Source organism: Globicephala melas, chromosome 1 (assembly GCF_963455315.2).
Source record: "Globicephala melas chromosome 1, mGloMel1.2, whole genome shotgun sequence".
NCBI classification, from domain to species: Eukaryota; Metazoa; Chordata; class Mammalia; order Artiodactyla; family Delphinidae; genus Globicephala; species Globicephala melas.
In genome coordinates this window covers 22,755,167-22,827,255 of record NC_083314.1, presented here as the reverse complement: position 1 = coordinate 22,827,255, position 72,089 = coordinate 22,755,167, and the positions used below count along the sequence as shown (strand labels likewise).

General features: G+C 42.6%; 1 protein-coding gene and 1 pseudogene across 2 annotated transcripts; both read left to right on the top strand.

Moving 5' to 3' along the window:
• The first annotated feature begins 30,078 nt into the window (after nt 1-30,078).
• SDE2 (SDE2 telomere maintenance homolog) lies at nt 30,079-43,766 on the top strand. Of its 2 annotated transcripts, XM_030868460.3 has the most exons (7): nt 30,079-30,247; nt 36,043-36,160; nt 37,162-37,273; nt 37,610-37,779; nt 38,568-38,682; nt 40,594-41,098; nt 43,431-43,766. In XM_030868460.3, exons 1-7 carry the CDS (start codon nt 30,128-30,130, stop codon nt 43,650-43,652), a joined length of 1,362 nt encoding a protein of 453 aa, XP_030724320.1. In that variant the 5' UTR covers nt 30,079-30,127; the 3' UTR covers nt 43,653-43,766. The 2 variants fall into 2 exon arrangements, with proteins under 2 accessions (XP_030724320.1, XP_060159017.1); XM_060303034.1 differs by lacking the exon at nt 36,043-36,160 and having other exon boundaries at nt 30,114-30,247.
• Nucleotides 43,767-62,022: 18,256 nt separating this feature from the next.
• LOC115859536 (deleted in azoospermia-like) lies at nt 62,023-71,318 on the top strand (annotated as a pseudogene).
• The last annotated feature ends 771 nt before the right edge of the window (nt 71,319-72,089 follow it).

Here is a 72,089-nt window from a genome sequence, read left to right as displayed (position 1 = left end):
CCATAACGGGGTGGCACAAGGGGTGTATGTGATGCAACTGTTCTTTTTTTTTTTTTTCTCTTATTTATTTTATTTATTTACTTTTGGCTGTGTTGGTTCTTCGTTGCTGCGCACGGGCTTTCTCTAGTTGCGGCGAGCGGGGGCTACACTTTGTTGCGGTGCATGTGCTTCTCATTGCGGTGGCTTCTCTTGTTGCGGAGCACGGGCTCTACGTGCATGGCCTTCAGTAGTTGCAGCACACAGGCTCAGTAGTTGTGGCGCACAGACTTAGTTGTTTCGCGGCATGTGGGATCTTCCTGGACCAGGGATTGAACCCATTTCCCCTGCATTGGCAGGCGGATTCTTAACCACTGCGCCACCAGGGAGTACCCTCATAAGAGTTTTTGTGTTTGCAGTTCTTTTAGGTACATACCTAAGGAGTGGAATTGCTGAGTCATATGGTAACTCTACACTTGACTTTCTGAGGAACTGCCAACCTGTTTTTCAAAGGGTCTGCTCCATTTTGCATTCTTACCGCTATATGAAGCTTCTGATTTTGTCACATCCTTACCAACATTTGCCAGTGTCCATCTTTTTTATTATGACCATCCTGAGTGTGAAGTGGTATCTCACTGTGGTTCTGTAGTATCTGACCTTCTATCTTCCACTGTCATTCTTTTCCCCAGCCCCATCTCCTGTCCTTTGGCCCCCACAGTCCCATGTGCATGTAGGCAGCTATTAGAGCACTCAGAACACCGTGTGTCACCTGTGCACACACTGGACTCCCCTACTAGGTCCAAGCTCCTGGAGCATAGGCTGCCTCTTGCCCACGTGCTTGGTCATCCTTCACATTGCTCAGCACACAGCAGTCACTTTAGGACAGTTTGTTGGATGAATGCATGGGCAAACCTCCCCAGAAAGGAACACCAGTGGGGTAGGAAGATAAGGAGGCTCACCTAATGGCAGGTGGCTACATGGAGGTGGAATGGAAAGTGCTTTGTGAGCAGCAGAAAGAGGGACAGTTGGAAAGGAAGAGGGAAGAGAGGAAATGTCTTGGGGCTACCACCTGGGGACTGAGAGCCTCAGAGCCTGCAGGAGAGTCTTCCTCCACTGCTGTCCCGGGTAAAGAAGGAAGAAAGTGGAAAAGTAAGGGAAGATACAGAGAACTCAGTCTGCCTCTGCAGTTCCTCCTTTGCTAAACTCAGCACCTAATTTCTAAATTTGGAAGCCCTTTATTAACTGAAAAGATGTTCAGGAAGAACGGCCTCAAACACTTGGCACTTCTTTTCTCCTTGGATGGAAGGAGAATCCCTCTGAGCAAAGGTTGGACAATGACTTTGCTGTGTCCGTGGAAACCTTTCCCTCTAGGAATAATGCGTCTTCCCGATTACATGGGTATTTTGAGTGTTCTCCTTTTCAGAAAAGTTTAAGAACAATGCATATAAATGCAGTCTCTTCTAATTATAAATTTATATTTGGGTAAAAGTTCATTCACAGCAGGGCTGAAAAAGAACAAATTATAGGACTCAAAGACAGAGACAACTCCCTGCAAGAAAGTTTGAACTTACTTAAAAATAGTTGAGTGAAATTCATTAGTTTTCTTTTTGCTTATATCTATTTTATAAATGTTTTAGAATGAAAATGTCTTATTTTTGTAATAAGAAGAAAAAAAACCCAGTACTTCTTTTTAACTAAAAGAATTACTGATCAGTGAACAAGGAGTAAAGATTATAAGTAAAGCAGAGGAGCTGAGGCCACCTTACCCAGATTGGGGACTTATAGGATAAGGGAGTGTGTGTTTTCTATGCTGCATAACAAATGACCACAAACTTATAGTGGCTTAAAACAACTCCCATTTATTATCTCACACCCTGTGGGTTAGGAGTCTGGGTGGGCACGGTATACACTCGACCCCCTGCAAGGCTGTCATCATGGTGCCAGCCAGGCGGCGGTTCCTCCGGAGGATTAACTGGCAATGGATCTACTTTCAAGCTCACTCACCATTAGCAGAATTTAGCTCCTTGTCGCTGTAAGTCTGAGGACCCAGCTTTTTGCTGACTGTGGGCTGGAGGCCATGCTCATCTCCAAGAGGCTGCTCACAGCTCCTTGCCACGTGGGCCTCTCCACAGGGCCTCTTAGAACGTGGCAACTCATGTCTGCAAAGCCAGGAAGGGAAACAGCTAACGAGAATGGAATCTTACATAACATAACCTGATCACAGACTAACATCCCATCACCATCATATTCTAGTGGTTAGAAGCATCCCATTCAGGAAAGGGGATTGTACCAGGAAGTGGGAATCATGGAGATGATCTCAGAGTCTGTTACGCAAAGCTCAAAAATTTTTGTGGGAAACACATCCCCTTGTCACTCAGCATTCTGGTACATTCCAAAGGCTGCTACTGCAAGCACCCATGATTCTCCGCCTGACAACTTTCCTTCCATACCACCGACAGACATCCTGGGGAATTAATGTCGCTAGAAGCCGGCCTCAGCCAATGACGGCTGGGAAGTGGAGGTTCCCCCGCTTCTTAACCCCTTGGGTAGGAAAACTCAGAGGCGTGTTCAGTACTGTCTCCCAGAGTCCCCAGCAGGACTGAGCCCCAGTTCCAGTCGCCACAGAGCTAACATGCTTGATAATGTTCTTTCCTTGGCTTCCCTCTCTTCCCTGCCTCCCTTCCCCACTCCCAGTGAATTTGGGGGGAAGGACACAAACATTCAGACCATGGCAGAGTCCAACAAAAGGAACCTGAAATCAGCAAGGACTTGGAATTGGAGAAAGAGCCTAGCGGGCCTGGGGTTGGAAAGGAGGAAACTGAAAAATCGGACACAATCCTCAATAAGTTAGTGCAAACGTAACTAAGCTGGGCATGGTTACCTTTCCCATCTAGAGACAGAAAGTATTCTAAGATTCATCACAGTGTAATAAAGCAGGTTTTTGCACCCTAAACCGCTGCCCCTGAATGGGGCAACTGGACACATTACAGAGGAAGTGCACAGAAGAGACAGCCAGGTTTCGGTCCTCTGACAATTAGCAAAGTATGGCCACTTCCTTGTTAACTGTACCCTGATTTTCCTTGCAAGTCTTAAAGACACCTCAAAATCAATATGTCCCAAACCAAATCCATGATTCTCCTTGCTACACTCCTGCTTTTTTTTTTTTTTTTTTTTTTGGCTTGTGGAATTCCAGTTCCCCGACCAGGGATCTAACCCCAGCCCTCAGCCCTGAGGGCTCAGAATCCTAACCACTGGAGCGCCAGGGAATTCTTACCTGCTTCTGTTAGTATTCCATATCACGACCCACCCTGTTGCGTGGGCTAAGCACTCAGGCATTGGTCTGGTTTCCTCTTCTCAGAATCCATCACCAAATCTTGCCCTTCTACCTTCACAATTTCTGTTGAGTCCGTCCATTTCTCTCCATGCCCACCACTCCGACTGCCTCAGTCCAGCCCTGCCATCTCTGGACTCCCAAATTGTGTCACTTGCTAATGGGCAATCCCTCTGGGAGGAAGGCCCCTCCTGCAGCCTCAGCTCCCCTCCTTAGGCCCCCATTCCATGCACCCAACCCCAAGATGCACACACTCTCACAGTCCCACAGACCATGTTAACTTTCTGCCATGCTTATTTCAAATCTTTTCCTTCCCCTTTAAAATAAATCAAACAGAAAACAGATGTGGTTGAAATTCTTTTGAACTTTTCCCCTCCCCCTCACCCCTGTTCTCTTTCCCTTGTCAGAGGCACTACTATCAAGAATTTCATTGTGTTTCTTTCCCATTCATGATTTTATGCTTTTAATATATAATGTGTGTTAAAAAAAATCAGTGGTTATGTTCCTTTCGTTTTTTGAAATTATGTAAGTGACACTGTATTGAGGCTAGAGGCAGGAGAACATGTGAAGCTTTGGGGGCAGAGGATCAACGTGTCCCTGAGTTGTTACCACAGAAGTAACTGGGTGCCCAAATGCCTGAGGCCTTCTCTGGGACATTTTCCCTCGCTTCCACCTTCAGCCTGTTATAGAGAAGAGGGTATGGCTAAATCAACCTCAGATTTGTTGCCTCCAGATACTGAGGGGGGGCATAAAAAGGACGCAAACTCTCTTCCAGGTGGTAATGCCAGCCAATCTATACATTCCAGGTTGAGAATTATACCTTGCCATGATAAAGGGTCCAAAGAACATTGTCAACTCAGTGTCTTTGGCCAAGACTGAAGTTAGTGAATCTTAAGAGGCAAGGGATCTTATGGCCTCATGTTGTCTACATACTTGTCACCTCTACCTAGAACTGATCTGGTTCAATGAGCTCCATCACAGTGAAATTTAGAACCTGCTAATACCACAGTGGGATGGACAACATAGAATTGTTGTTTGTTTATCTATAGAATCTATATTTTTTTGGGGTGAGGGAGGCGTGGAAAATGAGGAAGTGGAAAGGACGCGACCTTTGAAGTCAGACAGACCTGGGTTCCCTTCCTGGTGCTGCCTCTTCCTGTGTGTTGCTTAAGCTTTAGTTTTCTCTTCCGTAGCACAAGGAGGAAAATCCCATTATACGAAGAAGTAGAGAGAATTCAGTGAAAGCACTGAGCGCTCTGGGACATGATCGGATCTCCTCTATCTGAATTTGGGGAGAGTGAAAGTTCTGGTTCTGGGTTGTGCCTGCGAAAGGCAACGTACAACGTGAAGATCAAATTTGGGCGACCGTTCATCAACATGGTCAGCTGGCCTCCGCCATCATCTCACGGCCTGCCAACGGAGGGAGCTGGCTTTGTTTTGGTCCTCTGGAGTAACCACAGTGATGGTTCAGAGTTTGCAAGTGGCCTCCTTTAGTCCTTCACTGTATCACCTTACCAATCCCAGACCCACAGGCTATCATTCACATGTGGAAGGAGAGCGGTTTTCTGTTTTCAGAGAACCATGAATGCCATAGCCTCCAGGTGACAATTCAGCTCTGAAGTGTCTAAGGTAGCCTGTTAAACCCTGTCCTGAGTGAAAGAGGCTTCAGACACTGCTATCAGACGTGTCAGGGATCTCTTTCTCCGTTTGAACTAGATTGGAGAATCAGAATCTCTTCTCCTTCTCCACAGCTGAAAGAGCAGTTCTGTCTACTGGCCTCCAGAGCCTGTCATCAGGCTACAATTTGGCCTTTCATCTTAGGAAGGTCAGAATGGGTAGAACAGCTGGGTTCTGTAATTCCACCCCCTGCTCCATCTTCACTCATGTGTAACTTTAGGCTGGATAAACATTGCCAAAGGAAACATACATTATTCAGGGAATGTGAGCTTGTAGGTCTTACGCCCACAGCATGTATCTGTATCACACACTCACCGAAGAGGTGTGTTGCTGATGGTGAGTCGGCCATCTTGTTTCAAACACTAAGAAGCTAACAATAATTGGAGGAAGATGCCCAGGTCAATTCTGTGGATTATTCTCCTCCTAGGAAAACACAAAGACATTTTGGTGGACAGAGTTCAAGGTGATCACTTCTCCACCTAACCTATTCTTTAAGTCCTTTCAAGCTGGTTTCAGAAGGCTTTCAGTAAGTCACCCAGTTGTGGGTGGGACCTTATCTCCTGGGAACTACTCCCAGGTACCTGAAATACCATTTGAGAGCAAGGAAGACATGTTCCCAAGCCCCAAGGGCTTCTTTGAGGCTACAGTTACACTTCACTATGCACTGATCACACATGGATTTTGGGTTTGACATATAAACCTTAGCAGGTTGTTGGTTAGTGATTCAAAAATGTGAAATCATAAACTGTACGATATTTATCTTTTCCTTTTTGGTTATAGCACTGCTGCCCTGGAGCTAAGGTGGCAGATATCAGAAATGTTTTACATATAGTCCATGTCTTGTATTGTGTGCTCATTCTCAGATTCGGGCTTTGGCACAGATTTGCTAAACATGCAGATGCCAATTAGGAAACTAAAATCCAGTCATTACTCAGAGATTAAATATTTCAACAGTGCCTCGAACTATAATTAAAGGCAGTGAGCTTCGTTATTGGGAGAACAAAACCACAGAGAGGCAGACAACTATTTTTGGAATTGTTCTTATCTTCAATACAATTGACACTTTATCAACTTGTTTACAGTATTTCCAACCTTACAAATCAGTCTGGATAAAGTGCCGTAAAATGACACATTTGTGAAATGGCCTAGAGAGAAGCAGGGAAGAAGCAGGCAGAAGAGGTGATGAGAACAAGACAGGGATAGAATTCTCCTCCAGAAAAAGGTTAAGAAAGAAAATGAAATAATTAAAATCTGTCATCTGTGTTGAATTTTAAGGGGTGGTACAATTCAATTTTGACCCAGATTTACTCTTTGTATTTTGTTGCATCATCCAGTTTATTATTTTTTATTTATTTTATTTTATTTTTCAAAAAAACATGTTTTTGGAGTATAGTTGCTTTACAATGTTGTGTTAGTTTCTACTGTACCGCAAAGTGAATCAGCTATATGTATACATATGTCCCCTCTTTTTTGGATTTCCTTCCCATTTAGGTCACCACAGTGCACTGAGTAGAGTTCCTTGTGCCATACAGTAGGTTCTCATTAGTTATCTATTTTATACAGAGTATCAATAGTTTTTATATGTCAATACCAATCTCCCAGTTCATTCTACCCCTCCCTTTCCCTCTTGGTATCCATATGTTTGTTCTCTACGTCTTTGTCTCTATTGCATCATCCAATTTAAATTATAGTTGCAAGAGTATAAAGTACACATACAGTATGTGCATGTCTTGAGCATATGCTAATTAAATTAATTACTTTATAAATATCAAGATTGTATAAATGATGGGCCATATATAACAGAATATATATATATATATATATAATCAGAAAAAACTGACGAGAGAATTAAAGTTAAAAATTCCATTTCTCATTACCTAAACATTTGGTCAACTATCTTCTTATGATTTCATTTGTCTCCTTCGTATCCTGTTGTTTTGGCATCATTTGAGCACTTCCTTAATGGCTTTTTTAAAAAATTAAGAGTTAATATAGGTAAAGTGCTTAAAAGCACTGTGTAAGTGTGCACAATTATTATTACTTCTAACTCTAGAAATTAAGAGAACTAAGAATATTTTGAAGGTACTGAGAATATTTTACTATATATTTTAATACTCATACAGCACAGGTATTTCCAAAGCAGTGTCAGGAAACACCACACATTTCAATAACATTTCATGCTTCTGACTCTACAGAGAGTGGAACAGATAGATGTATGGCAGGAAACTGTACTTAAGCTGACTGAGATTCATCTTGGTTAATTACATTTTCTGACAGCTAGTGTGATGTCACAGCATCCAAAGTGGAAACTCATTTCACAGGTACTGTAATAATATCCAATCCACAGATACTAAGGAACTCCCCTCTAGTACTTACAAACATCTGTATCTAAAAGAAATATGCATTCTTAGAGATATTTTACAAAGAAAGATGTCTAAAGTATTTTCCCTCTTAGTCAGTTTCCCTCTAAAGTTTATTGTGGTAGGTGGGTATCATAATACAGAAGATAGCCAGTTACAACAGAATTAAATAGACTCTATTTCAACAACCAGAGAAATCTGATTATAGTCTGGGTATTAGGAGAAACCGAAGAAGTACTGTTCTTTCTGTTAGGTGTCATATTGACATTATGGTCATGTGAGAACATACATATATTTAAGAGAGGCACACTGAAATATGTAGCAGTGAGTTGAAATAATTTCTAGGATTAAAAAAATAATTCAGAGAAAAAGAGAGAAGGGATAGTACAGCAAAATCTTGCTAATTGTTGAATCTGAGTGATGGAAATATGAAGGTTTATTGTTCTACTCTGTCCACTTTTGTGTGAGTTAAAAAGTTTACATAATAAAACTTATTTTAAAGAACATTAAAATATTTGGTTTAACAGTTTATTTTTTGCATATGCAGAGCATGAATTAGATGGAGAGAGTTCTGCCATATTTGAGACTGTTAAAGGATTTTTTCTAGTTTACTAGCTCTCAAACGAGTATACATCAGAGTCCCCTGGAAGGCTGGTTACAACTCACATTGCTGGGTCCCCCCGCCCCAGAGTTTCTGATTCAATAGGTCTTTGCAGGGGCCTAAGAATTTGCATTTCTAAAAAGCTCCCATTTGATACTGATGCAGCTGGTCCACGGACCACACTTTGAGAACCACAACTCTAGCTAAACCATCTCTTCTAAACTAACTTGCTTCTTCTTTTTATTTATTTATTTATTTATTTGGCTGCATCGAGTCTTCATTGCGGCATGTGGGATCTTCATGTGGCATGTGGGATCTAGTTCTCTGCTCCGGGAGCGCAGAGCCTTAGCCACTGGACCGCCAGGGAAGTCCCCTGCTTCATTTTTTCTGTCACCAATTCCATTCCTTTTCTTTTTCATGTCAAGTATGAGCTTTAACTATTCACTTCGGCCAGTTTCTGATCCTATTTAATTTATTGTAGAATATGCTGAGTGTCAAAATCTGAAGAATTTAGTATTAAGATTTTCACTATTTGATCTCAATCTACTTAGCTTTCCAATCTTATCTTTCACTCTTCTTCCGATTCCAAAAATATCAGGCTACCTGACTTCTAAACAAATCAGTCATATTCCTACCTCAGTAGGAATTCCTACCTATCATCCCCTTCTGGGATGCACTTGTGCACTCACACACATACACTTACACACTGGGTTCTGTCCAAATACCTCCTCCTCCATGAAGCTCTCCTGGGCTACCAGCATCCATGTTGATCTCTCCTGCTGAAAACCTCTCATTTTAGTCTAATCATATCCTGTCTTGTAATAATTTTAAAATTATTATTGGTTATATGTATGCATCTTATCTCCAATAGACTGTAAACTCCACAAGGGCAGGGGCTGTGTTTTATACAGAACTTTTTTTTTTTTTTTTGTCTGTGTTGGGTCTTCCTTGCTGCGCAGTTTTCTCTAGTTGTGGCGAGCAGGGGCTACTCTTCGTTGCGGTGCATGGGCTTCTCATTGCGGTGGCTTCTCTTGTTGCAGAGCATGGGCTCTAGGCGTGCGGGCTTCGGTAGCTGCAGCACACGGGCTCGGTAGTTGTGGCACACAGGCTTAGTTGCTCCGCGGCATGTGGGATCTTCCCGGAACAGGGCTCGAATCCGTGTCCACTGCATTTGCAGCTGGATTCTCAACCACTGCGCCACCAGGGAGGTCCCTATACAGAACTTCTTTGTACAGCTTACAGACTTTGGCAAATTCATTTACCCTAAAAAATGGGGAGGGGGATACTTACTTTTTGCTAAAGTAAATAATGGAATGGAACCTGAAGTCTACAGATGTAGAAGCATCAGTGAAAGGCAATTGAATTCTAATATCTGTTTACCTCCGAGCAGTGTTATGAGAATAATTAATGTTTACACAGGACTTTGAGATGTTCAGCTGAAAGGGACTTTAAAAGAGCTGAAATGATGATGATGATCCCTGGGACTCTTTCAAAGCCTCGTACCAAATTTCATAGCACCCCTCAGGTTTTCTCAGGCTGGGAAGAGGGTCGAGGGCTACTCCTCTGATAGCGGCTAAGAGGTGACTTCCCAACAGCGCTTGGGGTTTTCAAGGAACACAAACTTTAAGACTGGATGTGTTGAAAATCTCAACATAACAAACTCTTGGCTTCCTGAGCAAAACTGAAACTGGAATGCTCCTTTTCACCCTCCCACAGGGATGTTGGACTCTAGAGCTGGTTCTATGCTTCACTTCTGATATCATCCCCTTTGTTGTTATCACTCTCAGTGATGACAGGACTGTGCCTGCAGGTACCTGGACTAGAACCTCCATATTTGTGTTATTACAGTTCAAAGGCATTTTTGGTCTGAGTATATATATATATATATATATATATATATATATATATGTCTGAGTTCTGCTTTTCCGCAAGCATCCTCTCTCTCTCTCTGTGTCTCTCTCTCTCTCTCTCTCATAGAATATCTCAAGAGGTCTCTTGTTCACCAACTGAAAATCTGTTTGTGACCCAAGCTAGAGAATGTTGCATCAACATCTCAACTCAGGTTTTCTCTAGCCCTCATTTTCCTTGATAAGAACTTTCCTCTCTCTTTTTTCTTTGCTTTCTTCCTGCATCCTTGTTTAGGCCGACTTAGCTTGGTACCACTTCGGTTTATGGTTAATAATTCATTCACCATAAAAAAATATTTTCTCTGAATGCGTAACTATGACTGCCTATTATAGATGAAAAGAAAAGAGCTCCAGTTCTTTTACAGGCCCAGGCAGATGTGGATACAGTTATAATTAAACAGTAAATCAAAACAAGATACTGTCAGAGCATGCCTCAGATGTGTTGGGAGAAGTCAAATGTCCTCACCTGCCAGCAGGAAAGAAAGAAAGAAGGGAAAAAAAAAAAAAAGAATAGCCCAGTCACGCTTGACCAGACAGGGTTTATACCTGGTATGATCATAAAGCCACTCCTGGCCTGTATTTCCAGGAATAAAAAATCCAGTGTACAAAGAGCCAGGGTCATGTCCCACACCAGATGCTTATTCCTTTCTTAGCACCAAGATCAGGTCAAACCATTTCCTGGTTGGCAAGGGGCAACTTTGGTTAAATTAATGCATGAGATTAGAGGTCCTCAGACTGCTATGACTCGTGTGCCAAGAAAGTCTGCAATTTAATTAAAACAACAATAACAAAAATCACATAAAAAACTCCACTCCAGACCCTAAATTAGAAGGTGTTGGTTCTGAACCTGGATCTGCCATCAGGTAACCAAGATCTCAGGGCTACTTCCTCTGGCCTCGAAGGCTCATTGTTGACATTTGCCCTTGCACAAGGACATCAATGTGGGTGGCCCTTGATTCCTGACTCAGACTTTAGGAAAACAAACAAATAAGCAGTGGAGGAGGCCTGGATTCTCAGTCTCTTAACTGCCCTTTGAGCCCAATTCAGGATATGCTTCTGTGAAAGAAACATCTCTCTCATGGTCTAATGTAAACGAATGATAACTTAATGATGCTTCCTCCCTACATTACTGTTATAGGAAAATGTTTCCTGAGGTGTACACAACCGACTTATTACCTTTGGTACACAAATCTCCCAGTAAGTTGATGACTGTCTGTCCTCATCATAGGATCTGATTCTGGAAGAAACCTTACAGATAATATAGTCCGAACTCTAATTTTTCTATGCCTTCTTTTAGACTGCTCCAAGGTAAAGGGATCAAAGGATTTGCCACAGTTACAGAGCCACAGTCTGTAACGTGTCCTCTAAGTGTGGTTCCCAACAATCTGGCAGCCACAGCATCGCCTGGGAACTTACTAGAAATGCAAATTCTCAGGCCTCACCCCAGACCTACAGGATGGGAAACCCTAGGGATGGGGCCCAGCAATCTGTTTTAACAACCTGACCCGACGGTGCTAAAGTATGAGAACCACTGGTCTATAGGAAAAACATATATTTATAGAGGCAGAAAATTGGGGTGGGGAGGGACGCTTTATTGTCCGCCTTGAGAGTGCTTAATATTTGTATAAATAGCCATTTTTCTCCGTCCTTTGCAACTCAGTTTCTTCATGTGAAAATTTAAGATTACCTTATTTTGCTCTATTAACCAAGAGAGGGCTGAGTACGTATTGGAACAGCATTCTCTTTCTACCCGTCTTTCGTCTCACGATGGAGCCAAGATTCTGCTCAGAGAGAGGCGCTCCTGCCAGTACCAGCCCAGGAGACTGCTAGGCAAAGAGCTTTCCTGTATGATTCAGAAGCAGCCTGGGAAAGTTGAGGGAAGAAATCTGCAGGAGGACCGCCTGGTTAGGAAACACCTGGTAGAGAAGTCCACATATGATCAGAGGGGCTGAGGGCCTGGGGCCTCGCAAAGAAAGGGCAAACGTCCCCAGTAACCTTCCATGGGCTGTTATCAGAATAAATGATGGTAAGGTGGGGTGTGCCCAAAGGGCTCTGAGTTGTCAAAGAAAGGCATAGTATAAGGACTATTCATAGCAACCTGTACTTATTTAGGTGACATTTTCCTATTTATCTTTCTGCCTTGACAAATCCATCTGAGAATTCTTTTTTTTTTTTGGCTGCGCCACGTGGCTTACAGGATCTTAGTTCCCCGACCAGGGATTGAACCCGGGCCCCCAGCAGTGGAAGCGGAGAGTCCTAACCACTGGACTACCAGCGAATTCCCCAACTGGGACTTCTTGAGGAAGTCCATTACTTGGACTTCATAACCCTGCCACCGTGTACCTAGTGAAGTCATTCAACACTGACCATGTGTGGAGACGAGTTAATTGCTTATTGAACTTGCGGCAGTATAGGCTAATGGTTTGGCATGGGAATCAGACTGCTTGTCTTCTGCGTTAACTAGGGAGGTGGAGAGTTGTTTAACCTCTTTGTGGGAGGACTTCCCTGGTGGTCCAGTGGTTAAGAATCCGCCTTCCAATGAAGGGGACGTGGGTTCGATCCCTAGTCGGGGAACTAAGATCCCACATGCCTCGGGACAACTAAGCCCGCGTGCTGCAACTACTGAGCTCACGTGTCACAACTAGAGAGAAGCCCGCGTGCCACAACGAAGAGCCTGCGCGTTGCAACAAAAGATCCCGCATGCCGCGTGGAAGATCCCGCGTGCCACACCTAAGACCGGATGCAGCCAAATAAATAAATATTAAACAAAACAAAACACTTCTTTGTGCCCCAGGATTTCTGCAGAAAAAAAGAAATCAGTAACAATAGCATCTACCTAGTGAGACTTAAAAGAGATAATCCGTATTAGTGCCTGGTATGAAAGCGTGAGTAAAATCAAAGTCCTCTGCTTGCGCCTGCGTCTTTGGTTCTGCCGTTCTGCTCTTCGGAGCCTCCCTGGGCCTCGCCCCCATCCATTGCAGAGGTTGCCTGCTCCGCCTCCTTCTCCAGAGTGCGCCTCAAACGCCGCTCCTCCCAGAGCCCCTCTCGATCCCCCATCAGGCACACAGCACTGCGTTTTTATACTTTTATCGTATTCATCACATTTCCCCTCAGATTTTATAATGTACCAGGGACCTCAGCTTACTTGTTCTGTTTCATTTTCTATAGCCCTCTGACGTGCCGAGTGAGAGGCGTCCTAGACTGAGCATATTGGTGTTACGAGGTTTTCCTGTCACAAGGACTCAAAACCCCAGTTCAGGTTGGCTTACAAAGTAGAAGGACTTTCTTGCTCATGAAACTGCAGATTCCTGAGGAAATACATTCAGGCTTCATGGGTGGATCTATCAGGGCTCAGGCTCTGTGTCCTGGGATTCCCTCAGCTCTGGTTTCTGAGGTGTCATCTCTGTTCTCAGTACAGCCAGTAGCAACAGGTTGGGCTACAGACTTCTCAGTTCAAGTCTAGTGGGGGAGAATGCATTTCCCTAAACAGCAAATGGAAGTCTTTAAGTTCATTCTGGCGAGGCCAGTTTACATCAGGTACTCATCCCTCAACCCGTAAGGGATAACTGAGGTAAGGGGGTGGGATCACCCTGGTTAGTCAGAGCCTGGCCGGGAATGAGGGGGTGTCCAACTCCTCCCAAACTCTCGCAGCTCCACAGTGGGGATGCTGAAGACAACTTTGGGGTTGTTGAAGAAGGGAAGGATGCTGGGAAGGAAACCCTTTATTACCCACTGGAGTACACAATCCATACAGATTAAATAAAAGAGTGTGGAATAAATAGCAGTGTAATTTTTTATGACACTCATCTGCTAGTCTTTACAATATTTTTGTCAGGCAGTTTCTGAATAGCTCTTTTTTAAAAAAAAAATTTTAATTAATTAATTAATTTATGGCTGTGTTGGGTCTTTGTTGCTGTGCACGGGCTTTCTCTAGTTGCGGTGAGCGGGGGCTACTCTTCATTGCAGTGTGCCGGCTTCTCACTGCGGTGGCTTCTCTTGTTGCGGAGCACAGGCTCTAGGAGTGTGGGCTTCAGTAGCTGTGGCACACAGGCTCAGTAGTTGTGGCTCACGGGCTCTAGAGCGCAGGCTCAGTAGTTGTGGCTCACGGGCTTAGTTGCTCCGTGGCATGTGGGATCTTCCCGGACCAGGGCTCGAACCCGCGTCCCCTGCATTGGCAGGAGGATTCTTAACCACTGTGCCACCAGGGAAGCCCCTGAGTAGCTATTTAGATTACATTGAAGTGCAGTAACAAAAATCTTTGGCCTTGGAACATTTAGAACTCAACATACCTTCTCAAAGCCCATTTCTATATTTTTTATTTATTCAACTTATTTATTTATTTTTGGCTGCTTTGGGTCTTCGTTGCTGTGCGCGGGCTTTCTCTAGTTGCGGCGAGCGGGGCTACTCTTCGTTGCGGTGCACGGGCTTCTCCTTCCAGTGGCTTCTCTTGTTGCGGAGCACGGGCTCTAGGAGCTTGGGCTTCAGTAGTTGCAGCACGTGGGCTCAGGAGTTGTGGCACATGGGCTCAGTAGTTGTGGCTCCTGGGCTCTAGAGTGCAGGCCCAGTAGTTGTGGTGCATGGGCTTAGTTGCTCCACGGCATGTGGGATCTTCCCGGACCAGGGCTCGAACCTGTGTCCCCTGCATTAGCAGGTAGATTCTTAACCACTGCACCACCAGGGAAGCTCCTATATCTTTTATTTCATTTCATCTTTTAAACCTCAGAATTGGATTAAACATATCCTCATTATTCAAGCAAGTCTCTCTTTTATTTAGTTATGTTTATTCATGTAACACGTACCCATAAACCCACCCCCAAGAGACACATGCCTTCCTGTACCTCAAGGAACCTGTCATCCTGAATCCTGTGTTCTCATTTATTTGCTTGTCTTTTCATATCATTTTATTTCATCTCTATGTATTCCTACAAAGTACATTTTTATTCTGGTCTTTTCTGGCTATATAAAAAGGGTCATAATAAATGTAATTTTTTGGAATTTACTTTTTTCACTTCATATATTGCTGAGATTCAACCATACTGTTACATGAAGCTGTAGTTCATTTGTTGTAACTGCTGAATCACATTCCACTGTGGGAATAAAATAGAGCTTATCCATCTATTCTCCTTTTGATTGGCATTTGAGTTGCTATGGAGTTTTTTGTTACAGTGAAGAGCAGATAGGATACTTGTGAAAGAAGAGCAGCAAGGAGAAACTTATGCTGTAGATAGCAAAAACTATTGTGAAGCTATAGTAATGAAAGCAGTGTAGTGCTGGTCCAGGGATAGAAAAATTGACCAACGGAATAGAATGGGATGGTATGAAATTTTTCTGTGTCAGAGGTGGCATTTAAGACTAGTGGGGAAAGGAGAGACTACTCAATAAATGGAGTTGGATAAAATTATTATCCATATGAAAAAGGATGAAGTCGAATCCCTACCTGAGACTATAAGTAAAAATTAACATTAACTGGATTAAAATCCTACGTATAAAAAAACACATAAAAACTCTAATTAGAAAATGCAGGTGAATCTTTTAGAACTTGGAGTTGGAAAAGACTTCTTAAGACACAAAAAGCATTTAACGAAAAAGGAAAAACTGATAAATCTGACTACATTCAAAGTAAGAACATTTGTTTGCCTATAGATTTTAGGCAAACAATCTCCAGGACTAAAGATTATTCTGCTGTTTTAAACCCCCCCCCATGATAAACATTTTATAATTTGAGATTAGATGTGAATATAAATAAAATTGCAGCTGACTTCACAGTCTTAAAGAGACCCATTGTTTCCTCCAAATTGCAATAGTCTTACTGTAGCCAAATCACCCTCTTCACTGGATGTGGCTCTACTTAACCAGGTGTTTGCCTCTTGCTTCCTGATTGCTCTCTCACTCCCACTTGTAATATAAACATCAGAGTCTTTACAGGCTGGAAATAGTGTTGGGAGAAAAAGGTTAAAATCTTCTGTATTAAAACAAATGGGAGGGCTTCCCTGGTGGTGCAGTGGTTGAGAGTCCGCCTGCCGATGCAGGGGACATAGGTTCGTGCCCTGGTCTGGGAAGATCCCACATGCTGCGGAGTGGCTGGGCCCGTGAGCCATGGCCGCTGGGCCTGCGCATCCGGAGCCTGTGCTCCGCAACGGGAGAGGCCACAACAGTGAGAGGCCCGCATACTGCAAAAACAAAACAAAACAAAACAAAGAAACAAATGGGATATTATGCCTACCCCAATGTAAAAATTTGAAATTCCTAAAAATAAAGTTTCCAAAGAAGGTAATAAAAATTAATAAACATTCCTTCCTCAAGAAATTAAAGATGATACAAACAGATGGAGAGATATACCATGTTCTTGGATTGGAAGAATCAGCACTGTGAAAATGACTATACTACCCAAAGCAATCTACAGATTCAATGCAATCCCTATCAAACTACCACTGGCATTTTTCACAGAACTAGAACAAAAAATTTCACAATTTGTATAGAAACACAAAAGACCCCGAGTAGCCAAAGGAATCTTGTGAAAGAAAAACAGAACTGGAGGAATCAGGCTCCCTGACTTCAGACTATACTACAAAGCTACAGTAATCAAGACAGTATGGTACTGGCACAAAAACAGAAATATAGATCAATGGAACAGGATAGAAAGCCCAGAGATAAACCCACGCACATATGGTCACCTTATCTTTGATAAAGGAGGCAAGAATATACAGTGGAGAAAAGACAGCCTCTTCAATAAGTGGTGCTGGGAAAACTGGACAGCTACATGTAAAAGAATGAAATTAGAACACTCCCTAACACCATACACAAAAATAAACTCAAAATGGTTTACAGACCTAAATGTAAGGCCAGACACTTTCAAACTCTTAGAGGAAAACATAGGCAGAACACTCTGACATAAATCACAGCAAGATCCTTTTTGACCCACCTCCTAGAGAAATGGAAATAAAAACAAAAATAAACAAATGGGACCTAATGAAACTTCAAAGCTTTTGCACAGCAAAGGAAACCATAAACAAGACTAAAAGACAACCCTCAGAATGGGAGAAAATATTTGCAAATGAAGCAACTGACAAAGGATTAATCTCCAAAATTTACAAGCAGCTTATGCAGCTCAATATCAAAAAAACAAACAACCCAATTCAGAAATGGGCAGAAGACCTAAATAGACATTTATCCAAAGAAGATATACAGATTGCCGACAAACACATGAAAGAATGCTCAACATCATTAATCATTAGAGAAATGCAAATCAAAACTACAATGTGATATCATCTCACACTGGTCAGAATGGCCATCATCGAAAAATCTACAAACAATAAATGCTGGAGAGGGTGTGGAGAAAAGGGAACCGTCTTGCACTGTTGGTGGGAATGTAAATTGATACAGCCACTATGGAGAACAGTATGGAGGTTCCTTAAAAAACTAAAAATAGAACTACCATATGACCCAGCAATCCCACTACTGGGCATATACCCTGAGAAAACCATAATTCAAAAAGAGTCATGTACCACAATGTTCATTGCAGCCGTATTTACAATAGCCAGGACATGGAAGCAACCTAAGTGTCCATCAACAGATGAATGGATAAAGAAGTTGTGGTACATATATACAATGGAATATTACTCAGCCATAAAAAGAAACGAAACTGAGTTATTTGTAGTGAGGTGGATGGACCTAGAGTCTGTCATACAGAATGAAGTAAGTCAGAAAGAGAAAAACAAATACTGTATGCTAAAACTTACATATGGAATCTAAAAAACAAACAAAATAAATGGTCATGAAGAACCTAGGGGCGAGACAGGAATAAAGACGCAGACCTACCAGAGAATGGGCTTGAGGATACCCGGAGGGGAAAGGGTAAGCTGGGACAGTGAGGGAGTGGCATGGACATATATGCACTACCAAACGTAAAATAGCTAGCTAGTGGGAAGCAACCTAGCACAGCGAGATCAGCTCAGTGCTTTGTGACCTCCTGGAGGGGTGGGATAGGGAGTGTGGGAGGGAGGGAGACGCAGGATGGAGGAGACATGGGGATGTATGTATATGTATGGCTGATTCACTTTGTTATAAAGCAGAAACTAACACACCATTGTAAAGCAATTATACTCCAGTAAAGATGTTAAAACAAGAACATTCCTTCCTCAAATATTTGTTGAGCACCAACTATCTTTCAGACACTGTGCTAGAAGCTACAAGTACAAAAACAAATAAGATGCAGCCCTGTTCTTAGGGAGACTACAGTGTGTCAGGGAAGACAAGGAGTTGATAGGGCAACAAGAGTCCTTGGCTGTTAGAATTGTCGTAGGGTCCAGTAGGGCACCAGGGAAGAGATGGTCCATCCCACCAGAAAAGGCAGGGAATGTTGAGGAAAGGTAGGCATAGGAGAAGCTTGAAAGAGGCAATTGAACAAAAACGTGTAGGTGTGAATAATAAGGTAAATATAGAGAAACATAAGTAGCCAGCATGGCTGAAGCATAGAGTCCAGTGGGGAAGGTTAGATGAGAGCATGATGCAGCATTAGGCAGAGGCCAGTGGGTGCTTGAACTTTTGCCTAGAAGCCCCAGGGTGCCACTGAAGAGTTTTGAACAGGGAGTGACATCATTAAATTTGGTTTCAGGGAGATCACTCTGGAGTGTGGGTGGAGGGACTGAGGATGGTGGCTGAGAGCCCACCCAGGCCAGAGACCATGACAGCTGAAACAAGGTGTTAGCATCAGGGGAAGAGGGGCTGGGAGAGGTGTGAAGGATTTGGACATTGATTTGATTTCAAAGAAAAGGTAGTGGTATTTCCAGGAAGCCACTTTTACCCTAAAATAAGTCCTAGATAGTGTCAAAATTATAGCACCTCTTGCCTCATGGACAGCAAACAGCAATTTCAATGCACAGACAAGGTATATATCCAACATTACAACAATCACACAAAGGAATGTAACTCAGGGTAACAGGTTCAGGCCTAACGTCTTTATGTATATCTGTATTGCATGAATATGCTAGGCATCCAGCCCTTTTCATTGGGGTTTTCTATTTACGCAGATGTATTCGGTTGGCCAAAAGTTTCCTTCGTTTTTTGTATATTTATTTATTTATTTTTGGCTGCGTTGCATTCTCGTTGCTGCGTGCGGGATTTCTCTAGTTGTGGCTAGCGAGGGCTACTCTTCGTTGCAGTGCGCGGGCTTCTCATTGCAGTGGCTTCTCTTGTTGCGGAGCACGGGCTCAGTAGTTGTGGTGCACGGGCTTAGTTGCTCTGCGGCATGTGGGATCTTCCTGGACCAAGGCTTGAACCCGTGTCCCCTGCATTGGCAGGCAGATTCTTAACCACTGCGCCACCAGGGAAGTCCCTCCTTCAGTTTTTAAGTAAAAATAAAAGACATATTTTTCATTTCACCAACAACTTTATTGAACAACGTATTCACCCTTTTGTTCCACTACCTCTGCCATTTTTCAGGCAACTTCATAATTCCATCTTCCCAAAACTTTTTATCTTTTTGAGCAAAGAACTGTTCCAGGTGCCTTTTCAATATTCCAGGGAATTGAAATTTTTTCCATTAAGTGAATTCTGTAAAGACTGAAATAAATGGAAATCCGAAGGTGCAATGTCTGGTGAATACAATGGATGAATCAGGACTTCCCAGCCAGGCTGTAACAGTTTTTTCGTGGTCAGCAAAAAAACATGCGGTCTTGCGTTATCCTGATGGAAGATTATGTTTTCTGTTGACTAATTCTGGACGCTTTTTGTCGAGTGCTGCTTTCAGTTGGTCTAATTGGGAGCAGTACTTGTTGGAATTAATCGATTGGTTTTCCAGAAGGAGCTCATAATAGAGGACTCCCTTCCAATCCCAGCATATATACAACATCACTTTCTTTAGCTGAAGACCGGCCTTTGGTGTGATTGGTGGTGGTTCATTTCACTTGCCCCACTATCTCTTCCATTCCGCATTATTGTACAGTATCCACTTTTCATCCCCCATCACAATTTGTTTTAAAAACGGAACGTTTTCATTATGTTTTAGTAGAGAATTGCATGCGGAAATATGGTCAAGAAGGGTTTTTTTCCTCTTAACTTATGTGGAACCCAAACATCAAAGCAATAAACATAGCCAAGTGCGTGCAAATGATTTTCAACGGTTGATTTGGATATTTTACGTATGTCGGCTATCTCCCATGTGGTATAACATTGATTGTTCTCAATTTGATCGCTATCAACTTCAACTGGTCTACCTGACCGTGGAGCATTGTCCAGCCAGAAGTCTCTAGCACGAAACTTCACAAACCGCTTTTGACACGTTCAATCAGTCACAGCACCTTCTCTGTACACTGCACAAATCTTTTTTTGTGTTTCGGTTGCATTTTTGTTCTTGAAATAATAAAGCATAATAAGTCAAAAATGTTGCTTTTTTCCTTCCACCTTCAATATTAAAATGGCTACACAAAAATTCACCAATTTTGATTTTTTTTTTTAAATGCAAAAATTGTCTTGAATGAAGACAACTAACTGCTACTAGAGCCATCTTACAGAGAAAAAAACTAACGAACTTTTTGGTCAACACAATATGATGCAAACACACAAGCATTTTCCAGATTCGTGCAGATACTAACAGAATATCATTATGAATTCATAACACAGACATTGACAGGCTGCACACGGAACCCAGATATGTAAAACAAAAGGCAAAGAAAAGGGATCTGGCAAGAAGTGCATTGAAGATAAAGACACAACAGAAACGAGTCCCTGAGTTTCCCTGCTCAGCACTCAACAGCCATCTTGAGGCAGGAAGAAGACGCTCAAGATTCAGCAAATGTCTTCCTGTTTCTTCCCCCATGATCATCTCTCTTCTAGATGGTGGTTTCTCTATGACTTCTCTGTGAGGATGCCACGTCATGGTGAATAGGCAGGGAACCAGCTAGCCATTCTGCTTCCTCAGTGTCTCCCACCTGTTCTCTTCTTTTCGCCGTCACTGCCTGCAGGCCTCTTTGACCTTGGCAACAGCCTAATGTAGGACCTACTAGTAGGTCTTATGCTGTGGAATCAGCTATCAGTAGGGAGAGCTACTCAATAAAGTGTGGCTCTTGTGACTGCTTATGCCTCTGATCTCTCCCCAGATTTATTTTTCTTAAATATAGATCTGATCATGTTTCTTCTGTTTGAAACCTGCTGTGGTCTCTCCCTTCCTTGAAAATTGAGGTCTGGATGTCTCAGCCTGGAGTTAAAAGCCCTATCCACCCCTCCAGCCATTCTCTTCTACGGTTTCCACCCTCTTCCCCCACCTCGCATGCTCTTGCAGTAACTCAGACTTCTTGCACTCCTGAACCCTGTGCTCTCTTCTTCTGTGCCTTTCTATCGTGTGCATGTGCGTGTGTGTGTGTGTGTGTGTGTGTGTTTACCTAACCAGCCTATACAATGCATAGCCATTCAAAACTCAAATTCTTTGCCTTTCTCTCTCTCTTCCCTATATGCCTATAGGATGTAGTTTGTGTTTGTCTATTAGAATGCCTATTATAGCATCTATTGGTCTGAGCTGTTTTAAGAATGATTTTTCATTTATTACGGTTTTACAGCGTCAGGAGAGTGGGCCCTTAACTCTTTTATTTTGGTATCTCTCTGTCCAGTCCCCTCTCTCTCCCTTCTCTTCTCCTGCACTTAAGAGGTAAGAAATAGCGGTTGTTAAATTGAATTGAACAATTCACTCCCACGGCAGGTCTCTAAATCTCCAGTATGAACTATGAAGGTAGTAGAGGTTCATCTTGACACAGTAAATTCCTTTGTGTTTATTGACTCTGCATGTGGGCATGAAGAGGACAAGGAATGGCATTGTGTTCACTTATTACCTTATCCCCCAAGAGGCAGAAAGAAGCCTTAGCTCACCAGCATAGGTCCTAACAATTTAGAAAAAATATATATGGTAAAGTGGATTTTGATAGTGTGTGGAGGGAAAAAATGTGTTTGTTTTTATGAATTAAAATGAACTGAGCTCTATAATACCCTGAGGAATTGCCTTTGTGGTCAGCGTCTCTGTTTTTTTTTTTGGTTTTTTTTTTGCGGTATGCCGGCCTCTCACTGCTGTGGCCTCTCCCGTTGCGGAACACAGGCTCTGGACACGCAGGCTCAGCGGCCATGGCTCACAGGCCCAGCCACTCCGCGGCATGTGGGATCTTCCCGGACCGGGGCACGAACTCGTGTCCCTTGCATCTGCAGGCGGACTCTCAACCACTGCGCCACTAGGGAAGCCCCTCTAGTTTTTTTTATTTAGAATCTCCATAGGTTAATATCCAAGAACTCATACAACTCAATAGCAAAAAAAAAAAAAAAATCCCAAATAATCTAATTCAGAAATGGGCAAAGGATGTGAACAGACATTTTTCCAAAGAAGATATATGAATGGCCAACAGGTACATGAGAAGGGCTCAACATCACTAATCATAAGGGAAATGCAAATCACAACCACAATGAGATATCACCTCACACCTATTAGAAAGGCTATAATCAAAAAGACAAGGGAAAACAAATGCGGGTGAGGATGTGGGGAAAAGGGACATTTTGTGCACTGTTGGTGGGATTGTAAATTGGTACAGCCAACATGGAAAACAGTATGGAGATTCCTCAAAAAGTTAAAAATAGAAGTACCACATGATCCAGCAATTCCACTCCTGGGAATATATCTGAAGGAAACGGAAACACTATGTTGAAGAGTAACTGCATCCCCATGTTCATAGCAGCATTATTTACAATAGCCAAGACATGGGAACAGCCTAAATGTCCATCAGCAGATAAGTGGATAAAGAAGTTGTGGAATACATACAATGGAATATCATTCAGCCATGAAAGAGAAGGAAATCATGCCATTTGCAACAACATGGATGGATCTTGAGGGAATTATGCTAAGTGAAATAAGTCAGACAGAGAAAGATAAATACTGTATGATCTCACTTACATGTGGAATCTAAAAAACAAAACAAAAAAAGTACTCACGGCAAAAGAGATCAGATTTGTGGCCAGCAGAGGTCAGGGGGTGGGGTGGAAGAATTAGATGAAGGTGGTCAACTGTACAAATTTCTACTTATAAGGTAAATGAGCATTAGGGATGTAATGTACAATATGATGATAGCTGTAGATAACACTGCTGTGTGGTATATTTGAAAGTTGTTAAGAGAGTAGATCCTAATTAAGAGTTCTCATTACAAGGGAAAAACTTTTTTTGGTACCTCTATGAGTTGATGCATGTTAACTAAACTTATTGTGGTAATTGTTTCACAATATATGTGAGACAAATCATCCTGTACACCTTAAGCTTATACAGTGCTGTAGGTCAATTATATCTTAATAAAACTGGGGGGGGGGACCCACAGTTACCCATACTTCAGCCTCACCTTTTTAAAATACTAATCCTAGGGCAAACTAATAGGTGTATCTAGAAAAGAAGTTCCACAGTCAAATATGTTTGTGAAATATTGGATTAAACAAAGATAACAGAATTTCTCAGGGCTTTTATCATGTTAATGAACTTTGTGAATCTCTAGGGGCCAGCATACGGTATGTGAGTGTTCCCAAATTTATTTGAAAGTGGAATTCTTTTATAATAGTGCATTGTAAGAACCTAGCGCTTCATGGAACACACTTTGGGAAACACTGCTGTAATTTAACACTAATACCTGAAGACTGTATATGAGTTGTTTGCATCTCCTAATAGCAGCACATAATACGCATTACTCCTCTCCTTCTTCCAAGGTCCAGAGGATTTCAACAGTGATTACAGGAGAAATATGCATTTCATATCCTTTATGAATCCTTTAGCCCAGATACCTGGGTTGTAGATTTTTAGCAAATATTCAAAAGAAAGCCCTCTATTAATGTATGGAAAATGAGAGAATTTTTGTGTCGTTTCCAAACTTATCTTCTTACCCAGAGTGGCCCAGATTGTCTTTCAAGGCACCGGGTAATTAAAAGAGAAGTTATGTGTTGAAATCACCATCATATGATAGTAACAAGGAGAAAGTTGTTTATTTGTACTCAAAGCAGTCTGTCTTACCCTCTATTTGAAATATGTTAGAAGACAAAAGTTATTTGTGGGGAGAGCCTAAACAGCTAAGACTTTCACATCTGGAGCTTTCGGGAAACATGCTGTTCTGGAGAGCTGAGTTTTCTTTATTGCTAGAGTTTAACCTATATTCTCATGAGTTTTCAAAATTCTACCTTTTGGGTAGATCTTTTCTAAAATGTGTATCATGCCACCTTGTCATCTTAACTAGGGTACACTCCACATAACTGAGTCTTTCCTTCAAGGCTTTCACTCTGCTGTGATATAGGAAGATCTCCAGGGTCTATAGTGGTGTGTCACGCTGTTTGACCCATCACAAAATCTTCTCCAAATCTTCCCTGGCATTAGTTTTGTCTTTTACATCACTCTGGCCAGCAACTATTACTTCTCATTCTTGTTCCCACACCAGACTCTTGCAGCCCCCATTTCGCCCTTCATTCTTGCCTCCCCATTTCATAGAATTTACTTCATATTAATTTACTAATTTTCTGTAGCAGACCACCACCCTTCTTAGAATCCTTTTTATTTTTATTTTTTTTAAGTTTTGGTCACGCCACGTGGCTCGCTGGATCTTAATTCCCCGACCAGGGATTGAACCCAGGCCCACGGCAGTGAAAGTGCCGAGCCCTAACCACTGGACCGCCAGGGAATTCCCTTAGAATCCTTTTTAAAACAAAAAGAGTCTAGGGTTCTGTTGTTATAAATTATGCTGAAAATCTCTTCATGTTTATTGACTATTTGGCTTTCTTTTCCTATATCATTTGCTCATTCTTCTATTGGGTTGTCTGTCTTTTTCTTTTTGATTAGGAAGTGGTTCTATATATTCCAGATACTAATCCTTTTTGGTTATGTGCATTGCAAGTATCTTCTCCTAGCATTGTCATTTTGCTGGTGACATCTTTTGTCCTTTAGAAGCATTTCCATTTTCATGTAATTAAATGTATTTTTCTCTGCCTCTATGGTCCCACTAGAATCTAAGTTCTCTGGAATGAAGAATTGTCTATCTTATCCTCTTCTTGTTCTCAGTGCCTAGATCAGTGCCTGGCATCTAGTAGATTCTCAGTAAATATCTGTTAAATGAATGAATAAATTAATTAATGGATAAAAAAAGGAGTCTAGGATTTTATGAGATAAATTCACAGATGTTAGCTGTGTAGAGACTTTTGGGCTTATTTTATTTTTTACTTTTAAAAAATGTGTTCTTAGGTAGATGAGTTAGGCAGACAGCTGAGTTATTAAAATAAATTTAGTTAATTTATTTAACCTAGAATCCTAATTCAGTTGCCCAATGACTCCTGACATTTTAATTAATAAGGTACAACACCTTTCATGCAAAAAATCTCAAAGGATTTCGCCACTTGAAGTTTGACCACACCCTGCGGTACAAAGATAAATTCTAACAACAGCTGTAGTGTAGTTCTTCAGCTATTCAGAAGCAGATACACAGAGCAGTCAGATGAGTTTCCTGAGTTCATACAGTGAAACCTCTGGGGAGTAAGAAATATCTAATTTTTTCTCAGTCTCTCTATTCACCACATAACATTTCCTCTTCAGGTGCAAAGTAAAATTAAATAGTTAAAGTTATTTCTTTACTAAAGATAACTCCAGTTAGTGGACATGATGGTTAATTTTTTTTTTTTTTTTTTTTTTTTGCGGTATGCGGGCCTCTCACTGTTGTGGCCTCTCCCGTTGTGCAGCACAGGCTTCGGACGCGCAGGCTCAGCGGCCATGGCTCACGGGCCCAGCCGCTCCACGGCATTTGGGATCCTCCTGGACCGGGGCACGAACCCGCGTCCCCCGCATCGGCAGGCGGACTCTCAACCACTGCACCACCAGGGAAGCCCCTTAGTTTTACTTTTTATTTATTTTTTTAACATCTTTTAAAAATTTTTTTATTTATTTTATTTTTTGCTGTGTTGGGTCTTTTTTGCTGCGTGTGGGCTTTTCTCTGGTTGCGGCGAGCAGGGGCTACTCTTCATTGTGGTGTGCAGGCTTCTCATTGCGGTGGCTTCTCTTGTTGCAGAGCATGGGCTCTTAGGCACGCGGGCTTCAGTAGTTGTGGCATGTGGGCTCAGTAGTTGTGGCTCACAGGCTCTAGAGTGCAGGCTTAGTAGTTGTGGCACATGGGCTTAGTTGCTCCTCGGAATGTGGGATCCTCCCAGACCAGGGCTCAAACCTGTGTCCCGTGCATTGGCAGGCGGATTCTTAACCACTGTGCCACCAGGGAAGCCCCATTTTTTTAACATCTTTATTGGAGTATAATTGCTTTACAATGGTGTGTTAGTTTCTGCTGTATAACAAAGTGAATCAGCTATACATAAACATATAGCCCCATATCTCCTCCCTCTTGCGTCTCCCTCCCAGATGGTTAATTTTATATGTCAACTTGACTGGGTCACGAGGTGCCCAAATATTTGGTCTAACGTTATTCTGGGTGTTTCTGGATGAGATTAACATTTGAACCAGTAGACTGAGCAAAGCAGATTGCCCTCCCTAATGTGGGTGGGCTCCGTCCAATCAGTTGAAGGCCTGGATAGAGCAAAAAGCCCAACCCTCCTCCCAGTAAGGGAGAATTCCTTCTACCTGACTGCTTTCAAACTGGAACATCAGCTTTTTCCTGCCTTCAAACTCAAACTGAAACATTGGCTCTTTCTGAGTCTTGAGCCTGCTGACCTTCAGACTAGAACTACGCAATCAGCTTTCCTGGGTCTCCAACTTGCCCACTTGCCCTACAGATCTTGTGACTTGTCAGCCTTCATAATTGCATGAGGTGTGAGCCAATTCTTTATAATAAGTGTGTGTGTCTCTCTCTCTCTGTATACACACACACACACACACATCTCCTATTGACTCTGTTTCTCTGGAGAACACTGACTAATGTAGTGGACATACTCTAATGTCAAATAATTAAAGGAAAAAATACTCCCAAAGACTTATCACTTCTCCAGCAGGAAAATCCCCTTTTGAAAGGCTTAGCTATGCAGAATTCATAAAGGATTGTGGATATCTATTGACTAGAGAGAAATTAAATTTCAGTGTTGAAAAAATTCCACTGCTGAGATAGTAAATTTCTGAAAGATAGGTGCTTTGCCAGTTTTGTTTTATAGTTCTAGTACACTGAACAGCATGGCAGAAATTTTTAATGTAATGACATTATTTGATGGTGATGTAAGAATGATGATACCAAATAAGCCTTTGGAAACTACTGTTGGCATGATGATGCAAACAAGGTAATATCTAGGGCAATCAGGAGTGACAGAATGTATTGATGTAAGTCTACCCTAAGTGAAGATGCTTTCTTCTTGCTGATACTACAAAGAGGTGGGCTTCTTCATTCAGCACTGACTGTGGGTCCAGCTTTTTATCTCTGCTCTGTGCTTCTACCCTACTCTCCTCTTCTGCCCTCTCCAGATCCTCTCCAGCATCAGAGCTAAACACAAACCTCTTCTACATCTCAACTCCATCTCACCCTTGACGGGTCCTGTTTTCTTCCATCCAGTAAAGGAAGGAGGGTGGAGCTGTGCCTTCATTGGCAGCCAAACACCTTGGGTGCTTGCTTCAGGCTCCACCTCCTACACCAACCACCACCCAGTGTGGATTACACAGCTCTTACCCAGAAGCTGTTTTTCCATCCTAGGAGCTGACCTCATTGTTCCTGGGTCGGGAGCCATCTACAAGGTGACACTTACCAGTTGGGGAGTCTAGAGCAGTTTTGCGTTTGTGGCACTGGAGGAGTCATCCTGTCCCATTGTCTTTTGTCGTAAAGATGGCATTGACAACCTCCTTTCGTCTTCTTCTGAGCACGAACATGGCTGAAAACGCCGAAGTGCGACTTGCATATCACACATGGATATAGTCTGTGAATTCAGTAGTTCAGGAGCCTTGCTGTCATTTATGAAAACTGCCAGAGCTGTCCGGCTCTGCTTCCTGTTCTTACAGACCAGCAGGACATTCTGGCTCAGTTGAGCCCCTGTCACGGGCTGCCACACAAACGTTGTCTGGTGCTGTCATTTCCTGGCAGTGAGCAATATTCCCCATTGCCTCGGGATGCTCTCACAGTGTCCTTCTTGTGGCGGTTGAACCAGTTTTCAAAAAGCAACTGTATAGCTAGAGTCAATCTTTTGGAGAAGATGGGCAGAAACAAGCTCAGTGTGGTTTATTGGAAAGAACACCAAATACAGTTCTAAGAGCACAGCTACACTCTTTTGATAGTAGAGGAACTAGGCCCCCACCCCCTCACCACTTAGTGTCACAACCCTACATGTGTCTTCCTGTCCCTTCCCTACCTAACACCGTGAGGTGGGAAACGTGGCAGCAGTTATCTCTGTTTTATCATAACCACTGACCAGTCTGGCCACACAACACCGTCTACTGGACACCACCACACACTCTCAGCCATCCAGCCAGTCAGCTGTGTTTCTAGGTTTTTTTCCACTGATGTGCACTGTTTTCTTGGCCACAGCCCTAACTTTAGGCACATCAGTTTCCTCATTATTTAAATGTATTCAGTAATGATAACCCAAGTTGAATCCGCATCCTTAGGAGAGAAAGCGTTCGGTTAGTGCAAGTTATGTCTCTTCAGATGTGTATTGGGAATAATTAGACTTACTACCTTAGTAATTCATCAAATATCCAGCTAATATTGATTTAATGTCTACTTTGTGTGTGTCATAGTGCTAAGTGCTTATTGTGAAGATTTAACAACATTATATACTGCTCAGGAGATTTTTGTCTTTGAAAAGTTAATAATAGCTATTTCATATATTATATGACAAACGCCTTTTCAATACTTGGGATTTTTTTTAACAATAGGAATTTAAATGCAACAAAGGGATAAAGAGTGAACAATTTCATTCAGACTTCAGGTTTTGGAAGGACTAGATATAATGTTAGTAATAAACAATGTGGACTTCCCTTATTAGAAAGATACATACTTAGTGTGACATTTACTGACTCCAGGGTCACCATGTCACCCTCTTTGCAAAACACTGGTCTCTAGCACCGCACCTTTGTTATTTTGTGTAATTTTTCTTTATTTCCTGGCACCCCCATGGAGGCACTTTCTCATTTTTCCTCCTGTGTAAGTGAAATAAAGGTAACAGAGTCTATAACTTCAGAGGCCTTGAAATTTTATTGTTGTTCATACCGCCACAGTTAAAATGATTTCTGAATTTTTTGTTGCTTTCCCTTCAGCAGAGTTTCATTTGCCAAGTACCTGAGCGTCAGAGAATTCGATTCTGCGGGCGGATATATTTGTGTTTAACAGGCGCAGATATCTCCTAAGAACCCTCCTATCTTCACACTCGTCGCCTTTATATTTTTCAGGATTTTAAAAACACCATAATCTCAGCATATTAAATAGGAAGGGACTCCTTCGGATTCCCAGAGCCTTAAAGTTAGGCTATGCAAATGCGTGCGAGTGTGTTTCCATGGTGCGGAATGAAAGTTACGGCAGGGTTTTTCGAAGCAGCATTGCTATAAGCGTCACTCCTGCCACTGCCTTTCACAAGGGCCCACTTGCTGTGAAATATTTTGAAAACAGAGCTGAAGTGAAGCTAACGCAGAGCGCAAACAGGCGGAAGTACGAATAAACTGAGCGTGGCAGGCAGAAACCGAGTGGTTGGCAGTTTCCGCAAAGGAAGAGAATGCTTGGTAAACCGGGAGGAAAAAACTGCCCAGGGGTGTTGTTTAGAAACCTCCTGACCTCCGTTTCCCTTGCCCCTAGGGTTGGGGGAGCTCCCCAGAGCCGAGGAAGGAGCCCCCCAAAACCGCTTCCGGGACTGAAGCTTCCCTCCTCACGCCCCCAGGGAGCAGCGCCTTCTCAGGCCACGATTCCCTGCGACCCAAAAATAACTACACAGACGTGAGGAAAAGGGCCAAAGCCTGCGGCACAGGGAGGTGCTTAGTTACCGACTTATCGCTTACAGCCAGAACGCTCGAAACCTAACCCAGCGCTAGCCTTTTATAGAGAGTCCCTGGAGCCCCGCCCTAGCAACTTCTCCTAGCAACGCCTCGCCCGGGTGCTCCGAGGTCTTATCTGCCTCTGCCAGGCTCTTCCTGTTCCCCTCCCCCAGGCAGCAGGCTCCGCCGTCCCAAGTCACGTGACTATCCCCAGGGGAGGAACGGGACAAGCGGAAGATGTGAGGGGCGGGGCGCTGGAGGGCGAGCTCAACGTCATCAAGATACGCCGAGCTGGTTGTGGCGCTTAGCGCTTCTGGGAGTCTTGAGATTCGGCGAGTGGGTGAAATGGCGGAGCCTGTGGCTGTGGTGTGGCTTCGGGGCCCCAGCTTCGGGTGCAAGGCGGTGTGGTGTACCTCGGCCACGCGCTCAGTACGCGATTTTATCCACCGACACTGCCAAGATCAGGTGAGGTTTGTGGTTCCTGGAAGGAATGGGAAAGCAGGACAGGGGCAGAATTAGGTGCGGTGAGGGTCTGTCGGGGTCACGTCTATTCTTTGGGGTTCTCAGTTTTTGAGGCTGAGGGTTAGGGTTTTAAGGTGCTTCAAACTGATGCTGAGGCCTGCCTTTGCTTTTGTTTTGTGGTGGTTTTGTCTCACAGAAGGGAGAAAAACCCCTCCGCTCACGGGCGTTTAGTCCGGCCCTCAGTCTGGACTAACAGAATACACTTTGGTATTCTCTTCATCCGTAAATGAGGCAGTTGAACCAGATGATTTTTAAGGCTCATTTCCTTACTTTCGCTCTGTGCTTATGTGACGTGGATTTTTTGTCCAGTGATAACACAGCCCTCTTAGCTCCAACCTAGAGAAGTATGTCATATCCAAACCCAGGCCAAAGGATGGTTGGGAAGGAAATGGATTTATCTGGTCACTGGTCGGGGCCAAGCACTTACATAGGTCATGTCGAGGGCATGATTCTTAGGGCCTGTCATGTAGATGTTTTCACTAATCATTGTGATGCTCTGATTTGCCCAGGCATATTTTTGAAAACCTGTCATTGACTTCTAAAGTTACATGTGTGGTTTACTTAATTATCAAGTAAGCAAGCTTTTACCAACTATAAGATACTAAACCTATTCAGTTATTTAAAGAATATGCTGGTCTCAATGAATCTAATTTTAATTTTGACATTTGATCTCCTATTAACACGTTAACACTGCAGTCTAAACCAAATCTTTACTTGGATTGGTTCCGTGAAGAAGCAATGTCTGTTTGCAAATAATGTGGTTTTTCAGTTTCCCCATATTTATTCCTAGACTTCAGTCCAGTTTAAAAACTGTCAGATATGTTTTTACCATCTGAATGGGGAAATATTTTCCAAAATAGTTGGATTTTAGTATCTCTGAAAATAACTTTTATCTGATGACCAGTTTTCAAACTTACTGACAGTTGATCCAAAGTGAGACCAGAAAAAAATAAGATCTTAATTATGAGGAGTCTTGGAAAAAATAATTTAAAATAAGCAAGAAATATAAACGAATGGATTCATTCATATACTTAAGACACATGGCCATAACAAGTATGAACAAAACTTACAAAAGGGCATTTGATGAGATCCTGGAACGAATAAAAATAGCTCAAGTTCATGCTTATGCCTTTTAAAACAGAACTATTCTGACACATGATAAAGTTAGTGTTAGCTCTCCCTGAGAAAGTAAAAATCAGCCTGGCTCTTCATCAGACTGGGATAATACACAGATAAAGCTAGCTGCAAAGTTGATAGGAAACAGTGTTTCTCCCAAGGACATGGTACAGTGATGAAATGTCATAATGACTTCCTTGAAAGTCTGCTTCTTTTTTAGTCTTTGTGAAACCTTACCTCAAAAATCATAGACTATAAGAATAAACTGCTGTTGGAAGTTATATCAGTAAGAAGCATCCCACTCTTACCTTGAGAATCTAAGTCCCTTTGATGTAGAGAAGCACTCTTGATTTCCCAGGTGCAGAGCTTCAGATTAGGGGTTTCTGGACACAACATTCCACATTTATCTTAACTTTGTAGTTTCCGAGGAAAGAGGAGCCTGGATCTCCTTCACAGTCTAGACCTGATGTTGACCCTTATACACACAGCCCTGCTTTATTGTGAGCCTCTCAAAACATTGTTTCATTTAAATTTTACCTAAATTCCATCCACCCCAAATCCTATAATAACTATATCTTTTTATTTGTTGGTGAGACATCTCATGATTCCTCTTGTGTGCAGTCCCTCTCTTGTTGTAGTGAGTCAAGAAATTTGAGTTGTTGAACTATATGTTGTCTCTGGTGGCCTTTGGCTGATTGGCCTAAGACACACGTAATACTTTCTGCTTGAAATGCTCTGTCATGGTTAAAAACAGTTAAATTGATTGTAAATTTTCTTTGTTATTTTTTTCTACTAGTGATTATTAACTGACAAGAATCTTAGCAAGTAGAAAATGCCATTTTGTTAATCAGTTGTCTCGTTAAATAAGCAGTTCTGTTTGGAAATGAAGTATGATGCATGATGTATAATCTTTCAGCCTTCATGTTAAAGTCTTTTAAAGTTATTTAGGATTTTAGAAATACCATACCCATTGGATATATAAGATATTAAAAGAAACTGAAGTAGCTTTTAATTTATAAACATTAAACATATAGGAGGTATATTATATGTCTCATTTAATTTTTACAACTCTTTAAAGTGGACAGTATTTTATAGGCAAGAATAGTCTTTCATGTTAATCACATCATTGCATATAGCCTGAGCCCCCTTGCTCCTCTCTCCTGGTATCATATTTGCCTGGGAAAACTCCAGTCAGTTTAAATCCAACTCTCCACCTGTTTTACCTGGCATCTGGGCAGTGACCGTGGTAGGGGAACTAATCACGCAAACAAGTCTCACTACAAATTCATAAACACCAAACTTAGTGGTGCTTGGCATTTCTACTGTATTTCTCTAACCCAGAGCATGCTTCCACTGGGTTGCAGGACTGCTGAGAATATTGATCTAAGTAGTCCTTGGGCAGCTGGACAGAACCCAGGATCTCAACACATCTTTAATAGCTTTGCTCATTTTCCCTAGAGTGTCATCCAAATATTATTTGTGTATACCATGATGTGAAAAGGGTTGAGAGGCACTGCTCAGTTCATCACTCTTTCACTCTCCTAGATTACTTTTTCACATCTCTCTTTAAATCTCCAAGACTTCTTCCATCCCAAGGACCATACTTTGTACTCAAGCAGTAAGGAGAGAATTTCTGCATCATCACACCAGTGCCTCTGGTAGGTACCTGCTGTATATTCAGCCTTCTTGTCTGTTACTGTGGATGCACTGTCATTATTTTACAAATAATTTGCAATTATCTTCTACTTTGTACAGTAACCCCTCCCCCTCACCTACTGAAAGACTTATTTGGGCATTAGTTCTTTCTCCCCTGTATTTTCCAGTGTTTTCCCTTTTTACAGCATCATTCCTACCAGTGCGCAAACGTGAGCCCACATCCATTCTAGCTATCACCTTATTTTCTCTGATTTTCTTTATAAAAAAATATTCTTGAACATAAAACTTTTCTCCTTTAGAACCCACTCTAGTTAGGCTTTTTTGTTCCCATCACTCCAACAGAACAGCTCTTTGTCATACTGCTCAGTATCTTCTATGTTGCCATATCCAGTGATCAGTTTGCAGTTTTCATCTTGCTTTGTCTGTCAGTGCCAGTTTGCACAATTGACCATTCCCCGCCGGAGTACACTTTTCTCACTTGTCCAGATATCACTCTCAGTTCTCGTCCACCTCACTGGCCTCTCCTTTCCAGTCTTTTACAGTTTCCTCCTCATCACCCTGAACTCTAATCTTGGAGGGGCCCCTCCCTCATCCCAGTGATTTCATCCATACTCATGGCTTTAACTACCATCAGTATGCCAACAACTTTCAAATGTAAATCCCCAGTGCAGACCTCTTCCCCACACTCCAGACTTGTATAGCCACCAGTCTACTTGGCATCTGCATCTGGCTGTGCAATAAACATCTCAAAGTAAAATATCTGAGATGAGACTAATTTTCTCCCTCAAACTTCCTTTTCCCTCTTAATGAATGACAACTCCATTTTCCCATTTATCAAACCGGATTTTTGCAATAATCTCTAATTCCTCTATTGATCTCACTCCCTTCACCGAGAGCATTAGCAAATCCTGTTGCCTTTACCTTCAGAGTATCCTCAGAATCTCACATTTCTCATCATCTCTGCCACTGCTGCCCTGGTACAAATAGCCTTCATTTCTTACCTGGATTATCGCAATAGCTTCTCAATGATCTCTCTGCTTCTATAGTCTTACTTTCAGTTTAACAGCTAGAGTGATACTTTAAGAGCATGACTCAGATCTCACTTTGTTCAAAACTCTACAATAGTTTTATTCAGAGTAACATCCAGAGTCCTTACAATGGTTTTGAAGGCCTTATCACTCCCCTTTTGTGTACTTCATTCTAGCCTCATTGGCTGTGTTGTCATTCCTTGAATAAGTTCATTCCTGTTGCGTTTGCTCTTGTCTCTGTCTGGAATACTGTTCCCCCAGGTAGTCACATGGCTCATTCTCTCACTTTCTTTAATTCTCCGCTCAAATGTCACTTGATCAGAGAGGCTTTCCTTGACTATATATATTAAATAGATTACCACCACACCCATCCACATATCTTATCCCCTTTACCCTGCATATCACCACTTGACATGATATATAATTTGTTCATTATTTGTCTTCCCCCACTAGAATGTTAGCTTCATGAGACAGGATCTGTATTCACTGTAGTATTCATGGTAGTATTCCAACACTTGAAAAGTACCTGGCAAATAGTAGGTACTTAATATTTGCTGAATGAATGAATGGGTCCCATTGAAATAGCTGTATGATGTGGTTCAGAATGAATGTTCATAGTTTCCACTTCAGGAAGATGATGGCAATGCATTTTTCCTTTCTATTCCTATTTAGATCTCTCTTTTCTTCATGTTGCAGAGTTAATTGTCAGCCTCCTAAGTTCCATATAACTTTGGAGAATACTCCTCTCTTGTCTAATTTTATGGCATTAGAAACTTGTTTAGAAAGACTTACAGTTTTTATATTTTCTTTTCATCATTTGATCTGAGAATTTTTTTGAAATACATAGTGTGGGTTTGGGGGAGTGTACTTGGGCTTCTGCAGTGATTGGCTGGAACTCAGGGGGATGCTGGCAGAAGAGATGAGGCACCAACTGCCAGCTGGTCCTAAAGCTGTTAAAGCTTATATAGGTAGTATATTAAAAATCAGGGCTTCCCTGGTGGTGCGATGGTTGAGAGTCCGCCTGCCGATGCAGGGGACGTGGGTTCGTGCCCCGGTCTGGGAAGATCCCACATGCCGCGGAGCGGCTGAGCCCGTGAGCCATGGCCGCTGAGCCTGCGTGTCCGGAGCCTGTGCTCCGCAATGGGAGAGGCCACAACAGTGAGAGGCCCGCGTACCACAAAAAAAAAAAAAAACATACTTTTGTCTCCTCCTCTCCTCTCTTCTTATCCCTATCTACACTTTTCAAGACGTCACTTTTAAACTTGGGGCCACTCAGTGTTCAACTTGATACTACCTGTTTTAAAAAGTCAGAGGAAGTGGGACCTACAGAGTTACTAGATCTGAGCACTGAATATTCTACCTTGACCCCTATTTCCTATTAGAGAAGGAGAAAGAGCAGGTTTTTTGTTTCTGTTTTTTTTTTTTTTTAACATTTATTTATTTGTTTGGCTGTGCCTGTCTTAGTTGCGGCACGTGGGATCTTCATTGCTGCATGCGGGCTCTTGCAGCATTCGGGATCTTTTTTTAAGTTGCATCGTGCAGTATCTTTAGTTGTGGCATGCGAACTCTTAGTTGTGGCGTGTGGGATCTAGTTCCCTAACCAGAGATCGAACTTGGGCCCCCTGCACTGGGAGTATGGAGTCTTAGCCACTGGGCCACCAGGGAAGTCCTGAGAGCAGTTTTAATTTTCACCCAAAAGGCAGAAAGTTCTTCTATATATCATGATTAAGTATTAGGAAGAAATTGTACCTAGAATACATCATACAAAATGAGTTTTTTCTTTTAGTAGTTTCCATTTTTGCAATTCAACAAATATTAATTGAACACATACTGTCTCCTTATAACTGGAGTATTAAAAAGATAAGCTAGGTCCCTTTCTGCAAGAAACTTGTATTGTCTCATAAACAGCATTGAAAGAACCCCCAAACTTGTCTCTAGGATATTCCAGTGGAATGCTACTTTGTGAAATGCAATGGATTACTCGTTAACACCAGTGACACAGTGCAGCATGGAGCTGTTTATAGTTTGGAACCCAGACTTCGTGGTGGAAAAGGAGGTAGGACATGAATGTTGATGGCTTAGTTGTAACACATCTGCGTTCTGTAGCCATATGTATTAAATTAACAAACTCCTTGGTGTCTATAATGTACCAGCCTCGATTTGCCTTGTGAAATCCTTTGTTTGCTTATCTAATTTTGCATATTTTCTCTTTTATTCTTTTTGAGGTAGATACCGTATGATAAAATTCCCACCTTCTCCAGCTGGATCACTCTTAGGCACCCTAGGCTCTCAAACTCTTGGGAGGATTAGATGAAGAGGGGTGATTGTTATTCTGTCCAGTTTGCAGACGAGTGTCAAAACAATCAAATCTCCTTGTGCTTTTCTCAAGATTTTTGCCTAGTTATTGTAGTTCCAAGGGAGGTCTAAAGTCACTTTATGAAATACAACCATTTACAGATTGAGGTAGATTAAGGTCCCGGTTGTAGTAACTCATCTTAGAAGAGAAAAAAGAAACTAAAAGAGCAAAAACTGAATATGAACAGTTCTTGGTATTTCTCCTGATGCACTAACATGTAATCCTTAGGCTTTCTCAAAATCTGTGGTGATTCGGTTTGGTTTTCAAAGAGCTAACATTTCAGATTATAATCATCCTGCTGTTCGAAATTGTGTCAATAAGAATGAAGCTTGTATCAGCCAGTGACAGCTTAAAATTGCCTCCTTGCAAAATCTCACCATATAATTTTTAAAATTCTTAATCTTGGAATCTTGGGATTTCTGGCACTAGATAAATCCCTCTAAAATAGCCCAGTGGTGTGGGTATTGATACAATATTGCAGGAGTATAAGAGGAAGTGTAAAAAGCATGAGATTGAACCAAGTTTATCAGTACTCTTACCTTTGCCACCTGGGTTAGAATCTTGATGTACATTTCCTTTAAAACTGAAAAGAAAGTAGAGATCACCTGTAGTCTTGCGATATAATACTATTTTCACAAATTTGGCTTTTGTCCATCCTTGAACACTTTTTTAACCTGCTTTCTCCAAACATATTTGCTCAGGTTTTGGCTCTATGCTCCGAGCACTTGGTGCTCAGATTGAGAAGACAACCAATCGAGAAGCTTGCCGGGATCTCAGTGGAAGGAGACTGCGAGATGTCAATCACGAAAAAGCGTAAGATGCCCACCTGTTTTTATTTTTTTTTAAGAAACATACTTTTCTAGCATTAGTGATTGTACGCATGCCATGCATATCAGAAATGTAAACTTGAAATACTTATGCTCTAATTTGTTGTTATCAGATTTAACTTTTTCTGTAATTTAGTAATTATCTTTGGGTTTTAGTCAAGTCCATAATAGTATGCTAAGTAGTAAGCATGGCACACCTTTCTGAGGGAATATCACAGTATGAACAAGAGTGCATTAATTTGTCTGGGTGGGGTGTTTAATGTATAAAAACACATGTGTATAATATGGCCATTCAGTTACATCTCTTCTCTCCCATCCCCAGAATGGCTGAATGGGTAAAACAACAAGCCGAGCGAGAGGCTGAAAAGGAGCAAAAGCGCTTGGAACGACTGCAGCGGAAGCTTGCAGAACCCAGGCACTGCTTCACCAGCCCCGACTACCAGCAGCAGTGCCATGAGATGGCCGAGCGTCTGGAGGATTCCGTCCTCCGAGGTGAGAATGAGGATTCCTTAGTGCCATCAGCAGGCATCCCTGAAGCCAGCTGTTCCACACAGAGGGCAGTTCTTAAGCCTTTTTGGGTTACAGACTTCTGAGAAACTGATGAAGCTGTGGAATTTCTCCCCTCAGTAATGAATACAGTATATCTTATACAACCCAGGGAAAAAACCCATACACTCTCACAACATTTGACATACTTGACCCCTGAACTCTGTGGGCTCATGGGCCCCAGGTAAGAATACTTTTTGTACTTCATGGGAATAAGCTAAGTCTTCAGGAGGTGCCTAGACCCCAACATTTTGCTTCCAGTTTTAGGTCCCTTTTTTAAAACACGGTTTTTAATGAGAATGATTTTCATTAACTTTTATGTTTTTAGCATCCAAAGCATTATGCTAGGGCTATTGTGCATTCAATTGAATAAGAAGGAGTCTTTTCCATCAAAAGGGTTATGGCATAACAGGGGAAAGACAGTTGTATGCAAATAACAAGGACAAGGGGATGAATCGTTAGGTTTGAGGAGAGATAGGTATGAATCTGTCAGCCTCAAAATTACAAATTGGACATGGTGCTTTAAAAATCCGGTTCAAGAGCCAGAATGCTTATCTTAAATCTGTATAAATTTGAGATTAGTCTCCTTTTAACTGGATTAAATTTTGGTATGTTAAGAAATTTAAATCTAGAGCTTTAGATTGCAGCTGTTTTCGCAATTCAGATTATTTATAAATTCTTTAATTGAACTTAGTCCTGATAGTAAAAACTGAGTTGTTAAAATGTCTGGTTAGGTATGCAGGCTGCCTCCAGCAAGACGGTATCGGCAGAAGTCGGTGAGAGTCGGAAACGGCCTAACAAATCAAAAACAGACAGAGCAGCCAGTGCAGAGAAAAGGAAATGCTTTTGGTAAGTGTGTTCATTTTCATTTCAAATAGATCTTTGAGAACTGAGGGAAAAAAAATTTTTTTTTCCTTTTATTTATCCCTTTGGAATATCTTGTTCTGAAACTTACCTACTATATTTTTTTCTTATCTACCTGGAATAAACATACTTTTAAGTAAAGTCTGATGGAAGCTCAGAAATTTTCCAGAGTGCTTCAGTTCAGGTTTCAGTGATTCTCACATTGTATACATTAGTAATGGTTTCTGCCATAAGTGCCATTCATAGAATCTAAAGGATAATTCTTTTCCTTACAGTGGAAAATCACATAAAAATAGCTTTATACTTGAATTACTGTTAGGTGTTGAAAGAGTTAACTTTCAGAAATTCCAGGTGGAAGCCATGGCTTTACTTTCCAGGTGGTTCTGTTTTCTCTGTGGTTTTTCATCGTCATCACTGAGGTCTTTGGTCACTTTGCCAGACCTCTCTTCACCACTTTTGTACCTGCAGGTGAAAAGCACAACAGTACTTTTTCTTATCCATTCTTCTTACAGTTCTCCCACCCTTCCCAGTTGGTCCTCTGGTTACCAGCTCAGTTCCCTTGGGCCGAGTTCTAGAATATGATAAGTGCAAATGGATCTTGGTTTCCTTGTTGGCCTCCCCTTTGGGGATAGAAAGATAATTATTAACTAAACACCATGTAACTCTGTGAGTCCAGCATAGAATTTTTTGTGTTCTTTCTGAAATGTGAATTAAATGTTCCTGAGAGAAAAGACAGTAGTATTTCCTGTGGGTTTCTTTTTTTTAAGCCAGGTTTATTGTGGTATAATTTATATATGGTAAAATTCACCCTTTTTTTTTTTGCGGTACGCGGGCCTCTCACTGTTGTGGCCTCTCCCGTTGCGGAGCACAGGCTCCGGACGCGCAGGCTCAGCGGCTGTGGCTCACGGGCCCAGCCGCTCCGCAGCATGTGGGATCTTCCCGGACCGGAGCATGAACCCGTGTCCCCTGCATCGGCAGGCGGACTCTCAACCACTGAGCCACCAGGGAAGCCCAAAATTCACCCTTTTTGAACAGTTCTACAAGTTTTGAAAATTTTATAATATACAGTCATGTAACCATCACCAAAATCAAGCTATGGAATATTTTTATCACCCTAAGAAGTTCCCACGAGTCCCTTTGCAGTTAATTTTCTTCCCCCACCTCCATTCCTGGCAACTGCTGATCACTGGTGTGATGTTTGTTCATATGGTTTTGTCTTTTCCAGAATGTCATTATGTCTGCTGCTTTCACTTACAATAATGCTTTCGAGATCCACAGATGGTATTATATTGTATCAGTAGTTCGTTCCTTTCTATTGCCAAGTATTGTTGCCTGGTATGTCTGTACCACAATTTGTTTATCAACCATTCTCTAGCTGTTAGAGGTTTGGGTAGTTTCCAGTCTTGGGCAATTATGAATAAAACAGGATTTTCTTTCTTTTTTTTTGGCCGTGCCATGTGGCATGCAGGATCTTAGTTCCTTGACCAAGGATTGAACCTGTGCCCCCTGCAGTGGAAACTCGGAGTCCTAACCACTGGACTGCCAGGGAATTCCCAGGATTTTCTTTTAATTGTTTATTATTTTATCTAATTTCCAACAGTTAAAATTCATACAGTATTGGGGAAAAAAGTTTTAAGCAAAACCAGTTTGTTTTAAGAGAGTCATAGCTTTTAAAAAGAGATCCTGTTGGATCTTTGGCATGTTGCTTCCAGTCTCACTGAAGTTTTTTTTCCTTTTATACCTCTGGAGTATCTTGTTCTGAAACTCACCTACTCTCCATCTCAAGCTAGCCGATACCTTTATTCAGAGTCTGTTTCTTGGACAAACTGCAACTCTTTTTTTTTTTTTTAAGTAGAAGCTGTAAATGGTGTTAAACCTTTTTGTTGCTTCTAATAGGTTGGGCATGGAAGGACTAGAGACTGCAGAAGGGTCTGGCTCTGAGAGCTCCGATGATGACAGTGCAGAAGCACCTAGTACTTCAGGAATGAGCTTTCACGTTCCCCAAAATGGCAGTGATGTTGTTGAGATGGCAGCCGAATTTCCTAGTAGCTCTCAGCAGACAAGAGTATTGAGTGCAGACTCTAGATCACAAGAAAAACTACAGACCCCTGTGACGGACTCTGGGAATGGTATTTCAGAAGACTTGTATGCTGAGCTGGGAGAGGCATCTACCCAGGAGTACATGGAAAGGAAGATGGCTTTAGAAACAGAGAAAACCCAGGAGAAAAATGAGGTAGAGAGTAAAGAACCCTTAGAAAAGGAAGCAGCTGGAGTTGGACTGAATAAGGAGCAGGAGACCAAAGAAATGACTGATGGGGAAAGAGGTGCCAAGGGAGCCCCTGGAGGAGACAGGGAAAACATACCTGTTGCCAAGCTGGAGGAAAGCCAGTCAGGAAACACAGTAAGTAAATTTGGGGGGGTGATGTCTGAAGCCAAATCAGTTTAATCTCTGTAGTAAGTCGTTAAAATGAAAAGATGTGCTTTTTCCCATCAGCTGCTTAGTGGAAAAGCTTGTATAATAATCAGAAGTACAGATGATGGTGAAGCTTGCCATGTCCCCCCCAAAAATCCTTAGTTTTTTGTTTTTTGTTTTTTTTGTGGTACGTGGGCCTCTCACCGTTGTGGCCTCTCCCATTGCGGAGCACAGGCTCCGGACGCGCAGGCTCAGCGGCCATGGCTCACGGGCCCAGCCGCTCCGCGGCATGTGGGATCTTCCCAGACTGGGGCACAGACCCGTGTCCCCTGTATCGACAGGTGGACTCTCAACCACTGCGCCACCAGTGAAGCCCAGTTTTTGTTTTTTTTAAAGCTCTGGAATTGGTATTATTTTGCCACTAGGTGGTGTCCTTGGTTCCATATTTCATCAATTCTAAGATGCACGTTTTTCACGTTTTAATACCTCTGAATTTGAATATATATCATGTTATAGTTTAATTGGTATTGTTATTCTTTGTTAATAACACATGAACTAATAAGGCATATTATGATAGATGGCATTTTTAGCTTTGATAAAATGTGCTTATTTTCCTATCACTAAATTTCTAGTTACTTAGTTTTTCTTTCTCATGTGAGTTACTGTTTGAACACAGTTGTCAGTTGGATGTGAAGATCTTTCCTGTAGAAGATGAGCAGCTCCTTTTTAATTTATCATTAAATCTTAAGCCCCACACTCAACCTTTTTAAAATTTATTTTCATTGTGCATGCTTTTCCTTAAATAGTTATTTGCCGCCTTTAGTGGAACTACTTCCAGGAAAAATCTTTAACGTTTACTTTTCAGTCTAATGATTTGCGTTTTAGGATAGATGAAACCTGAACTACTTGGCTTCTTTGGTAAACACAAAGCTTATCATTATTTATTTAACCAGCACCTTCCCTACTGGTGCTGGTTAAATAAGCAAAAATGCACATATTGCCCTTTCTAGGGAAGATGGTGAAATTTTTTATGCTAAGGGCTTTAAATTGACCCTTACACCATCTCTGGAGTTACAAGCATGTAGCTTTTATGTTACTCATATATGCTAGGAGTTTATCCTAACCAAAGTCTTGGAAAAATGAAGAAAGGAAAATAGAATAAAACCTGATTTGACTTTCAGTCTTTGAGCTTTTAACTGTGGAAATTTTGTTCTTGATGTAGTTGTAGCTGTTGTATTCATAATAATCGTGTACAACCATGTGTGATTCTCCAAAGACACATAAGTGGTGGTTTAGGATTTGGCCATATATAAAGAAGCCAAGATTCACTCCAGAAATCTTAACAAAATGGACTTTTTTTAAAAAAAAAAATAAAGATCACCTAGAAAGATAGTTTGTCCCTAGAGCTCTTCAATATTTTTAAAAAACAACTTACTGTGAGAGAAAATTACTGACCTTTTAATATGTTTTTTTTAAAAAAAACCTAGGGCTTCCCTGGTGGCGCAGTGGTTGAGAGTCCGCCTGCTGATGCAGGGGACACGGGTTCGTGCCCCGGTACGGGAAGATACCACGTGCCGCGGAGTGGCTGGGCCCGTGAGCCATGGCTGCTGGGCCTGCGCGTCCGGAGCCTGTGCCCCGCAACAGGAGAGGCTACAACAGTGAGAGGCCCGCATGCCGCAAAAAAAAAAAAAAAAACCCTAGGTGGTGAACGTTTTCATTCTTTGAAGAGCACCCGTCATTAGAAGTATTTAATTAAAAAAAAAAAAGTATTTACTTTTGTCTTAAAGTCTATAAAGGTACTTGGTGGATAGAACAGTTGCAAGTCTTTTGAACAGCATTTAAATTTGTCAAGTTATGTAAGTGAGAACTTTGATAATCACAGTTATTTGATTAAAATAGAAAGCTTAGGATTATGGGGTTAGTAGATTCACAGGCATAGGAATCTCATTAAAATGAAGCTTTATAGGGTGCTGCTCTTTTCTCTGGTCATAGTATGGGGGTAGGTGAGGTACATTTTGCTGTTTGAATTTTTACCGGAAAAATCAAAAAAGAAAAGTAATATTAAGAATTTGTTCAAGAATTCTATAACTTGTTACTCTTCTGAATACTTGTTTCTAAGTATATAGATAGAAAATTAATATTTATTAATTATATGTATTGACAATGTGTAGAGAATAGCTTGATTATTAAAATTCAGTAGTGAGATATGGCGTATTAAATGAAGATTTCTTGTAAAACAGAAGGTCGATGACAATTGAAGGAAGTTTTATTCAGAGGAATGGACCTATTTAAAATTTTTCTTTCTTTTTCTTCTTCTCAGGATATTGGTCAGGAAACTGTAGATTTACTGGCGTTCAGCTCTGTTACGGAAGTGGAGTTGCTGGGTTTGGAGAAGCTCAAGTGTGAACTCACGGCCCGGGGACTGAAGTGTGGGGGCACTCTCCAGGAGCGGGCGGCGAGGCTCTTCTCTGTCAGAGGACTGGCAAAGGAGCGGATAGATCCAGCTTTATTTGCCAAGCCTTCGAAAGGGAAGAAGAAGTGAATTTCATCGGAGCTGATTTCCTGTTTCTTTATAGGCTAGCGCTTACAACCTGTATAATGTTGACTCTTGGACATTATTCTTGTTGCTATTAAAGGTGACTTTTTAATAACCAAATTCTAACTATCCTCTTTTTCTTTATTAGATTTATAGAATTAATTTGTGAAACCCTCTGGGCCTGAAGTTTTTTTTGTGGGAAGGTTTCTTATAACTTATTTCTTTAATAAATATAGGGCTATTCAGAGTTTGGGTTTCATCTTCTGTTGTTTAGGTAAATTATAATTTCAAAGAATTTATCCATTTGACCCCAGTTGTCAGATTTGTGGACATAAAGTTATTCATAATAGTCTTTTCTATCCTTTTAACATCTTGTAGGAGCTGTGGTGGTAACTTCTTTTTCATTCTGGTACTGATAATTTCTGTTTTCTCCTTGATCAGTCTACCTAGGAGTTTATTGTATTGTTCTGTTTTCAGAGCCAACTTTTGCCTTTGTTGATTTTTAATTGTTTTTAATTTCATTGATTTTTGCTCTTTATCATTTCCTTTCTTCTACTTAGTTTGGGTTTACTTTGCTCTTTTTTCTTTATCTTCTTAAGGTAAGTCCTAAGTCATTGATTTTAGACTTTTTTTTCTAGTATAAATATTTAAAGCTGTAAGTTTTTCTTTAAGCACTGTTTTAGCTGCATCTCAAAAATTTTAATATGTTGTATTTTCATTTTCACTCAGTTCCAAGTATTTTCTAGCTTCCTTGTAAATTCTTTTTTTTTTTTTTTTTGCGGTACATGGGCCTCTCACTATTGTGGCCGCTCCCGTTGCGGAGCACAGGCTCCGGACGTGCAGGCTCAGTGGCCATGGCTCACGGGCCTAGCCGCTCTGCGGCATGTGGGATCCTCCCGGACCAGGGCACAAACCCGTGTCCCCTGCATCGGCAGGCGGACTCTCAACCACTGCGCCACCAGGGAAGCCCCCTTGTGAATTCTTTGACCCATGGATTACCTAGAAGTATGTTGTCTAATTAGCAAATGTTAAACTTTCAGTTTATTTAAACTAAAAAAAAAAGTTCACCCATTTCTCCCACCCTGTACCCCCCTGCCTCTGACACCACCAATCAGTTCTCTGTATCTATCAGCTTGAGGGGTTTTTTTAATTAAAAAAAAATTTTTTTTAATTCCACGTTTAAGAGAGGTCATATAGTATTTGTCTTTATCTGACTTATTTCACTGAGCATAGTGCCCTCAAGTTCCATTCATGTTGTTGCAAATGGCAAGATTTACTTCTTTGTTACAGCTGAATAATATTCCATTGTATATATTTACCACATCTTCATTCATCTGTCATCCATTGATGGACACTTAGGTTGTTTTCATATCTTGGCTATTATAAATAATGCTGCAGTGAATATGGGGGTGCGTATAGATTTTCAAGTTAATGTGTTCATTTTCCTCAGATAAATACCTAGAAGTGGAATTGCTATATTGTATAGTAGTTCTAGTTTTATTTATTTATTTATTTATTTTGCGGTACGTGGGCCTCTCACTGTTGTGGGCTCTCCCGTTGCGGAGCACAGGCTCCGGATGCGCAGGCTCACTGGCCATGGCTCACAGGCCCAGCCGCTCCGCGGCATGTGGGATCTTCCTGGATCGGGGCACTAACCCGCGTCCCCTGCATCGGCAGGCGGACTCTCAACCACTGCGCCACCAGGGAAGCCCAAGCCGCAGGAGGGTTCCCTTCTCTCCACGTCCCTGCCAACACTTGTTACTTCTAGTCTTTTTGATAACAGCCATTCTAATAGGTATGAGGTGATATCTCACTCTGGTTTTGATTTGTATTTCCCTGATCATTAATGATGTAGAGCAGCTTTTCATGTACCTTTTTGCCATCTGTATGTCTTCTTTGGAAAAAAGTATTCAGATCTTCTGCCCATTTTTATTATCAGATTGTTTTTTTGCTGTTGAGTTATATGAGTTCTTTATATATTTTGGATATTAGCGCCTTATCAGATACATGATTAGCAAATATTTTCTCCCATTCAGTAGACTGCCTTTTCATTTTGTTGATGGTTTCCTTTGCTATGCAGAAGCTTTTTAGTTTGATATATTTCCATTTGTTTATTTTTGCTTTTGTTGCTTATACTTTTGGTGTCAGATTGAAATAAATCATTGCCAAGACCTGTGTCAAGGAGCTTACCGCTATGTTTTCTTCTAGGAGTTTTATGGTTTCAGGTCTTAAGTTCAAGTCTTTAATCCATTTGAGTTAATTTTTATGGATGGCGTAACATAGAACAAATGTTTGTTTTTTCTCCTAAATATTTTATTGTTACTGGTTTCTGCTTTTAATTCCACTGTGGTCAGAAAATAGCCTGTTTATGATTTCAGTCCTTTTAATTTTTTTTTTTTGTGTGTGTGTGTGTGTTGTGTGTGTGTGTGTGTGTGTGTGTTTGCGGTATGCGGGCCTCTCACTGTTGTGGCCTCTCCCGCTGCAGAGCACAGGCTCCAGACGCGCAGGCTCAGCGGCCATGGCTCACGGGCCCAGCCGCTCTGCGGCATGTGGGATCTTCCCGGACCAGGGCACGAACCCGTGTCTCCTGCATCGGCAGGCGGACTCTCAACCACTGCGCCACCAGGGAAGCCCTCAATCCTTTTAATTTTATTGAGACTTGTATTATGACACAGTGTATGGTCTGTCTAGATGAATGTTCCACGTAAACTTGAAAAAGCAGCCTTAGAATCCTTGTCTGCTTGTTCTGACACTTGAATCATCTCAGGCTCAGTCTTTGTTGATTTTCTTGAAAATGGATCTCATTTTCCTGATTGTTCACATGTCAAGTAGTTTTAGGTTGTATCTTGGATATGGTGAATGATTTTACAGAGATTCTGGATCCTGTTATATGCCTTCAAGAGTATAGCTCTTTGTTTCCTATTAGGCATTTAACTTGGCTGGACTCAAACCCTAAACTCTTTTTTCTAGGTGGGCAGCACCTCATATCTCAGTTGCTGCTTAGAGTCTGCCCTGTGCCTGTGTGGTTCGGGGGCAGAGTTAAAGTAGACAGAATTTTTGGCTTACCTTCTCTGGCTCTGCCTTGCAGGACCTCCTCCCTCACTTTCCTGCAGCTGTGATTTCCCTGAATTCTTACCAACAATACTCTGCAATTTTTCCATCAGAGTTCTAGCTGCCTGGCAAGGTATAGAGTAGGGACTAAAAACCGTAAAAGTGGGAGACTTCCGCAGTGCTATTCTTTTCTTTGAAGTGTGAACTCTGCCTGCTTCTGGTCATTCTCCAGTGTATTCAGTTAGTTGTTTTTTGTATTTTGTCCAGAGTTTATACCTATTAACAACAGGAGGGTTGGTCCAAAAGAAGCTGCTCAGCCATATTAGGAGCAGAACCTCTAGTACTGCATTACAGATGTGTGTGTATCTATATCTTTCTAAACTGAATTGCAAGAGTCCATATATTTTGAGTTATGAAGGGATGATTTTACGTGGTGAAATTGTTCATACACACGTATTAATGGTTCCTAACAACTCAGTAGGGTTGTCTCTAAAACTACAAGTAAAATTATGGGCACAATTTTGTGTGTAAGTGCTTTTATTCTGGAGAAAATGAAGCATTTTAGTGTAGTGATGGAGAACTTGGATTTGGAGATATTTCCAGTCCTAGCTCATACACTTAACAAGCTATGTGACTTTGGAAAAATTATTTAACCTCTCTGGGAATCAGTCTGTTCAGCTGTAAAAGGAATAATTGTAGGGTTGTGAAGATTACATAAGGCATAAATGTAATGGGCTAAACTCTGCACAGCATTTATTAGATGTGCTTAGCTATTGATTTTGTCTGATTTTTCAAACGGTGTTCCTGTATAGGAGAAAGCCACTGCCAAAATTCCCTTCACAGTATTACCAGGGGCTCTCTGTTTATATAGAAGTATGGTTATTACACAGAAAACAGCTGTTCAATGAAATGCCTTGGGCAAAACTGGACAGTAAATAGTTACCTAAGGAATCAAAAAGAAGTGCATTTTTTTCTTTATTATCTTCTTTCAGGAATATTTTGGACATTACCTTGTTTCATGATGATAGAAACAACCTTACAGAAACACCGCTCTGTTTTTCCTGGTTTCCCTTAATTGCTATTTTTTTTACCGTATCTTCACTCCACTCCCTTCCCTTCCCTTTGTAATGTCTCAGTTTTTATTTGGGCCCAAATTAATGTTCCAGTATCATACTACATAGTCTGGCCAGTTCTTTGTTATTTTTGTTTTTGTTTTTGTTTTTGTGGTACGCGGGCCTCTCACACTTGTGGCCTCTCCCGTTGCGGAGCACAGGCTCCGGACGCGCAGGCTCAGCGGCCATGGCTCACGGGCCCAGCCGCTCCGCGGCATGTGGGATCTTCCCGGATCGGGGCATGAAACCATGTCCCCTGCATCGGCAGGCGGACTCTCAACCACTGCGCCACCAGGGAAGCCTCAGTTCTTTAATTATTACTATTTTTTTTTGTCTTCTGCTGGTATTCTTAATTTCTTTCTTTTTTTTCTTTAAATAAAGAGTATATGGGTGGTGCACTTTCTGAACCGTCACATTCCTGGCAGTGTTTTTCTGTTACCTTTGCATATGTGATACTGTGACTGGATATCAAATCCTTAGCTTACAATCTTCTCCTTTAAAAACAATAGATATTTGCTTTTGTTTTCTGGGATAGAGTATTGCAGAAGAGAAGCTTTCTGTCTGATTTTGAGTTTCTTTTGTATTGTGTACAATGTGAATTTTTCTCGTAGATAGATACCTCTATATCTTTATCCTTTAGATTTTAAAATGTCACCATGTTATTTCTAGGTATGGTCTCTTCCTTAATATTTCTTAGTGTTGGGTAACCTTTTTGAGGTCTGAAGACTAGCCTTTTAATTTTAGACCATTATTCTCCTATTATTTGATTCTTGCCTTCATTCTCTGCTCTGTTTCCATGGAACCTGATATTTCGCCACATCCAATCTGCTGTTTACCACTCCTCCTGTATTTGTCAACAATTAGGTTTTTCCCTTAGAGAATCTTTCTCACTCTCAGATTAGTCCCTCTTCATGCTTACTTGCTTCTGTTTTTAGATGTGTTCTCTTGAAACTCGGTATGCACGTGCTTTAGGGTCTTCTATGTTTACTGTTTCTCTTTCATAAGGGCACCTTTCCTCTAATCCCTCAAATTGATTTCTTTACAATTTTTCGATTTTTTAGTATGTCTGCATGTGCATGCATTTAGGTCTGCTAGGATGGGATTAGATATACAAGAATTCATTGGGGGCTGGGGCTGGGGGCTGGTGCCAGAGAAGGTAGGGAGAGGCTTTAGATCTAGGTTTGACACCCATGGAGGGAGAGGGAAGAAAGGAGATAGGAAGAATCTCGGACTACAGTTCCAAGAAAGATTCGGCCAGGCGGATGGAGACTCAAGCCAAAGTCGTCTGTTGGAATCCAGCATCTCGGTGAATGGGGCTGCCTTAGTACCCCGCCATGCTCATTGGCTAGAAAGAGTCCCCGGGAAGTGTAGGCTGGGGTGAACTTGGTGGATCCAGGGGGCAGCCGATGGGACCATCAGTCAATGATGCTCTCCACCAGAGCATCTGAAGGGTATTTATTCATGGTTGCCACAGTATGTTCTTCTGTTGCTTAGGATTATTTTTCTAGTTCAGGTAGTTGAAATCCATTTTCTTCAAATTATGTGGGTACCTGTGCAAATCTTAAAAAGCACACTCAAAGGGGGAAGGGGAGAGTTTAGATTTAGTGGAGGTTTACTTTGTCAGATTAGAGGTTCTTTCACGTGTGAGAGATTTGGGCAGCTGTGTCCAAAGAATTTTTCTGTTGTGGCAGCATGAAGTTGGCTGGGCCAGTGCCCCTTTCCCAAGTGGCATGGTTATGCCCTTCAGTTGCCAGCTCGAGCTGTGCCCTGCTTCACTGAGTGTGGAAGTGTGAGCAGCCCTCACCCTGCTCCCCAAAGAAAAATGACCTTGACTGGCAAAGTAAGAAGATCATAATTCTGAAATTGCCCCTTGTAGCATTAAAGACCGGCAGTAAGGAGGTTCACGGTGAACAGAGACTGACCATCTTGACCTTATTATATGTGGCTGTAGTTTGTCCAGCTCTCACTGGTCCACGGGTGGGGATGTTAATTAGCTTCTGCTGGGGTCCATTCCAATGGCTCACGCTTTTTTTTTTTTTTTTTGCAGTATGCGGGCCTCTCACTGTTGTGACCTCTCCCGTTGCGGAGCACAGGCTCCGGACGCACAGGCTCAGCGGCCATGGCTCGCGGGCCCAGCCGCTCCGCAGCATGTGGGATCCTCCCGTACCGGGGCACGAACCCGTGTCCCCAGCATCGGCAGGCGGACTCCCAACCACTGCGCCACCAGGGAAGCCCTGGCTCACACTTCTATTTTTCCCGCTTTATTGAGAAATAGTTGACATACATCACTGTATAAGTTGTAGACATACAACATGATGATTTGATTTACATATATTGTGAAATGACTACCACAGTAGGTTCAACTAGCATCCATCTTCCCAAATACATACAATAAAAGGAAAAGAAAAAAGGAAAAAAAAATTCTTGTGATGGGAACTCTTAGGATTTACTTGTAACAACTTTCCTACATGCCAGGCAGCAGTGTTGGCTATAGTCCTGTCATACGTTACATCCCTAGTACTTAAAAGAAAATTTTTTAAAATTTTATTGGAATATAGTTGATTTACAATGTTGTATTACTTTCGGGTGTACAGCAAAGTGATTCAGTTATACGTATACATTTATTCATTCTTTTTTAGATTCTTATATAGGTTATCACAGCCTAGTACTTTTTAATCTTATAAATTTGTACCTTTTAACTATCTTCCTCCAGTTCCCCCTCTCCCACCCTCCACCTCTGGTAACCACAAGTCTGATCTCTCTCTCTCTCTCTCTTTTTATGAGCTTGATTTTTTTTCCTTATATATAAGTCAGATTGTGAATTTGTCTTCCTCTGACTCATTTCACTTACTTGCTCACACTTTGATTTGAAGGTAGCAGCCTTTCTCCTCAGTTTCTAGTACTAATACAGAGTTTTCTTGTTATATTCCTTTGGTCATTTAAGTGGGAGTTTGCAAGAAGGAGTTAAATGTATGTTCTCAGATTACCAACCTGAACCAGACCCTGTTAGTGGGTTTTCTAAATTAAAAGTGCCTCCCAGAAAGTCCAATATTTTAATAGCAGGTATTAACAAGTCTAGGCTGGCTCTGATCAAAATCGGGAAGGTACCAGCTGTTAAACTTCATGACACTCCTTGTGCGTCTGATCTAGAACACGGGGAATCCAGGTGTCACTGTGTCACACAGGCCCTCTAAGCCATCTGTCTGTCGACTTGTTTCTGGGGAGAAGTCTGATTCAGGTAAGGAAACAGGACTAGTAAGGAAGAGAGTGAGGAATTAGGAGTGTAGACAAATACTCAATGAAAATGGGCATTCAGTACGGAGAAGGCCCCCAGTGCTGGATACCTCAGCTTACCAACTAGATCACTTGCTGCACTTCGAGGTTTAGCAAAGGAATGACGATTAGGAAGGCCTGTCATGTCTGCTTGTTGAAGTTCTTATCTTTCAAGACAGCTCACATTGCCTCCTCCAATGTGGGTCTCAGTGAAAGGAAACAGTGGGCTGATTTTAGAGTTAATTCTGCAGACCTCTAGTTTCCAAACATTAATTGTTCATGTCTATCAGTAAAACGCTTGGGGGTGTGTACCCCAGATCATGTCACTTATCTATTTAGAGCCCCATCTGCCTCTGAATAAAAAGCCCAAGTGCTTGGGCTTCCCTGGTGGTGCAGTGATTGAGAATCTGCCTGCTAATGCAGGGGACATGGGTTCGAGCCCTGGTCTGGGAAGATCCCACATGCCGCGGAGCAACTAGGCCCGTGAGCCACAACTACTGAGCCTGTGCTTCTGGAACCTGTGCTCCGCAACAAGAGAGGCCGCGGTAGTGAGAGGCCCGTGCACCGCAATGAAGAGTGGCCCCAGCTTGCCACAACTAGAGAAAGCCCTCGTGCAGAAATGAAGACCCAACACAGCCAAAAATTAAAAAAAAAAAAAAAAAAAAAGCCAAGCATTTGAAGACCTTAAAAAAAAAAAAAAAAAAAAAGCCCAAGTGCTTGCTTACAATCCCCGGCAACCCCTTCACAGTCTATGCCCTCACCCCTCTCTGACCTCATCTCCTCCCTGCCTCACTCCACCTCAGCCGAGGCGGCCTCCTTGCTGCTTCTTGGACAAACCCAACACACCAAAGACACTCTGCTTCCAGAACTTTGCACCAACTTCCCTCTGCCCAGAACATTCTATCTCCAGATATCCCCACTTCTCTAATTTAAAAAGGCAGCTACCCCTCCCCCCCACACATCTGTACCTTTCCTGCGTATTTTTTTTTGTACCACCAATTTCATACTATTTATTTTACTTGTTTATTAAATGTCCCTCTCCCCCCTCCCCGCATAGGGATAAGCTCCATCAGGGCAGAAATATTTGTCTGTTTTCTAGTACCTAGTACATAGAAGCTGCTCAAAAAATATGAACGAATGAATGTACTACTGCCCTAATATGATGTATTTTATAAAAACAATAAGCATAGAATTCTGAATATAGTCATCATCCATCACATGGCATATCCCACGGAGTGCCTTTGAAACCTTTGCTTGTCAACGTAGGTGCCTTTGAAGGTCGTTGTGGAAAATGACTGGAACTTAATATTTTATCAAAATAAAATCTGACAGCTATCTCAAGTTGGGCAGGAAGGGCAACCCTACAGAAAGGGATTCTGTTGCTCACCACCTGCCAAGTGACAAAACTGCCAATTTCTGGAGGAAGAAAGACTTTTCTTGTTGCCAGTAGAGGGTGCTGGGCACCAACAAATGTGAACAGGAGCAGGGCAGGGTGGGAGCCTGCTCCGAGGTGAGGTGACAGACAGAGGGTCAGGGGCAGCTGGCCTGGATTTGACCAGGCTCTATCCATTCTGATTCTTAGATTCCCGTATTGCATTTCAGCTTCCACTCTACCAGGTGTTAATAACTCATTTACAGGCTTGCTGAATATCCCAGAGCTACTTCTCAACAAACAACTCTTTCCTAATCATTTGCTGTTGTTTCTGCCAGAGGAATTGGAGTATCCTTGTGTAACAATTGCTTTATTTTTGTGTTATAAAACAAATTAGGGGAGGCGGGTACAGCTGTATTTTGTACACCTCTGACATATTTATTTCTGCCCGGTGTCCTCAGGTCACTTTAGTGGGAACTGTGTGCACTGATGCTCCAGCTTGTACTGCTGCCCCTCACTGCCCTCCCTCCAGCCGGCAGAAGAGGCCTCTGACCAGAGCTAGCTTCTTGTCCCGAAACGCAGAGACACAAGGAAATATACCGTCTTCTCTTCCTTCTCTCTCATCTCTGCAGAAAGGCTGTTGGAAGGTTCAACCACAGATTTTTTTCTTTAAATTATTTTTGTTGTTGTTGCATTGGGTCTTCCTTGCTGCACACGGGCTTTCTCTAGTTGCAGCGAGCGGGGGCTACTCTTTGTTGCGATGCGCAGGCTTCTCATTACAGTGGCTTCTCTTGTTGTGGAGCATGGGCTCCAGGCACGTGGGCTTCAGTAGTTGTGGCACGTGGGCTCAGTAGTTGTGGTGCATGGGCTTAGTTGCTCCGCGGCACATGGGATCTTCCCGGACCAGGGCTCGAACCTGTGTCCCCTGCATTGGCAGGCAAATTCCTAACCACTGCACCACCAGGGAAGCCCTTGACCACAGATTGAGTGAGAGGGGACTGCAGGAGAGGGGCAGAAGGGAGAAATCAGGCTGGGGGTGGGGAGGACAAAATCCCAGCTTCTGCCCTGGAAAATCAGAGATAAGTGGCTGCTTTGTTTAAAGGCAATCCCCCAAGTCACCCTATGTGAGTGTCGAGGTAGATGGGGTTCCTCAGAGATGCTTCTTCCTCTCCTCTGTTCACTTGGCGGAATTAGGGAGGCTCCTGGAACTGCCTGGAAGTCTTGACTGGTCACAGCCTGGCATGGGGAGGGAAACCCATCTGCCAGGCTCCTGGGGAGCTGGCAGGTCTGTCCCCTTCTCTATGGAGCTGCCACAGAATCCCAGGGTGTTCAGGGTGCCGTGATTCTGTGGGTGTGGCTCCTCAGAGGCTGTAATATAGCCCCAGGCTCCAATTTTGTCTTCATCTAAATAGCCTTAGTGTGTGAATTGACTGATGTTACCACAAGCAAATACCAGGCTTTTGACTTAGAAAATGATTTTATTTGAATAAAGTATTATCTCTTTGTATATTGGAGTTCTATATAAGATTCAATTTATAAAAACAGGGTTTATTGATAAAGCAATTTTGAAAGCTTCGAGACATTAATTCTTTATATTGTTATTTTGGAAACATGATTTTTGGAAAAATGGATAATCCAGAACAAAGAGGGAAAAAAGAATGAAAACTGACCTTGAGATTTAAGAATGAAATATTGTAACAGTTATAATGTTAAAAGAGGCCAGATTTAAAAATTGCGTGTATAAATTACAAAATCATTATGTAAAAACAGAGCACATCTAGGAAAAAATGACTGGAAAGAAATACAGGTTGGGACTTCCCTGGTGGTCCAACAGTTAAGACTCCACCCTCTCAATGCAGGGGGCCTGGGTTCGATCACTGGTCAGAGAACTAGAACCCACATGCCACAACTAGAGATCCCGCATGCTGCAACTAAAGATCTCGCATGCCAAAACTAAAGATCCTCCACACCACAACAAACATCCTGCATGCCGCAGCTAAGACCCGGTGCAGCCAAATAAATAAAAATAAAATAAATAAATATATTTAAAAAAAAGAAATATGGGTTAATGTTTACCAAAATTATCACTGGGGGATGTGAAAATGGATTACTCCCCCTTCTTTCTAATCTCATATATTCCCTAAATATTCTATGACCTATGATCAGGTTACTTTTTTTTTTTTTTGGCAACTACTAATCTGTTCTTTGTATCTACAAGTCATTGTTTTATTTTGTTTTCGATTCCCTATATGTGGGAGATCATACAGTATTTGTCTTTCTCTGTCTGACTTATTTCACTTAGCATAATGCCCTCATTGTCCATACATGTTGTCAAAAATGGCAGGATTTCCTTCTTTTTATGGCTGTATAATATTCCATTATGTATATATGGGTATATGTATATAATTTTTATTTATCTATTTTTGGCTGTGTTGGGTCTTCGTTGCGGTGCGCAGCCTTTTCATTGCGGTGGCTTGTCCTGTTGTGGAGCACAGGCTGTAGGCATGCGGGCTTCAGTAGTTGCGGCACGTGGGCTCAGTAGTTGCGGCTCCCGTGCTCTAGAGCGCGGGTTCAGTGGTTGCGGCGCATGGGCTTAGTTGCTCTGCAGCATGTGTGATCTTTCCGGAGCAGGGCTCGAATCCATGTCCCCTGCATTGGCAGGAGGATTCTTAACCACTGCGCCACCAGGGAAGTCCCATGTATATAATTTTTATAACAATGAAACATGTTATGGCTCCTTTGCTGGAACGTCACTTTGGTTCATTTCAATTTTATTTTAACAAATACTCATTGAGCACCTGCCCTGTTCTCTACTCTCCCCCGCCCTGGGGATGCCTTTCTCACAGAGCTCAAATCCAGCAGCCAAAGTAGGTGTCTAGAACGTGGTTATAGTAGTTTTTTATCAATACATAGAAGGTGCAATAATGAAGCGTATTCACAGGCGACACAGCACGAAGAAGGAGGACTCATTCCATCTGGTGGAGTGAGGTCAGGTCACTGGGGAGGCGACTAGGGGCCTGGGTTTTAAAAGATCTTCCATCCCAGACAAAAAATGGGTATATAATGACGGCGTTCTTACTAAGAAGTAGCACGGGCATGCCACACAATGACTCATAAAATCCTTCCCTGTCCAGCCGTAGTGACAAAGCCTGGCTGAGGTGGGGAAGCTTAGCTGCTGTTCTTTGCTCCCATAACCTCCAGCAGACCCTCCCAGGCCTTGCCAAAGAAAGAGACAATCTGAGTTGAAAACACTGTTCAAATACTTTCATTTGCTCCTCACCGCAACCCTTCAAACGATATTGTTTACTTGTTTTACAGACGGGAAACTAACACTTACAAATAGGAAATGCCCAGCCCCAGGGCACACAGCTTTGAGGATGCCCAGCTGTCTCCAGATTCAACGAGATCATTTCCCTAAAGCAGCCGTCTCGGTGCCTCGTGTTTTCTAGTGTTGGGACTGCACGTGCTCCCCTCTGCTGTCAGACAAAAGCCGGGAGTCAGGAGGATGCTGAGCTCCTGAAGCAGACCCCACTGGAACATGACCCTATGGACGGGGATCTGATGCAGTGTCCTGCGTGCTGAGACAGGCCGGATTTGGAGACTGTAAATGGCCTTATGTGTGGGTTTTAAAATCTTGTTGGAAAAAAGATACAACGTTTTTTTGTTTGTTTTCTTTTTTGCGGTACGCGGGCTTCTCACTGTTGTGGCCTCTCCCATTGCGGAGCACAGGCTCCGGACGCGCAGGCTCAGCGGCCATGGCTCACAGGCCCAGCCGCTCCGCGGCATGTGGGATCTTTCCAGACCGGGGCACGAACCCGTGTCCCCTGCATCGGCAGGCGGACTCCCAACCACTGCGCCACCAGGGGAGCCCAGATACATCGTTTTTTAATACAACAATGTTAAAGACAATTCTGAAAATGAAAACATGAAATCCTACGCTAGCACAACTTATTTGGGAATGCTTTCTTGTTACTGCATTTCGTATTCTGTTACTGTCATTTGTTGTTAGGTCACAGACATACTGACCTCTCCCTCCCCTTCTCCCCAGTCCAGTCCGTGGCCAAGTCCGGAATGACCCGGACGGCACATCTGCCCGCTTTTCTCACCCCCATGGCCACTGCCTAGTCAGGCCTCCACCCCTCCGACTGCCCTCAGCACTTTAGTCTTCGAAGGTCTCTCAGCTTCATCTCTGAAGCTCCAACCCTGCTGTTCATCCTCTACACAGCACGTAGAATTACCTTTAAAATGTTTTTATCTTATTGTGGTAAAATATACATAACATACAATTTACTATTTTAAGTATTTTTAAGTGTACACTTCACTGGCATTAATTACATGCACATTGTTGTGCAACTGTCACCACGGTCCGCCTCCAGAACTTTTTCATCTTCCCAAACTGAAACTCTGAATGCTTTGAACGGTAACTCCCCATCCCCCCGCTTCCAGCCCCTGGCAGCCACCATCCTACTTTCTGTCTTTATTAACTTGATGACTCTAGGTACGTCGCGTAAGTGGAATCACACAGTGTTGGTCCTTTTGTGACCAGCTTATTTTACTTGGCGTAATATCCTCAAGGTTGTAGCATGTGTCAGAATGTCTACCTTTTTCAAGGCTGAATAATATCCCATTGTATGTGTGTACCACACTTTGTTTATCCATGAGAATTATCTTTTAAAATGCAAATCAGATCACGTCCGTTTTTTGCTTAAGACTCCTCAGTGGCTTCCCATGGCTCTCAGTCAGAGGCTTCCCATGGCTGGGATGCCCTCCTCCAGCTTCCGCCCCTCGGCCTCTGTGCTCTGGCCACGCGGGCCGCTTCCTAATCCCGGAACAAGCCAAGCCCTTTCCCAGCCCCACACCCACGTTGCCCTCTCCCTGGAACCATCTTCCCTGTTCCCTTGGCGCTGGTTCATTCTACTCCAGATGTTGCCTCCTTGGTGAGGCCTCCCCAGTCACTCTCTCTTTCAGCACCCTGTTTACTTCCTTCACATTATCTGGCTTCTTTGGTGGCTTGTGTATTGTCTGTCTCCTCTCCTTGGAATGGGAGCTTCACAAGATGCAGACCTGGCCGTCTGGGTCACTGCCGTGGGCTCGGTAAAGATGCTCTGATGAGCGCCTGACCGAATGGGCGCTGTCGGGCTGTCTGCGGGGGGCGTGACCTGCCGTGTCACTTGCTCACTTGTCCTAAATGCGCTTTTATAAAAGTACTGATATTAGAAGGTGGTTGTGACCTTGCAAGGGGCTGCACTTGACTGTTAGGATCCCAGGTTTTCTCCCTCTCTTCCTTGTATCCACAGCCTCCTGATCAGGCAGCTGGACTGAAGGTGTCAGTTTCTCCTTCCGTCAAATCAAGGTGGGGCGTGCTGACAGCGTGTGTCTCCTCCTGACCGCCTAGCGCTTTGTGATGCTGTAGGGAGGGAGAGAAACTGAGAAGATCGGGTAAAGAGCTTTAAAAAGAAATAGATCAAATCTTTTAACTAGAGGAAGAAAGAAACCAAGAACAACATAATAAAATTATTTGAAAAATTTCACCAGAGAAAGAGCAGAATTTCCACTCATCTGTATTTAAAAGTTTGTCATGAGGGAAAATCTGCTCAATAAACACAAAGAATAATTTATTGTCAAATCACACATATCTATAGAAACACATAAAAATGCATAGTTAGAGAAGGATGAAGAGATCTTAGAAGGAAAAGCCCTTAATTTAACATGCTGGCAAAGAGCTAAGTGATATATGTACCGGCATACTTTTTCTGTGTTGCAAATATCTCCTCCTACTTTCGGCTTGCCTTTTCATTAATGGGGTCTTAAAATAAACATATTATTGAATATAACATACATACATACATACAGAACAGTGAATACATCATGCAGTACAATGTGAATTTTTTACAAATGAACTGTGTGACCAGCATCCAGATTGAGAATCAATAACACCAGCGTCCCCAAAGCCCCTTTTATGCCTCCTCTGGTCACCACCCCTCCAAGGTAACCACTATCCTGACTTACGTACATGGGAGATGAGGAAAGTTCTCTTTGGTGCGTGCTTGCGTGTGGGATTCAGTGCATTGATTCGGGCAGTTGTTTTTTTCGTTTGTTTTTTTGCGGTACACGGGCCTCTCACTGTTGTGGCCTCTCCTGTTGCAGAGCACAGGCTCCGGACGCGCAGGCTCAGCAGCCGTGGCTCACGGGCCCAGCCGCTCCATGGCATGTGGGATCCTCCCAGACCGGGGCACGAACCCGCGTCCCCCGCAACGGCAGGCGGACTCTCAACCACTGCGCCACCAGGAAAGCCCCAACTTGATGTTTTGATGTACTTATATATTGTGAAATGATCACCACAATCCAGCTAATTAATGTATCTATCACGTCTCTGTACTTACCATTTGTATGTGTGTGTGTTGAGAAGATTTAAGCTACATCCTCTTAGCAGATATCAGTTATACAATACAGTATTATTAGCTATAGTCACCATGCAGTACATCAGGTCTCCAGAACCTATTCATCTTGCATAACTGAAACGCTGTACTTTTGACCAACATCACCCCACTTCCCCCTTCCCCCATCCCGGCAACCACCATCCTTCTCTCTGATTCTAGGAGTTTGACTGTTCTTTAAATTCCACATAAAGTGAGATCATGTGGTATTTCTCTTTCTGTGTCTTGCTTATTTTGCTTAGCATAATGTCCTTCAGCTCCATCCCACTTATTCCAATGGCAGGATTTTCTTTTTTGTGGCTGAAAAATATTCCAATGTGTCACACAATTCTTACCAACAACAATCCCCAACCCTTGAACAGCTCTTGACAACTTTTGTCTGCAAGACCGTTTTACGAATGCTCTTTCAATGAATGCTTGGAAGGAAATTTCTTTGTGTGGGTTAATGGATACAGCTTATGCAGCCAAGAAGCACTTCCTTCTGAATGTTTTTCAAAATTGTAAGGGCAGCAAAGCCAGTCTGTAAACTCTCAGAAGGTCTCTTCTGACATCCCAAGGGAGGATGGGACTCTTCCCCAACGGCATCTTCCTTGGCCTAAGATGTGGTGGACGGAACCGTCAGGTGCTGGCTTTACTTCATTTTCTCATCCTCCAGTCTTCATGAAGTAGGTATTCTTTCCCCCATTTTGTGGTGGATCAAACCGAGTTATCAAGAGTGCTTAAATAACTTGCCCAAGCTCCTAAGCAGGCAGGTTATTGTCAGAATTTATCTGTTTTAACTACAGAGGTTATGCATTAAAAACAAAGCAAAGCGGGCTTCCCTGGTGGCGCAGTGGTTGGGAGTCCGCCTGCCGATGCGGGGGACGCGGGTTCGTGCCCCGGTCCGGGAGGATCCCACGTGCCGCGGAGCGGCTGGGCCCGTGAGCCGTGGCCGCTGGGCCTGCGCGTCCGGAGCCTGTGCTCCGCGGCGGGAGAGGCCACAGCGGTGAGAGGCCCGCGTACCGCAAAAAAAAAAAAAAAAAAAAAAGCGAAGCAAAACAAAAATCTCATTTTTCTGATTACTAAAAAAGGCCTTCAGAAATTCTGGAAAATACGGAAGAAATATAAAGATGATACTAAAAATCACCCAGATTTCTTCAACTCAGTAGTAATCATTGTTAACACATTGGTAAATTTCTTTTTTTTTTCCTTCTGTGTGCATTGACTGAAATCATACATTTTATTTTTTTCATATTCTTTTCCATTATGGTTTATTACAGGATATTGAATATAGTTCCCTGTGCTATACAGTAGGACCTTATTGTTTATCCATTCTATAAATAATAGTTTGCATCTGCTAGTCCCAAACTCCTAACCCAACCCTCTCCTGTACCCCCTCCCCCTTGGCAACCACAAGTCTGTTCTCTATGTCTGTGAGTATGTTTCTGTTTCTGTTTCGTAGGTAAGTTCATTTGTGTTATCTTTTAGATTCTACATATAAGTGATATCATATGGTATTTGTCTTTCTCTGTCTGACTTACTTCACTTAGTATGATAATGGCATTATTTCATTCTTTTTTATGGCTGAGTAATATTCCACTGTATATATGTACCACATCTCCTTTATCCATTCATCTGTTGTTGGACATTTACGTTGTTTCCACATCTTGGCTATTGTAAATAGTGCTACTATCAACATCGGGGCACATGCGTCTTTTCAAATTATAGTTTTGTCTGGATATATGCCCAGAGGGGGATTGCTGGCTCATATGATAACTCTATTTTTAGTTTTTTAAGGACCCTCTATACTGTTTTCTATAGTGGCTCCACCAATTTACATTCCCATCAACAGTGTAGGAGGGTTCCCTTTCCTCCACACCCTTTCCAGCATGAAATCATACATTTTAATGATGATACATATTCCTTTTTAACTGACATTGCATAGTGTGAGCTTTCTTTATGCCATTTAAAATTCTTCTGAATATGGTTTTTAATGACTATTTAACAATTTATTTTGTGTATTTATCTTTCTTTTGTTGGGCATTTTCTTAATTTTTTTGGTAATTGTATGAAATGCTGTAGAAAATCTTTGTGTTTCAACTGTTGTCTAAATCTCAAATTATCTCTGTGGGACAGATTCATTTAAAAGGAGACTTACTGAGGCAAGTTTATGGATATTTTTAAGGCCCTTGATACATATGACCAAATTACTGCTGCAAAGGTGGCACCTGTAAATGCACCTGGCACCTTCTCACTGCTCTCTCTGCAACATTGACTATTAACTTCTCAAAAGAATTCTTTACTAATTTGGTGCCCGAATAATGCTACCTCCCTGTTTTTTGGTTTTGTTTTTGTTTATTGAAGTTAGTTGATTTACAATGCTGTGTTAGTTTCAGGTATACAGCAAAGTGATTCAGATATATATTCTTTTTCAGATTCTTCTCCATTATAGTTTATTACAAGATATTGAATATAGTTCCCTGTGCTATTCAGTAGGTCCTTTTTGTTTATCTATTTTGTATATAGTAGTTTGTATCTGCTAATTACAAACTCCTAATTTATCCTCCCACCTTTCCCCTTTGGTAACCATAAGTTTATTTTCTATGTCTGTGAGTCTGTTTCTGTTTTGTAAATAAGTTCATTTGTATCATTTTTTAGATTCCACATGTAAGTGATATCATATGGTATTTATCTTTCTCTGACTTCCTTCACTTAGTATGATAATCTCTAGGTCTTTCCATGTTGCTGCAAATGGCATTATTTCATTCTTTTTTATGGCTGGGTAATATTCCATTGTATATATATATACACAATGGAATATTATATATACATATACACAGTATATATATATATATATACACACCACATCTTCTTTATCCATTCATCTGTTGATGGACAGTTAGGTTGCTTCCATGTCTTGGCTATTGTGAATAGTGCTGCTATGAATATTGGGGTGCATGTATCTTTTCGAATTATAGTTTTCTCTGGATATATACCCAGGAGTGGGATTTCAGGACCATACGGTAGCTCTATTTTTGTTTTTTGAGGAAACTCTATACTGTTTTCTACAGTGGCTGCACCAATTTACATTCCACCAACAGTGCTACCTTCCTGTTGAGTAAGCCTGTCCTCTTTTGACTTCTCCATGCTCCATGGAGGGGATCCTGGGTGAAGGTAACGGGGCCACTGCCTCTTGGATCCCTTCTTTTATTTTTTTTAAAAAGCCCTTCCATAGTGTTTTCCATGTCCTGGGAACTGTTTAAGTGCTTAACAAATACTAATTCAAATAACCCTACAATGGAGGCTCTACTGTCATCCTCCTTATTCAGTAGATGTGGAAACTAAGGCACAGAGCGCAGCTCCAGGCCACCTGACTTGTGACAAGGTAGAGCTGGGCTCAGTCTGGGAGCAGGCGCTGGGGCCACTCAGAAGAAGGGAAGGGTTCCTGCTGCACGAAGAAGCCAGCACCTCTGATTTGGGCCTCAGCCACACATTCCCTGACTCATCACCCTTCTTTCTTTTAGGCCCTGTCTTATTTCTTCAGGTGCCTTGAGCACCAGTTCATGGACACTGTTGCCAAGCCTGGTCACATTAACGGGCCTACAGGCAGCCTGGCCAGTGTCCTTGGGGTGTCAAGAATGACACTTGCTTTGTAGTCAAGGCTGTGGCACAGACAGGTCATAAGGAATCACAGCCGTGAGTCACTGTGCCAGGGCCTTTTCCAACCCCAAAGCTCAGTGGGTGGCAGGGCTACCTCTGCCAGTCAGCGTGGAAGTGTCCCAAACCCCAGAGGAAGGGAAATCTGACATCGACAGCTCACTGGGAAGCTAGGGAGAATCCACATTTGCCTCACGTCAGCCCAGCCACACTTATCACCCCGTGCAGCTGTCTGTTTACTAAGGGTGGACTTCCTACTGCTGGGACCCTGTCTTTGTCTCCCCAGCCCTGAGGTGTCTGGTGATTGATAGGTGCTCAGTGAATGCTGATTGAATGAGCGAACTGCAGATGGGATGAGCTGGCTGACCAGAAGTGGCCCACCTACTGAGATGAAGAGATTGTTTACCCACGAGATCAAGGTGCTGCGGGCACGGCCTACCCTGGTCAGGGGGCCTGCGTTCAAATCCCAGTGGTGTCCCTGACATTCAGGCTCATGGCCTTGGGTGATATTAGTTTGTGTGTTTTGGCCTCAGTTTTCCTTCCCAAAGGCCCCCATGGTTGTGAGGGTAGAAATGGAGTGTATGTGATGGCAAGGAGACCCAGGTAGATGTACGATGGGCGCTGAGCCTTTGGACGGGGACCTCGGAGCCACAGGGTCTGCTCTGTCTTGCTCCTTCGTAGCAAAGGTGGCACCATTAGGGGTTCCAGGGTTGACCTTCCTGCCCTACTCATAAATGCTTTTCCTGAAGGGGGCTCTGTCCTCTTGACGGCTTCAGCCTCTGGGAGGCAGGAAGCTGATTTGCCAAGACCTCTGGGGTCTGGCTGGACACGTTTCACATCGGCTGAGGCTGGATTCCAGGAAGTTCTAAACTTCCCTCCCACTGTTAACAAATTAAGAAGCGGCCACAGTGATGTGGTGAAGGCAGAGGAAGGAATAGGGTACCACAGAAGCAAGGGCCCATCTCTGCTGCATCCTTTGTGAAACTCCTCCCTCCACCCTTCCCCATTTTCTCCTTCCTAGCATTCTCCTAGATAGGCCCAAAGGGGTGGCAAGGGCTCAGCCTCTCTCAACCTCCCTCCTCTGGCCTCCCTCAGAGGGAGATGGCTTCTCATTCCAGGACGAGGCAAACAAGTGCTCAGGACTGAGAGACCCGCCTTAGGGCTTTGGCCTTAGGGTCCTGTAGCCAGACTGCCTGGCAGAGGTCATCCCATCCACTCCAGCTGGAGCCTTCCTTCTTGCAAGGACTCTGAAGGCTTTAAAAAAAAAAAAAAAGTATTATTCTGTTTATAGACACCCAGTAACAGGCCGTGTTAACATAGGGCGATAGCAACATCTTCCTCTGAGAGGCTGCCCGCTGTAAGTGGTCGCGAGCAGGTTAAGGGGCAAGGGCTGTGCTGTGCTCTTTTGCAAACAGCATGTCAGCTTCAGCCCCGAGTCCCATTCGCAATCTCACTGCCTCTTCAGGCTTCTGTGGGGCACACCGGTTGCTTTCCTTCTGCAGGATTTTGGGCAAAGTGTTGGGCTCCTACATCCCAGTCCTTCAGTTTGTCCATCTCAGAGGCTTCTCCAGGCTCTGGGGAAAGTTGGGGAGGGGAACCCTTTTCTTAGAGAAATCTTCCTCAGGAAAGAGTCAAGGGGCTGCACAGTTCTGTGGTTAGTGCCCCTGGGGGAGCCTAGAAGCTGCCCTTGGACAAGGGACTTGGGTGATGTCCAGGGATGTCTCTTTTGCTCACAGAGCGCTGGTCAGCCTCTCACTGAAGATGAGGCTGAAATGCATGCATCCTTGTACAAGAAGCACGCTGACCTAAATTCACAATGAGGAGACATGGCCTCAGGTCTTTGCCAAAGAACAAATTTTGGTAGTGAAGACCCACAGCCCTACTTTCTCCAAAGTAATAGGTGATACCTTAGGTTGGTCCCCTTTGAAGGACTGACTCTAGAGCAAACAAATATTATTTGGGAACATAAAATGCTCAAAAATTATAATTAGTATTCTCAGAATGATTTTTAATTGAATATATAGTTGATTTCCAATATTGCGGTAGTTTCAGGTGTACAGCAAAGTGATTCAGTTATACATATACATATATATATATCCTTTTCTATTATGGTTTATCACAGGATATTGAATATAGTTTCCTGTGCTATACAGTAGGAACTTGTTGTTTATCCATTCTATATATAATAGTTTGCATCTGCTAATCTTAAACTCCCAGTCCAACCCTCTCCCACACCCCCTCCCCCTTGGCAACCACAAGTCTGTTCTCTATGTCTGTGAGTCTGTTTCATAGATAAGTTCATTTGTGTCATATTTTAGATTCCACATATAAGTGATATCATATGGTATTTGTCCTTCTCTTTCTAACTTACTTCGCTTAGAATGAGTGGCCCAGGGTTTATTTTGGACCCATAGCTTTTTTTTTTTTTTGGCTCTACAATAAAGAATATTTACATAATAATGGTCACATAAATGTCACTTACTTGTTTTCATCATTTAAAATAAACTTATAAACAAAGGACTAAACAGAATGTTACGGTTACCCATCTTGACATCGCAAATCCCAAGGTGTAGCTAGTACAGGGTTGGGAGACCAGGCTGGGTGAGGAGGTGCAAGACACGGTCGCTTCATAGTCTAGTTTTACATGATGCAAAAATAAGACACTGTCTGCAGCTCAGGGAGCGAGAAATAGAGGTTTTCGTATATTGTTTAAATTTGCAAAAGTGATGAAAATAACTAAAATTACCAATGCGTTTATTAAAAATTTGAGAGGAGGATGGAATCCAGAATGAGGGGGGAAAAGAGCTAAACCCTTGTTTTTCGTAGCAGGGAGTCAACAGATACGTCTAAGGTAAGAAATCAAGCATACTGTTTATGGTTTGGGAGGTAAACTGTCAGAAGTGACGTTTGAAGAGTGGGGAAGGATGGAGTGGGAGACTATTACTTTTCATTATAAATCTTTCTTTGCTATTTGATTTAGTACCATAGATACGTCCTTGAACACACACACACACACACACACACACACACACACAGCTCTTCAGAAAACTCATCAGCTCCCACCAGGAAACTCTCAGAGCTCCAAGAGCAGGCCAAATGCTCAAAGGACAGCTTAGAGCTGCATTGCAGAGGAAGCAAAAAGTGTTTCCAGGAGGTGTCGGGGCTGCTTGGTGGCTGGAGTGTCACATTCCCTAATGAACATGCAGGAAGCGGGTAAAACACGCCAGTAGCTTCTCACCAGAGTGGATGGCAAAAGCTCGTTTCCTTTCCATGATAGTTGCAGTGCTGAGCTATTAACAAAATGCTGAAGTATCTGGGAAAAGGATCTGGCTCAGCAGGACAGAGCTAATCCTAGGGATTCCCAAATGACTCCACACTCGTTATTATGTATTTTGTTTACTCAGGCCACCTTTCCAATTACCCGTCAGAATGTGCAAATGCTTCCTCCCTGATTTATCAGGTATGAGAGGTAGAGAATCAGGTAGAGAATAAGATAATGATATCAGTACCATAATAATGATTACCATAGCAAATATCAATTAATGATGTCAAATGTCAATACCACCGCCCTCCATTCACACTCTCCCCCGGACTGGTTAGAACTCTGGCTCCACTAGGATGAACTTAGTACTGACAGTCTAGAAAATATGATCTGATCCAGGCCTTAAAGAAGTTTCCATCTAGAACAGGTGATCCTAAGGAAAAGGCCAAGGGAGTCCGCCTGTGCCCCTCGGCCTCACCACCCGTCTCTGACTGTCCCCGCTTGTCCGCCTGCGCCCTGTCAAGCCGGGCGGGGGGCACGAGCAGGCCTAACAGCAGCCCCTGCTCCTCCTAAACCCCTCTGCGGGAACCCTGGCTGCCGCCATCGTGAGGCTGCAAATCCTGAGACTCCAAACTCAACCGCCTCCAGAGAGGCCAGCACCCAGCCTTCATCCACTACGACCAGCCAAGGCTATGTTTTACCAGAAGGCAAAATCATGCCAAATACCTTTTTTTTTTGGTGGTGGTGGAATTGATGTTAGGATGGATGAAACCGAAATTACAAGTTTCTTTGCTACGTATGGTTCAGTAAAAGAAGTGAAGATAATCACGGACTGAACTGGTGTGTCCAAAGGCTATGGACTTGTTTCATTTTATAAATGACATGGATGTGCAGAAGACAGTAGAATCACAGATAAATTTCCATGGTAAAAAGCTGAAACTGGGCCCTTCAATCAGGAAACAAAATTTAAGTGCTTATCATGTACAGCCACGTCCTTTGGGGTTTTTTTTTGCGGAGCACAGGCTCCGGAGGCACAGGCCCAGTGGCCATGGCTCATGGGCCCAGCCGCTCCGCGGCACATGGGATGCCCCCGGTGCGGGGAATGAACCCGCATCCCCTGCATCGGCAGGCGGACTCCCAACCACTGCGCCACCAGGGAAGCCCCGTCCTTTGGTTTTTAATCCTCCTCCTCTACCACAGTTTCAGTGTAATCCAGACACTGGAGTAATCCCAACACTGAAACTTACATGCAGCCTCCAACCACGATGAATCAGTATGTTCAGGCTTATCCTCCTTATCCAAATTCACCAGTTCAGGTTATGACCGGATATCAGCTGTGGGTTTATAGTTATCAGATGCCACCTCAGTGGCCTACTGGGGAACAAAGGATTTACGTTATTCCTCTGGATTATACAGCTGTTAACTACCACTGTAATGAAGTTGATCCAGGAGCTGAAGTTTTGCCAAGTGAATGCTCAATTCATGAAGCTACTCCATCCTCTGGAAATGGCCCACAAAAGAAATCTGTGGGCTGAAGCATACAGACGGTGGAATCGTGTCTATTTAATCCAGAGAACAGACTGAGAAACTCCCTTGTTATTCAAGATGACTACTTCAAGGTTAAGAGTTCATCACTTTATTTATTTATTTACTTACTTATTTATTTATTTTTTGCGGGTACGCGGGCCTCTCACTGTCGTGGCCTCTCCTGTTGCGGAGCACAGGCTCTGGACGCGCAGGCTCAGCGGCCATGGCTCACGGGCCCAGCCGCTCCGCGGCATGCGGGATCCTCCTGGACCAGGGCACAAACCCGTGTCCCCTGCATCGGCCGGCGGACTCCCAACCACTGCACCACCAGGGATGCCCGAGTTCATCACTTTAGAAGAAGTTGGGCAGTGCTTAAGTCTGATCTTCTCTGCTGACTTTCTAGTCTCATAGGAAGTTGCAGGTTTTGAATAGGAAGAAGAGACTGAAAGTGTTTCAACTATTATAGAAATTTAATTCTGAATTTTGATAAATCACACTCAGACTTTTCTATACCAGTTATAATAGATTGCCTAGTTTTATTTTACAGTGAAACTGTTTTTCATTAGACATGTACTTAGAAACTGATTCTGTGTTCAATATATAGTTAAAAGTAAAAAACTGATTGAGACTGAAAGGAATAACTTTAAGATTTATCTGTAAGGATTTTTTTAAATTGACATTTTAAGAATTTAAAAGCAAATGCTGATTTGCAAAAAAAATTGTTTTAGCAAACCTGTTTTGAAAGGTCAGAATTTTGATAGTTTAAATACAAGCACTTCACTTCTGCAACAAGTAACTGTGAAGAGTACAATTTCTATGATGTTGTGCTTTGATGATTTGTCCAGAAATTTACCACAAAAGCAGAGTTGTTTTTTTTTTTTTTAAAGAAGATGTTGGGGGTAGGAGTTATTAATTAATTAATTTATTTTTGGCTGTGTTGGGTCTTCGTTTCTGTGCGAGGGCTTTCTCTAGTTGCGGCAAGCGGGGGCCACTCTTCATTGCGGTACGCGGGCCTCTCACTATGGCGGCCTCTCCCGTTGCGGAGCACAGGTTCCAGACACGCAGGCTCAGTAGTTGTGGCTCACGGGCCCAGTTGCTCCGCGGCAAGTGGGATCCTCCCAGACCAGGGCTCGAACCCGTGTCCCCTGCATTAGCAGGCAGATTCTCAACCACTGCACCACCAGGGAAGTCCAAAAGCAGAGTTTTTAAAACTGCATTTTTAATCAGTGGAACTCAGTATATAGTTAGCTTTATTGAAGTTTTCCTTACCTAAACCCAGTAAAACAGATTCCAAACAAACAGTCCAATCAGTGGGTCTTACATTTATTAGTTCAAAATATTTTATCTTATCTAGAATCCACACATAGAGATATCCGATTGGGATGGTAATTAGGATGATTAAATTCTGGGCCTAATTTTTTGTAAAGACTCCAAAACAAACTAAACTTTATTAAGTACATAAGCTTCTTGATAAGTTACCATTCTCCTTTTTCTCTTTACTTTTTTTCCCTTGAAATGTTAAACTCAATGGCTATATCTTAAATTGTGCAAAATATTGGTATTAAAGAAGGCTGAAACTTTTTTTTGTTATTTTAAATTTATTTACTTTTGGCTGTGTTGGGTCTTCGTTGCTGTGCACGGGCTTTCTCTAGTTGAGGTTAGTAGAGGCTACTCTTTGTTGCAGTGCACGGGTTTCTCATTGTGGTGGCTTCTTGTTGCGGAACACGGGCTCTAGGCACACAGACTTCAGTAGCTGTGGCTCACAGCCTCAGTAGTTGTGGCTCACGGGCTTAGCTGCTCCGCGGCAGGTGGGATCTTCCCGGACCAGGGCTCGAACCCGTTTCTCCTACATTGGTAAGTGGATTCTTAACCACTGTGTCACCAGGCAAGCCCTGAAACTTTTTTTAATGTCACTTAAACGTTACTCAGAGCACCTGAAAGGAATTGTTTCTATAAAAACATTAAAATATTAGTTATTTGTTAAAGAACAGATAGTTTTTGTTTTTTAGCCTATTATATTTCCTTTTTTAAAGTAAAATATGTCCAGGAGAGTCAAGGAAGTTTTGGCATTTCTAAACCAAAAAAGTTGTTTAGCAATAAGCATATCCCCAAAATATACTAGATTTAGAGTTAACAGTCCATTTTTAGATCAGCTAGATTCCTCGTTAGACAGTGTAAACCGTGACAAATAACTAGAGATCCAGAGCCCCTTTGCTATACCCACAGTCTTGCTTTTCCTGTCTGTAGCACCATTCTTCCAGGAGGTTTGCTCCTAGAACAGGTGATGTGAAGAAGAGAAGTATCAGTATAAACAATTTGAGGACTAAGCCTTGGAAAGGTAGCAATGGGATAATACCTTTCTAAGGGAAACACTTGTATCAGCATCATTTGACCTGCCATGGACATGAGTTTAAAGTGGCTTCCTGGGTTTTCTTTCATTGGCCAGCCCCTTCACTAAAACATGGAAACTCCATTTTTCCCTAGCCTAATGAATCTTCCATCGGCCATATCATCAGTGCCCATTGTCTTACAATTCCTAACAATCTTCATTCTGAATCTGAAGGGAAGAGTCTTTTAACTTAAGGATGCCCAAGAGTGCTTTCTTATGCCTCAGAATTTGAAAGTGCCCTGAAATTTGTTCTTTTTAAAATTCTCTGTACTTTTGTGTGTGTGTGCTATAACATTTTACATGTATTATTCTATGATTAAATTTCAAGTTTACTATAAATGATACCTAAATTCTAAAGAGCCAATTCTAATTATCCCAATATGACCTTAAGAAAAGTAAGGGAATAAACTTTTTATTTGTGTGCTATTTTGTTGGACCGAAGTATTTAAAAAGGTAGAAAGAAGAGACAAAATTCTGAACCTTTCAAAATGGAAAATTAAACTTAAAAGTGTGTTCCTATTACCTATGTCGATACTGTCTTTGCATAAATGAATAAATAGAAATAAAAAAAATTTTTTTTTCAAAAGCGTTTTGACCTACTTATTCATGTCATATTATCTAAAAAGATGGTGGGGGGGCTTCCCTGGTGGCGCAGTGGTTGAGAGTCCGCCTGCCGATGCAGGGGACATGGGTTCGTGCCGCGGTCCGGGAAGATCCCACATGCTGCGGAGCGGCTGGGCCCGTGGGCCATGGCCGCTGAGCCGGCGCGTCCGGAGCCTGTGCTCCGCAACGGGAGACGCCACAACAGTGAGAGGCCCGCGTACCGCAAAAAAAAAAAAAAAAAGTGTGTTCCTACTACCTATGTTGATACTGTCTTTGCATAAATGAATAAATAGAAATTAAGAAAAAAAATTTTTTTCAAAAGCATTTTGACCTACTTATTCATGTCATATTATCTTAAAAGATGGTGGGGATTTGGGTGGGGAGTATGTGACAAGATATAGATCCTTGAAGTTCAGAAGTGTAAGTATTGTTCAGTCTCTTAATCTGGCCAAGTTAGTTTATAAAAGCAAATCTTGCCACACTGAAAAAAAAATAAAGAAAAGGCCAAGGGAATCACGTGAGAGCAGGAGAAACAGGACCCAGCTCCGGCCCTGATGACTCCTGGCTGTGTCTCCAAGGGCAGGGAGGCGGCGGAGGATGTGTTGTCAGGTGAAAACAGGAGAACATGTTACCACACGGATGTTGTCACACACCTGGGCTTGTGCAGGTCCAGCCGTTCTGGGAGCTCATACAAGATTTAGTGTTGCTTTGGGGAAGCAGAGCTGAGGTTAGAGGTGAGCACAGGAGGCGCCTCTCATTGTCTGTCCATCTGCCAAGTTTGTCAACTTTAACGTTGTATGTGTTGGCTATTAGTTTCCTGAATCAATAGTGGCCTTAATCTGGAGTAAGATCTCATGTGTCTAATTTCCATTCATCTACTCTTCTCTTTTTCCCCTGCTGCCCACCCCCTGCCTCTCTCTTTTTTCAGCAAGTGCAGTTCGAGCACAAACTATCTGTCGGGCACCATGTTAGACATGATTACACCCAGAGGGGTGTCCGTCCCTCGCTGAGCACGTGCTCTGTTGGGAGAGCTGCACCCCAGCATCTCTTTCCAGAATGTCACAGGGAGTGTCATCCCCCTGTTTTCATGAGAGACCAAGGGCATCCAGAGAACATAGTGATGAACTGGGCAGGGAGAGATGGGGGTGCTCAGAACATTAGGAAGCGTTTTCATAAAGGAAGTGAAATTTATGCTGAGACTTGCCAGATGAGAACATTTCAAAGATAAAAGAGAGATGAAGAATGAGCCACTAGATGACCCTCCAGGGGGTGTTCTGTGAGAGGCCTGAATGCTGAGTGGAGGGTGATGTGAGGGGCAGGACGCGGGGGTGGGAAAGCGGGCTGGGCCTCGGGGGAGGAACCTCTGTGCTCCGTGTGGCCACGAGAGTGACAAGTTAGGCGTCACCTGGGCAAAGAGGCACGGTTCAGAATCAGCACCCTGGGCTCCTGTGTCCTATGTAACGGTCCTTGAATGTGAAAATATTCAGAAGTACTGAAGCTGTGGGGAAAGACACAAAAAGGCTTTTTACCAGAGGGAGAAAAAAAAACCTTTCTGATTGCCTGCTCTGACTCTCAAATGTTCAGGGAAAGCCCAGAAAAGACCTCAGGGAAAAAATTCTTTTCCCTTTTTTTTCTGGTCACTTTATTCCCTCTCATCACAGGCAATCAGGAAGCTGAGGAACCCTCTGGAAAGGGCTGGGTTATGGTTCTCCTTAATGGTAGGATGGGATGCTTTTCTCCCACAGGACTGCTATCGCACTGCCACCCAACCCTGCTCTGCT

What these genes read in the sequence shown, in the direction of transcription:
- SDE2 (XM_030868460.3), top strand. Translation starts at nt 30,128, where the DNA reads ATGGCGGAGCCTGTGGCTGTGGTGTGGCTTCGGGGCCCCAGCTTCGGG. An exon ending in ACTTCGTGGTGGAAAAGGAG is followed by an intron (nt 36,161 to 37,161) that starts GTAGGACATGAA and finishes ATATTTGCTCAG; the next exon opens with GTTTTGGCTCTATGCTCCGA. An exon ending in GAGAAAAGGAAATGCTTTTG is followed by an intron (nt 38,683 to 40,593) that starts GTAAGTGTGTTC and finishes TGCTTCTAATAG; the next exon opens with GTTGGGCATGGAAGGACTAG.